General features: G+C 49.9%; 2 protein-coding genes across 3 annotated transcripts; both read right to left on the bottom strand.

The window, feature by feature from the left end:
- Positions 1-14,436: 14,436 nt before the first annotated feature.
- Positions 14,437-32,403, bottom strand: LEMD2 (LEM domain nuclear envelope protein 2). 2 transcript variants are annotated; one of them, XM_039856263.1, is made up of 9 exons: positions 31,662-32,403; positions 29,726-29,766; positions 26,470-26,545; positions 23,271-23,347; positions 22,273-22,352; positions 20,497-20,642; positions 19,375-19,476; positions 19,195-19,297; positions 14,437-16,020 (listed from the first exon to the last, which is right to left on the bottom strand). In XM_039856263.1, the coding sequence occupies exons 1-9, from the start codon at positions 32,362-32,364 to the stop codon at positions 15,870-15,872; spliced, it is 1,479 nt and encodes a 492-aa protein (XP_039712197.1). In that variant the 5' UTR covers positions 32,365-32,403; the 3' UTR covers positions 14,437-15,869. The 2 variants fall into 2 exon arrangements, with proteins under 2 accessions (XP_039712197.1, XP_039712198.1); XM_039856264.1 differs by lacking the exon at positions 29,726-29,766 and having other exon boundaries at positions 31,662-31,682.
- A 5,527-nt stretch (positions 32,404-37,930) lies between these two features.
- On the bottom strand, positions 37,931-43,952 carry MLN (motilin). The gene is made up of 4 exons (XM_039856319.1): positions 43,836-43,952; positions 41,878-41,979; positions 38,903-39,011; positions 37,931-38,096 (listed from the first exon to the last, which is right to left on the bottom strand). The coding sequence occupies exons 1-4, from the start codon at positions 43,950-43,952 to the stop codon at positions 38,089-38,091; spliced, it is 336 nt and encodes a 111-aa protein (XP_039712253.1). The 3' UTR covers positions 37,931-38,088.
- Between the last annotated feature and the right edge of the window lie 26,125 nt (positions 43,953-70,077).

The following is a 70,077-nucleotide window of genomic DNA, read 5'->3' as shown; positions in this document are numbered from 1 at the left end:
TCCAAGCAGGGCCTTGAAGGTGCATAGGAGTCCTCAGGCAGTGACGTGAATGAAGGGAACAGCAAGGGGAATAGCATCCACGATGGCACGGAGGCATAGGAGAACATGGCATTTCCACAAGACTTTGGGTGCCTGGAGAAGAGGTGGGGGTGGGGGCAAGTGGAAGGAGGAAACTCGTCTCTCTCCCCTTTCAGGAATGTTTACATTTTGACTGTAAAGCCAGGACCACAGCCTCTTGCAAGAGCAATGCTTGACAGCTCACACAGACTTTTTCTGTCATTTCACAGATGAGAAACCAGAGGCCTGGAGAAGGGGAGGCTCCCTAAAGGCCCCCAGCTAGACAGGTAGAACCAGCTGGGGACCCAGATCTGCTGACTCTCAGGCTGGGGACTGACTTTCAGACAAGGTGGCAGGAGCTGGGGAAGATTTACCTGGGGAACTGGGATATACAAGGCGATGGTCCCACACTGGCAGGAAGGTCTGGGCTGGGCCAGAGAGAGTGATGAGCGGGGCTGACAGCCCGGGGGTGGCTGACATGTGTTATTTATGCCTGTTTCCCTGTGAGTCCTTCAGGGCCAAGAAGGTAATTGAATAAGTGAGTGTGAGCAAATGCAGGCGATCATTTAATTGTGGCAGAAAATGAAGTTGGTTGCAGCTGGGGGCTGCCAGCCCATTACCGCAGGCTCTGGTTTCTGCTGAGCTGGGTAAGTGGGGCTGGAGTGGCCATCCATCCTTGGCCTAACCCTATCCTGTCCCCTGGCAGCTGTCCCCATGCTGGCAGGCCCTGGGGAGGATGGTGGTCAGGGCGTTTGTTCTCTGGCAGCACATTCCCCATGCCCCCTTCTCTGTCCCAGGCAGGCCCTGGAGGCTGCCACAAACAGTGAGGGCACTAGGAGGTACTAGCACAGGGGGACGCCTGGGGCTCAAGTCATGATGTTTGGACCTCTTGTAGACACACGTGAAGCCCTTGCATGTACCAGGCATTGTTCTAGACATTAATAGTATCAATTCAGTTAATCCTCCAATCTCCCTGTGAGGGCAATGCTATTATTATCTCCAGATTTCACAGGTAAAGAAGCTGAGGTATGGCTCTGGGCTCCTTGCTCTGGACTGAGAAGTCCTGGAAGGTGCTGAGATTCTGAGTGGGGGGCACGAGGGGCTGCAGCACTGAGGCATGGTGAGGACCTGGCCATGAAGATCCCACAGGGCCCTGCATGCTTTCTCTGTTTCACCTCTTGGCCCATTTTAGCCTAGCTGCCCTTCTGGGCAGGACCAGGGCAGAAGCCTGGGGCCTAAATTCAGAGGCAGGAGGAGGCCCTTCAGGCCTGAGCCACTTCAGTCCCCAGAACTCTGGCCCTCTGACCTTTGCTCCTCTGGTGCCATTTATAGCCCTTCTGAGGAGGCAGATAAAATTAGGCCTGGAATGTGAGAAGCCAGTTCAACTTCCCAGACTGGGCAGTCATAACGACCCCATAGCAGTTCGGGGAAGGGCAGGCCCAGCTGACTGGAGGGGCCAGAGCTGAGGTCGGGCTGGATGCAGGTGAGCTCAGATACTTCCTGGGCTTCCCACATTTTACCTGCCCCTTCCTGCAGCTCTTGGCTGCAGCCTGTCAGGCAGGATGTTAAATGTTCCCTGACATACTCACTGGGTACCCCTGTTGTGAAGAGCTGGAGAGTCATCAGGAGGGTCTCCTCTTTCCTGAGCACCTACTGTGTGCTAAGTGCTGTGTGTCTGTCATCCTACTGAAGGCTCACAAGGAACCCATGGGGTTATTATTTAATCAGTTGTTCACTGAGAAGTGTCTTTTGAGCAGAGACTTGAGGAGGCGAGATTGCTAATGTGTAGAAACCAGGGTAAGAGGATGTCAGGGCAAGTGCAAAGGCCCTGGGGCAGGAAGGAGGAAACAGAGCAGATGTTGAGGAGGGTAGTAGAAAGTTGTGTGTGTGTGTGTGTGTGTGTGTGTGTGTGTGTGTGTGAAAGAGAGAGAGAGACAGACAGACAGACAGACTTTGGCTTTTACTTTGAGTAGATGGGAGTCAACCCTAATCCCAGGAGGAATGTGGTCTTTGGTTTTAATAAGATCACTTTTGTTGCTGAGTGGGGAACCGACTAGTGGGGGCAGGACTGGCTACATAATTTGCAGAGCCCAGTGAAAAATGAAATATTGGGATTCTTGTTAAAAAATATTAAGAATTTCAAAATGGTGAGAGCAGAGCTTTAAACCAAGTGCAGGGCCCTTCTTAATGGGAAGTTAAATTCTAATCTTCTACAATAAAAAGTCAATAGGTAAAACCTAAAATAGAAAAACACAAATTCGTAGGATATGCATGTTAGGCAGAAATGAGACGGGAAGCAGAAGAAAATGGCCACAGAGGTGAAAGCAGGCCTGGGGGTGGGGCAGGGGACAGCTGCTTTTCCTTTATAAGCCATGAAATACTATTTGGTTTTCAAAACTATCTCCATGCATTACTTTTATAAAAAATGAAACTTACCTAAAAAGGAGAGGGGGTGGGTATTTTACCACAATTTTCAAAGAAAAAAGAAGGAAAAGAAAGTAAGGGGCCCCAAGATGCACCAGAGTGGAGCCGCCCTGCCCAGCTGACGCCCACAGAGAAATAACTGGTGCAGGTGGATCTGAGCAGGTGGAATGGGCTGAGGAGACGGAGAGGCTGAGGGACACGGTGGGAGGTCGGTCAGAGGCAGCCGTTAATGTGAGAAACTAATCCTAGCTAATGGGTTAATCGCTCTGCCTCTCAGATGTCACCAGAACACTTCCGCAGCTTCCTGTAGACTCCCCATAAATATTCACTGGAGGAAGCATTGACCCTAAATCAGAAAGCACTTCCCGGTGGGGTGCAGCTCAGGGCGACTGTCTGGAAAGGTGCCTGGAGGGGTCGGTGGAGACCGCTCCCCCTGCCTTCCTGTCAGGTCACCTGGGCTGAGTCTTCTGTTTCCTGGATTCCATGTCACGTGCAGCACCTGGAGGGTGAGAGTGGTGGTGGGTGCATGTTTGCGTGTGCGTTTTCTCATATAAGCATGTGTACACATGTTTACACATATGTTGGGGGTGTGTGCATGTGTGAATGGTGTCTTAGGGTGGAGGGGAGTGAGTCTGTTCTGTCCTGTCTTGCTCCCTGCAGACAGCAATGGCTCCCTTCCCCTGTAGGTGTCTTTAGAGCTGGCTCTTGGCCAAAGCTCTGTAGCCAGCAAAATAAATCCTGGGAACCCCCAGCCCCCAACTCAGCCCCCAACTCATGTTTTTCTTCATCAGGATGCTATGCATTCTCTCTCTCCTTTCCTTTGATAAATCTACTTCTGGGTGAGGCTTTGATAGGTTTGGATAAAGTATTAAGCTAAAGAAATGAATCTTTAATGGTGGAATTTCAGGCCTCTTCCTCTTAGGAGAGGTTTCATTTGCTTGGCTCTGGTTTGGTTTTGTCAGGGAAGCTTCCTTGTGTCCCTGGAGCCATTTCAAAGGCCCAGGCTCCCTCCTGGACACTGTTGGCCAGGTCACTCTCCCCATTAGTTGCCAGAGCATTTCCTGTGGTGGGGGGTGGTGTTATAGGTTTCCTCTGGCTCCAAAATGGACCCTCAGACAGAGAGGGTCCACTCTCTGCTCCTTTGCTCCTGCCTTCAGCTTGCCCCTTTCCCTCCTGCCCTGCCTGGTCTGGGCACCCCTTCCCAGAGGGAGGTGGGGGGCATTCTGGAGCCAGGTGTGACCTGCACCGTCTCCTGCAGGATCAGGGCTGGGCAGAGGACACTTTGAGCCATATCTGAGTATGGTTCAATGGCTGTGACACAGTGTCAACTCTAACCTGGACCTAGAGCTACTCTCTTTGAATGGAGAAGGAATAAACCCCTCATCTACCCTCAGACCCAGGTTGGTTCCCCCATCAGCCCCCATCAGGAGGCTTTGCGCCCCAGGGCAGGCTTCAGGGGAGGTATCAGGCTCTCCCCTCTGTGCCCTGCTCCCCACCCCACTGCACCCCTCTTCTCCCAGAGCAACTCTATTGCAGGCCCCATGCTCTTCAGACCCAGAGGGTGAAGAGGGAGAAACATCATTTTGGGGGTTCTCTGTCTGGCTATGTCAGCTGGGACATGGTTCTGGGGACATGGCTGAGTCCCTAGTCCTTCCTGGATCTAGTCACCTCCTCAGCCATCTCTGGCCACTTGGGAGCCTGTACTTAGAGCTTTGTCTCCTAGGGTGCCAGCACCCCAGACTGGCCTCCCCAGTCTGCCCAGAGCCCTCACAGGCCTATGTGTTAGACTTGGGGTTCCTCACTGGAAGCCTCAGAGCCCTCCTTTTCCCATCGCCCAGCCCAGCCTGTGGGGTGTCGGGACTCTGGCCTGACCCTGCAAGACATGCCTCAGCTTGGACCAGAGCCTGTGGGTGGGGATCCTGTCTACCCCCAAACAAGGGACCATGGCCCAGACTCACTACAGTCCGCAGAGACAGTGGGGAGGTTGGCTGGCCACCTCCCTTCCCTCCTGTTGTTCTGCTGACCCCTGCTGGCCATCCACAAACACCCTCAGGCTTCCCCTCCCTGCATGGGCATCCTTCCACAGGGTGCTGGTGCTTGAATGCCTCTGGGGACAGGGGGCTTACTGTTTCATGCAGCAGCCTGCTCCAGGCAGAGATGTTTCTTTCTCTTAGAAAAGTTCTTTGAAATTAGCCGAAGTGTGAATACTGGTTACTTCCACCTATTTATTCATAGTTATACCCTCTTGAGTCATACTACTACTACTACTACTACTACTACTACTACTTCTTCTTCTTCTTCCTCTTCCCCTCCCCCTCCCCCTCCTCCTTCTTCCTTTCTTCTTCTGTCTATGTACCAGGCACAGTGTATTATGTCATTTAATTCTTTCAACACCTGTAAGGTTGATACCTGTGTCATCCTCATTCTATAGGTGGGAAACCTGAGGTCACTTAAGTGAGTGTCACTTAAGTGAGTAACATAGGCAAGAAGCCGCAAAACCTGGGGTTCAAATCCAGAGCCCACACCCTTGCCACTTAGGGATGTGCCCATCCCACCCCTACTGACCGCTTGTCTCCCCTATCCAGCTTGTTCTTACTTCCCTGCCAGGCCCTGCTGCCCCAAACACACACCTTCTTTCCCAGATCCTGCAGTGGATTAACTCCTCCTCCAGGAAGCCCTCTCGGCACAGCCAAGGGGTAAGGAGAGAGCCTTCCTTCTCGCCCAGGTATCTCCTAACAGGGAGAGGAAAGGAGGGGAGGGGAAAACGGGGCCATGTCTGTGATGTGGGTGGGTCTGTGGTGACACAGTAGGGAGCGTCTACATCCATGTTGTCGCAGATGCCAGTATTTCATCTCTTCTTATGGCTGAGGTCTGTTCCTGCTGCTCCTGTCCCCTCCAGACCAAGCTTTAGTCAAGGAACTGATGCCCCTACTTGCCTAGCAGGGCCCCAGCATTTGAAAGGCCAGCCTGGGCCTGCTCTCATACTGACCCTTGGCAGGGTGGCAGGGCCTTTGGCAGTGGGAGTGGCATCCTCTTGCAGGCTGGTACCAGGGCCTGGCCCCCTATACACCAGGTTCTGTTGGGTCTCAGCCATGCTGAGAGGGCAAGGCTGATGGCGCTGACTTTATTGACCCTCGAAAGAAAAGGAACAGGGAAAGGCATGGAGAGGCTTCTTGAATTCCAGCCTTCCCTTAGAGCACCAGGTCACACACAGGGTGAGAAACCATGTGAGTGTGTCAGGAGTGGGACACAGGACCCTCTGGTTACCTGGGGTCTGGAATTGCCCCCATCCTTTGATGACCCCTGGCCGCACTCCATAGCCACAGTGCCCTCGGACATGCTCAGTCAGGCACCCTCACCCCTGGCTGCCACTTCAAGCTCCTTTCATTTTTTAGTCCAATTATTGAGACCCCAAGGAAGGGTACCACATTCAGGGTTCCCATGGGTAAAAATGCAAACTTTTTTTTTTTTAACAGTAAGGCATATATACATCTACACTGTGTGTTCACCTCCATAGTTAGATTTCTGTCACCACATATTTGACCCCTTTCACCCCATCTACTTTTCCCCTCCCCTCTGGTAACCACTAGTCTATTGTCCATGTCCATGAGTCTCTGTTTGTCCTGTTCATTTGTTGCTTTTAGGTTTATCTCCCACATATAAGTGACATCATGTGATTTTCAACTTTTTCTGTCTGGCTAATTTCGCTTAGCATGATTATCTCGAGGTTCATCCATGTTGTCGCAAATGGCAGTATTTCATCTCTTCTTATGGCTGAGTGATATTCCATTGTATATATGTACCACAGCTTCTTTAGCCAATCAACTATTGTAGGACACTTTCTTGCTTCCATGTCCTGGCCACTGTGAATAGTGCTGCCTTGAACATCGATGTGCAAATATCTTTTTAGATATGGGTTTTCAAGTCTTTGAGGTAAAAACTCAGTAGAGGGATTGCTGGATCATATGGTAGATCTATTCTTAGTGTTTTGAGGAACCTCCATACTGTTTTCCATAGTGGCTGTACCAATTTGCAGTCCCACCAGCAGTGTATGAGGGTTCTTTTTTCTTCGCATCCTCTCCAACATTTGTTATTACTTGTCCTGTTGATTATAGCTATCCTAACAGGTGTGAGATGGTATCCCATTGTGGTTTTGATTAGCATTTCCCTAATAGCTAGCGAGTGGAGCATCTTTTCATATATTTGTTGGCCATTTGTATGTCCTCTAGGGAGAAGTATCTGTTCAGGTCCTCTGCCCATTTTTTGATTGGATCATTTGGTTTTTTTGTTGTTACTGAGTCGTACGAGTTCTTTGTATATTTTGGATATCAGGCCCTTATTAGAGGCGTTGCTTGCAAACATATTTTCCCATTCAGACGGTTATCTCTTTACCTTGTTGACAATTTCTTTTGCTGAGCAGAAGCTTTTTAGTTTGATGTAGTCCCATTCATTTATTTTAGCTTTTACTTCCCTTGCTTTTGAGGTCAAATTCATAAAATCCTCTTTAAGTCTAAGGTCCTTGAGTTTAGTTCTTATGTTTTCTTCTATGAATCTTATTGTTTCAGGTCTTATATTCAGGTCCTTAATCCATTTTAAGTTAATTTTGGTGTGTGCTGATAGACAACAGTCTAGTTTCATTCTTTTAAATGCAGTCAAACTTTAACCAAAAGCTTTAACCTAGCATCATGCCATTTCGGTGTAGGGCAAGACTTCCAAACTCATCTGGTTCTGTTTACCCATTCCATGCTAGCATCTGTGCTGAGTGCCCATGTAGTCTTTACTTACAAACCTCCAGTGACGGGAGTTTCATTACCTATCAAGACAGCCCAAGGCTCAAAATAGCAAAGGCCTTTCTTCTCCCGCAGAGCTGAGGTTTGTCTCCCTGAGGTTTTGCTCATAAGGCCCAACCCTGCCCCCTCAAGGGTCCTCAGAACCAACCTAATCCTTTCCCTTATGATGTTTGAAGCAAGTGACCATCTTCCTGCTATATCTTCTTGCCAGCCAATGCCAAGAGAGGGGACTGGAGAGAGACCTCTCAGTGAAACTGGGAGGTGCTTGTTAGAGGGGAAGGAGGCATCTCACTTTCAACCTTCAGCTGAGCTGCTGAAATTCTGAGCCCAGCCCTATCAACTTTGGGGTTGAGAGTGGGGAGAGAGTTCGTGGCAGAACTGACCTATGTCCCCCGCCCTCCACCTTTGGGGGGATCTTGGAGGCGCAGGCCTGACTCTTGCTGGGACATGTTTTAAGGGAGAGGATGTCTGGGGATACGTGGCCATAGGAAGGGAGAAATAGGCATGGGGGCCTGATTCCTAGGTGAATAGCATAGGGGAAGGGTGGCCGGCTTGTGTGCCTGAAAGTTCGCTGCCCAACAGGACAGCCCGACTGTACTGGGTTTAGATTCCAGTGCTCTGACTCCCAAGTCCCCAATATCCTCCTCAAGCCAGTGCTGCACCAGTGATGCAGCCACAGACCCACCTCCTATTCCTGCTCATAGAACTGACCATCACCCCTAAACCCCCAAGCTCATGCTGGAGCTCAGCCCCCATCCCCCTTCCCACCCCCAGGTCTGCACACTTAGGTCTGTGGCCCCGACTGCAGGCGTTACACTTCTTCCTGCGAGCCTGTTCCCTCCATTCCTCCACGCATAGAGGCAGGGCACAAATAAATAAATAAAACAAAATAAATACGTTTGTCCCTGTTAAGTTTCATCTCATTAGATTCACCCCATTGCTCCAGCCTGTCAACTTCTCTTTAGATCTCAGCTCTATCATCTGGCATATTTGCCATTGTCCCCTATTTGTGTGGCATCTGCAAATTTGATAAAGTATATGGAGCATGTTTGTCTCAGAGGAAGCCCCCTCCTGGCTGGAGCAAGGGTGTACGCATGCACATACACACACATGCACACACACACACACACACACACACACACATACATATGCACACACTTCCTTCTCTGACTGAGGCTTGTCAGCTCTGTCCAGCCATATTCAAGATCCTGATGGTGTTCTGTGACCCTGTGACCCACAGAGGGCCTGGGGCTCAGGAGCCACTTGTGCACAGGCGTCCCTGTGGGGGATGGGATGCTGTGGGGATGTCCACGGCTCCTCACCTCTACCGACTGCCATTTAAACAGCCTCTGACCTGGCCGTGCCCCGCAGAGGCTTCTTCCACCAAGCCTGGGCCTGGGCTCTTCTGGACAGTGGTGTGGCCCTCCCTCCAATCTAAACATGACAGATACAGCACCTGAATGCACAGTGCATTCTCTTCTTGGTTATGGCTGTGGCTGCTGGTGGTGGAGCCAGCACAAGTGCATGGGGTGAACACTCCTTGCTCATGTGCCTGCTGCCTGCCATTTCTGTGATCCTTTTCTTCAGGGGACCCCAAATTTGTCTTTGCAGTAATTGCGTAGCAGGAAAAGATCCAGATCCTTACTACAGAGCCCACTGGGCACTGCCTTAGCAGAACAAAAAGATCCCAGAGCCTGGTTAGACCTTCCAGAGTTTCCTGGTCTGTTCCCAGCCTCTAGGACTGGAATTTGGAGTGTGGAAGACCCAGGCATACACCTCCCCTACTACAATGCAAGCTGTTTTGTGTTCCCCCAGGGAAGGTAGCAAAAGCTGTGTCAGTCAGCTGATGCCCGTAACAAACATCCCCAGATTCTTGGTGGCTTATATCAATATACGTGGATTGCTTGCTCACTCTACTGCATTGTGGGTCAGCTAGGGATTCTGGTCCCAGCCATTGTCGCTCTGGGACTTGGGCTGATGCAGCAGCCCCCACCTGCAGCATCTCGCCACGGCAGAGGAAAAGAGGCAGATGGCATACTAGCTCTTCACGTTTCTGCCTCCAAGTGCTATTTGTCACTTCCATTCACATTTCATTGGCTAAGGCCAGTTATAAGGCCATGCCCAGTTTCAAAGGGAGTGGGGAAATCTAACCAGGAGTTTGGGCAAGTAGCCTCAGTGACTGCTCTGCATATAAGCTGTCCCTGTCCCTCCGGTCCACTGAGTCCCCAGCACCCCACTCAGATGCTTGTCTCTGAGTCCAGTGCAGAATGTTCTTCCACTTCCTGCCCTGGAGCCTGTGTGCTCAGGGCTTTGCCCTCGTTTCTCACTTACCCACGGTACACATATTTTCTCTTCTTCCCATTTCAGCACTCTACCCCTTCCTTTGAGAGGTGCTCCTCCCGCCTCCTATCTTCAGTACAGATGTGCTCTGACTAAGGGAGGCCTGGATTCAGTTCTGACTGACCTACTCTGTCCCGTGACTGGATTGCAGGTGGGCCTGCTTCCTCTTCTTTCTCTTCCTTTGGATGTCCTCAGCACAGTGGCAGCCAGGTGCAGGAGCCCTATGAGAACTGGTGGCTGGCACCCAGGCCCTCGTGCTTCCCCTGCCCCTAGATGGGCTGCTCTGGGGCCTGCCCGCTCCTGTCTCTCAGTTCATTGATTTATGTGAACCAATGCAGTCCACCTTGTGCTGAAGTTTGTCTGAACTGCATTTCTGTCACTTTCAACTGCGGAATGCTGAGTAATACACACACCTGGGGATCTCATCCATACCTACATCAGTCATCTATTATGAGTAACAGACCACCCCGAAACTTGGTGGCTTTGTGTGATAAAATTTCATAGAACTACACATATGTGCGTTGCACACGCACACACACATCATGAAGTGCATGTAAAATTGGTAAAACCTAAATAAGGTCTGTGCCTGAGTTAATATCGTATCAAGGTCGATCTCCTGGCTTTGACAATATTCCATGGTTATGTGGGATATTGTCATTGGCAGGAGCTGGGTGAAGTGTACACGAGAAATCTCTGTACTATTTTTGAATCTTTTGTGAGTCATAAACTATTTCAAATTAAAAAGTTATAATAACAATATGGACTTAGTGGCTTAAGACAAGAACCGTGTATTTACTCATGATTCTGCCGTCTGAGCAGGGCTAGGTAGGAACAGCTTATCTCTGTTCACATGGTGCCGGTACAAGTGGCTTCACTCACACCTCTGGTGTGCCAGTGAGGATGCTGGAACAGCTGGGGGCTGGTGGGCCTCTGTCTCCCCACAAGGTCTCTCCAGCAGGGCAACTGTTTCCTCTTTACCTGGTGGCTCCAGGCCCAAAAGGGTGAAAGCAGAAGTGACAAGGCCTCCAGGACCCTGGACTGGAAATCGCCAGTATCCCTCTGGCCACATTTTATTGGTTACAATAGTCACAGGGTCAAAGGAGAGGAAATAGACTGCACCTTTTAATGAAAGGAGGGGCAGAAGCGTGGCATCTTTAACCCTAGCTTCAAAGGAGAGGAAATAGACTGCACCTTTTAATGAAAGGAGGGGCGGAAGCGTGGCATCTTTAACTCATGGCCATCACCAAATGTGCCAGAGCCTTCTGAAACTTCCTCCTAGGGAGCCAGACTCCACACTTGGGATGTGGGAGTCTGGAGAGGGCAAGAGAGTCAACCAAAGAGGAGTCCACACCTGGAATGAGAGGCAGAGCCGGATTCCCAACCTGGGACTCTTCCAATCTCACCCATCGAAGCACCGCTCCACAGCAGGCCCACCTCCCTAGCCTGGCATTGCTGCGTGGGATTTTGTGTTGCACGTGCTGGTGTTTACAATCAAAAAGTTCAGCGGCCCTTCCAGTGTGCTTAAATTAGTCCCTATGAAAACCAAATCACTTCATTTGCAGAGAAGGGCTTAATTGCAAGGGGAATGAGGCAAAGGGAATTCTGTTGCCTATTTCATTGAAGAAAATTACTGTACTTTCCCATCTCCTCACTAAACAGAAGCAGCTTAGAAATTGGGCTGTAATCTGCAGTCATACCTCTCTACCCTTTCTTCTCAGAGCCTCTTCAGTTCTTTTCCGCTCCCAAGACCCTGCTCCAGACTCTTCTTCCTCATCTGCCTGGCCGGGCACCTCAGTGCTGGCCCCGAGGACGGCAGCCCTTCCGGGATTTACTGGGCTCACCACATCCCCACGAGGTCGAGAGGATCACCCTTGACTTCACAGGGGTCTTGGCCATGGAGTGGCCCATACCCTGTCCCTTTCTTTAGATATCATGTGAACTCTGCTCTGAGCCTTCACTCACTTCACCAGGGCTGCAGAGAAGTCGCATTTCAGACGAAGGCCCCTGCCCCTGACCAGTGACTTACACAAAGCCTGGGGCTTATCTAGATTGGTGTCTGGCAGAGGGGAGGAGGCCTGGCTTCCAGACCATCTTCACCACGGCTCCTACTGTGGTCTGGCGGGTCTTCCAGTGTCTCAAGTGAGGAAACCCAGCAAACACATACCCTCTGGTCTGGGAAGGCTGGTCCCTCCCTGTTTCTTTGCCTGAGAGCTCCGCCCTATCTCAGACAGTCCAGCCCAATTCCCCTTATGGCCAGTGTTTCTCTGGGGAGGGCGTATGGACCCTTCAGGAGACGGGTAGCAAGCTGGTACCCTGCAGTGGGGAGGTACAAGTAAGTAAGTGAAATATGTAGCACATCTGGTGTTAGGAGAGAAATAAAGGAGGGCTGGGCCCTAGAGGCTGTGAGGGGTCAGGTGCAGCTCCAGCTCCAAGAGGGGATATGGTCCGAGAAGAGCAGGGAGATGGGGGAACAGCACTGTGGATGGAATAGCAAGTGCAGAGGCTCGGAGGCAGGCGCGGGCCTGGTGAGGGCAACGATAGCAAGATATGGCTTGAGCAGAGTTGGTGGAGACAGGTGAGAGGAGCCTCCCAGAACCTATGAAGTCCTGGCTCTTCCTCAAGACCAAGGTGGTTTTATTCCATTCCAGCAAAACCACAGCAGCACAACAAACCTGAGAGTGGCTTCCCTTTCTTTCTTTCTTTGGAGAAGGTAAGAGAGCAGGGCTGAGAACACAGGCTCTGGAGCTTAGCTGTCTGGGTTCAAACCCTGGCTCCACCACCTACCTGACCTCCCTGTTGCTCAGTTTCCCCCTCTATAAAGGGGACAACAACACATCTACCCCATGGGGTGGCTGTAAGAATTCAGTAGGCTATATCTCACTATGGGCATGCTGTAATGCTATCTTGTGTTGGCTAATTTTATCATTTCTGTCTTTATAATTTCCCTTGCTGTAAGGATAAAGTGATTAGCCTGAGGTCCCAGCCAATTAAGGGCAGAGCCAGTCCTGAGGATGCTGAGTCCCCAACTCCACATTATTCCAGCGCAATGCCACCATCCTCCTTCCCCCACCCCGACCCTGGGGAAACATGGCAGTACCAGGCAGCATGTGCCCCCCCGCCAATCCCCTCTGCCTCTCTTTTCCCTGGTGCATTGTGGGACCCTTTGGCCAGATTCTCTCTGACTCAAGAGCTCTCTCTGGGGACAGGGTGGAGAAGCTGGTCTGTTTTAGAAGAGTCGGGTAAACTTACAGCATAATCTGCTCCCTACTCCTTCCCTTTGGGGAAGGGGCTGACAGGATAATGAATGTGAGTCCACACACGCCTCAATGAAGAGATTTTTTTTTTTTAGGCTCAAAGTCAATGGCGTATTAATTAAGGGGTAACAGCTGCTACAGCAGTTCTTATGATAAGTCAGTGACGAATGGCTGTGTTTACCTTTTTCCTGAGCAGAGACTCTGGAAGGTGGCCTGGAGCTCCTGGGTAGACATCCATGGCTGAGAATTGTGGGTAGAGCCTCTTCCTCCCTCACCCCCAAGCTTCCTCATGGGTGCCCACCAAGACTAGAAGCTGTTTGTCACTGAGGAAAAACAGGTCTATGACCTGGGGAGCACTCAGAAGGGACTGGGCGGAGGAAAGGAATCTTCTCAAGGGCTCTAATCCAAAGATGCCCTAGGACTCTGCCTCAGGCAGATCCCACCACGAGCCCTGTCCCTTGTGAAATAAGAGCTACTTAAAAGGGAGACATGGCCCTTCAAAGCCCAGACAGGCTGCAGAGCTGGATCTGAGCCGTCTGCAGCACTGAGGACGCACCTCGGGGCCTTTGTGGCCAACACTCTGTGTACCATAAAGGAAGGGCCGGGCTGGCAGGAGCCTTTTGTTATTCCGTTTATTTTGATCTCGCTCCTGCTCTCCAAACAGCTTCACAGAAATAGAGCCCTGCATTAGCTCCCTTCCCAGCTTAAGACAAAATGCGGTGGAGGAAAAATCTTCCACTGAAAACCAGGAAAGGGAGACAGGCTCTTTTTTTCTGGGTTGTTGTTTCTGGGCCCTTTGATTATCAATTTACCCACCAAGTTTCCAGTTGATGGGAGGACAGAATACCCACATGCCAGTCACTACCCACAAGTGGGACCAGTGTGGATGTGGTTAGCAAGGCAGTGGGAGGTCTCACAGCTCCCAGGCTGAGAAAGGTCCCTCTGGATCTCAGCACCAACCCCAAACACCTGCAGCTTTCACCCCACATCTGCTGCACTCCCAGGGTAGAGGTGATGCTGATGGAGATATCAATAGGACCCCTGAAGCACACTACTTCTGCCCTGCAGTTGGGCCCACCCCTGCAGGTGCGGTCCCCCAGGCAGCACTGGTGTTCCAGTGGTGAGGGGCAGGGAATGCTGCCTGCATCAACCTCCTGCCACCTCAGGGGACACCATTAGCTGCAGAGCAGCCGCATCCAACCTCACATTACTTTTTTCCTGTCTCACGGGGTACCTGGGGCCTTGAGGGGAAATAGAACTGGGGCCTTGAGAAAAGTGGCTTTATTGACCCCCACTTCTTGCCACCCACTGGGACCAGGCGGGTCTCTTGTAAGTTCACCCTGAAGGGTTGTCACGCCGTGTTAGAAAACTGAGGCTCTGCAACGTTATGCAGGTTGCCCAAGGACCCCAACACTGAGGCTGAGCCCAAATGCAGGAAGGCGCAGGGACCCTGCTCAGCCTGTCCAGCCGCCTCTTCCGGGTGACCTCTCCCGGTGCCGGTGCTAATAACTCTGCACATTGCCATTCCTTATATATGGCTTTGGGGGAAAGAGCCACGGATGAGAAGCACATCCATTTTTAATAAATCGTTTATTTATCCAAGTTTCAACCCTGATAGTGAAGCCTGTTGCATTTCTTATTCTCCGGCTGGAGCCTGATTACGAGACCATTTCTTTGTCCTGGGGCAGGTGCTCAGATTCCAGCATCAGAGGAAATGAGAGAGTATTGCTCAAATAAGGGAGACGGGAAATTTATTAAGAAAACAAAAAAATACCAGTAAGACCAGAAAGGGGTGGCTAATGCCTTTTGGAGGCAGCTGTGGCATCTCCCGTTTGCCCCCTCTCCTGCCTGCTACAGACTATATGGGGATGAGACTCCGTTGGAGAGGCTCCTGCACTTAATAAGCATTCCCACAGGCCAGCTGAGGAGCTGGCAGAGCTGTGAAGGTCTGAGGCAGAGCAGGCACTCTCCAGAAGCCAGCAGGGGGCAGCAGTGCAGCCACCGCGCCTCATCTGCGCACAGAAACTCAGGTGCAGGAAGTTCTGGTTAAACAGCCAGGAGCAGAAAGCTGTGGTCGCTGTAAACGAGGTAATGTCCCACACTTGAAGTGCGAGACTCCCTAGGTCCTGGTATCGGCACTCTGGCACTCTCAGCAAGATGCAGTGCCCTGGCCGCAGGTCTGGTCTAAAACCACCTCTTCTGCAAAAAGCACCACTGAAGAGGTTCACCCCTGGGAGGCTGCCTCAATGAGGCTGTGGATGGAGATGGTGGCTGGTGGCAGCCTCAGCACTCCTCTCTGCTCTCAGGACCTGTGACTACTCCAGGTTCTTCCCAGGAGGCTACACCAGCAGCTTTGCATTTCCTGATATGAAGGCCTAAGTGCCAGAGCCAGGCATTTCTAGTTAATTCTCCTATAGTTCTAATTTCTAGCACCTTCTCCCTTCAGGATAAAAGGGGCCTCATCCAGATGAAGGACAGGCTTTCTCCCCTCACCTTTGAGCTCCCAGGTAACATCCCCTTGAAGGCACATGGACAAGCTGCTCCCCAACCCCTGCTGCCCCAGCCCTCCATACTGACCCACCTCCCACAGGCAGATGCTACCTCCCTGCTGAGCATTCCTTGCTGGCAGTGGAAGAGCTCCAGCCCAACCAACCTCACACTTGCTCTGCAGGATTTCACAGCTGCTGCTCTTTAATCTTTTCTATTCGTGAAAAACAAACTCTTCTTCCCCTTTCTGCCAGCAAAACAGGGCAGAGGGGGTTGGACCAATACAGAAGACAAGCTACCCACCTGGCTTCTCTGGCTTCTCTCCTCCGCCCTTCAAGAAAGCTCACTTTCCTACTGAGCTAATCTCTCAAGAGTCTTAGAGACCTTTGGAACCAGGGTTAGGAGGAGGTGAAAGTCAAGGCAAGTGTGAATTCAGCACCGGCAGGTCTGGTGGCCCTCTCGAACCCCTGAGGGGACTGGCTGGGACAGGGTGACTGGGAACAGGCCCCAACCGGGTTTATCGCTCAGAGTCAGAGAAGGAAGAGGGCTTAGTCCATCTCCACACCAGCATATCTTCTCCAGCCACGCGGTGGGACTCTGTCTGGATCCGGGATTCGTTAGAGGCCAGAAACTCCACGGCCCGGTCCCAGACCCGCTTCATGCGCCTCCTGCAAAGAGAGGAGCCAGGCTCAGTGGACACACTGTCAAGGGAGGCCAGCTGGTCTGTGGATGCCCTCTGTATGAAGCGGGACAAAGCTCCAAGATCCCACGTAGAATTATTTATGAGAGTAACAGCCACAACGTACTGACAGGACTCCTGCAGAGGGGAGACATTTCTTGGGCCCTGGAGGAATGATTCCTCAGTATTTTCTGCTATAAAAGCATTCAATTAAAGCAAGCTGAAAGGCGCCAGAAGTCGCCAGAGCAGCCCTGGTGTCCAAGTGGGAAGGGGCTGTGCTCACCGGGCCTGTTGCTGCAGCAGCCTGGTCAGGCGGCCCTCAACCAGTGCTGCCTGCATCTTAATGCCTCATGTGGGCTAATTAAAGAGTGTTTGCTGGGCTGTTGAGTCCAAATGCCACAGCACTTCAGGGGATGAGGATGAGCTAAGCTTCTAACTGGGCAGGCTAAGAAACTGGAGCCGCTCCTGGAACTAGAGCTACCAGGTAAGGCCCCTTACCAGCTCACTGGCCTTGGGCCTCAGGACAGTGGATGAGGCCTCCCTGCTCTGCTGGATCATCATGGCCCTACATCCCCTCAGAGAGCCTTTTATTTCCTCTTCCCCTCCAGAGTAGATGGGAAGACTCCAGGGCAGTCAGGGAGGGTTTCTTGGATGGCTACCCTTTGATGAGCCCCTGTGTTTTGTCAGCACTGCAGACCAGCACTCCATGAACCCACACCTCCATGAACCCACAGAGTGAACGTGTGTATGACTGGGAGCAGGAAGGCTCAACCTGGGGGAGGGCAAAGGGAGAAAAGCTCCTGAGGTGGCCTGAGTCAGGAGGCAGAGGGGGTATTGAGGCTTGCTTCTCTGGGGGCTGGGTCCTGCCACTAACCAAATCCCATAGCTGTTTCACAGCTCCTACTTGGCTAGACTGAAGCCGCACATGCCTGGAGACTGAGCCCCTCAGGCTAGGCCCTGAGGCAGAGGAAGTGGCGCTGTGTGGGGGCCATCCTTCTCAGGCTGCCTATAAATAGGTAATGAACAAGTGGCCAAGCAGCTGTTCTCCTCAGCTTCCTTTCCTTACTACACAAGCTCTTCACATCCCTCTGTCTCTCAGAAGCAGGCCTTTATCCACAGGGCGCATCTGAGTGTGCCGATGCAGGGCTGGCAGGAGCTCATGAGTCCTTATGAGTCCAGAGCTCGGCTGCACTGACGGGGCAGCTTGGAGATGAATCAAGAGTCTGAGAGTGGCAGGGCATGGGCCTCCTGAGGTCACTTAGACCCCGTGGGGTGGCTGCCTGCAGTCTCTGCTGATGCAAAGGAGCCAAGGAGCGGTGGTTCAGCCCTGTGACAAGCTGCAATGCCTTCTCATTTAAGTGAATGTGTTGCATATAGTTAAAGCCCAAGCAATAACAGCTGCCCTCTGATGAGTGATCAAGTGCTAGGCAACGACTTAGTGAGCTGTGAGGCCATCTCCCTGACACCCTTCTTCCCTTTTCCTTAAAACTTGTCACTACTTAATAGTATACATTTTCCTTATTTATCTTTTCCTGTATCTTCCTCTTTAGAAATAATGCTCCAGCAGGCGGGGAATTTGCTTCTTTCACTCCCCACTATCTCCGCATGACCCAGGATAGCGTGGCATATAGCAGGTAGGCAACAAACGCTTGTTGAGTGAATAAGTGAATGACAGTCTCTTTTCACCACGGCCCTCTGGCAAGGTGGTAATATTATCTGTTTTATGGATGAGGAAACTGGCTCAGAGAGGTCGTTAACGGTCCCATGATGACTCCTAGCAAGAATTAGGTGGGAGTCTGAATACAACAAGTGGCCTCTCAGTGGGGAAGCTGGAGGGCCAAGTGGCTGCCTTACACTGGGGATCAACAGCAGGCCCAATCACCACAACTCAGTCAGTCTGCTCTAAGCTTCCTGCCTGTACCTTCCCAGGGAGTGGGGTGGGCATGACAGTTATTAAGCATCTTCACATTTAAAAGGGTCCTTAAATATTCTTTCTACTCTTTTAATTTCTCTTGGGTTGCACAGAAAGGGGCGACCTGGACCATAGAGCCTGGCAGGGAGCACAGAAACGCCAACTGTGGGGCTCTGAGCAAGTCTCTTAACCTCCTGTGCCTCATTTCCTCATCTGTAAAATGGGGCCATGGTGAAGGTTAAGTGAGTCTGCATCTGTGGAGGGCTCAGACCAGTGCCCAGGTGATAGTGAACACTCGGCAAGTTTGACTGCTTGACCATCTGAGAGATGATGGCAAACGGCCACAGACTGCAGTGAAATCTGCTGTGAGGGGCCCGCAAGCACTGTGGTAGGCCCTGTGGACTGCCTCCTGGGACTTGGGTCCCCAACTCTACCCACCCCTGGTTCTTTCAGGGATCTATCCAGCATCTGCAGCCCATGTTGAAGGTGGCCCTGCAGTTGAACATGCTAGGCCTGCCATCCCTTCCCATGAAGCTGTGCACCCTGGACGCTGACTCTTGGCTGCTGTGAAACTTTGCTTTCAACTTACATGTATGCACATGTGTGCGTGTGTGTGTGTGAACTGGACCATGATATTTTAGGTAACGTGTGTTTCTGACTGTGGGTCATAATTAAAAATATTTGAAAATCAATTTCTTCTTTGCCAGTGACTGATTCAAGAAGGTGAGTAACCAATTCTAGCCAGCAGAGCCTCAAGAAGTGTGTCACTGGTGGCTTCTGAGGTTTTCTCTTGCCCACTTCCCCCTCCTGCTGGCTGTGACAAGGCAGATGCTGCTGGCCACCATCTTGTGACCAGCCAGCTAAGAACATCCAAGGAGGGTAGGACCATGAGAATCACAGAGAAATGGAGCCGGAGACCTGACTGTCCTTTGTCTGGAGCCTACATGACTCGACTTCCGCTCATAGAAACCCATCAGGCCCTTTCCTGCTTAAGCCACTGCGGGAGGGGAGTGGTTCTAATATTTGCTACCCAAAGCACCCCAATCAGTATCAATGCTGATGGTGCTGCCATGTCTACAGAGGAGTGGGACCTGCTTCTATACCTGTCCGCATTCTGCCACAAAGAGCCGAATGCTGGAGGAGGGGCAGGAGGTATGGACAGCGCCCCCACCTATGATCCTGGGGGGTTGCCTGATTCGAGGCTATGAGCCTCCTTCTGTGGCACTTGGTGGGGTCAGACTCAGGACTCACCGGCTCTGTGGAGGGATCAGGGTATCACGCACATGCAGGATGCCCACGTATGGGTAACGCTCCATGTCCTGCTCCCAGTCCACATAATGGTCCTGGACAACATCTGCAGGACAGAGGATACTGTTTAGGGCGAGGACCTTGTGACAGCGGTCAGCAGCCCTTTTCCCAGGGGCCACACACCTATGATCTTCTTCACCATCTCATACATGGCCTGCTCCTCCTCTTCCAACTTGCGCCACCGATACTTCAGGAGGATCAGTAGTCCCCACAAAAAGGCCAAGCCTGTGCAGGAACAAAGCATCATTAATTACTCACATCACTTCTGGCTGTTCAGCCACTCACTGGGTCTCACTATGGGCAAGTCGCTGTGCTGGAGGCTGTGGGTAAGCTGCCACTGTGTTCTAAATATCTACTATGCATCCGGCCCACGGCTAGCATGCAGGAAACAAAGAAATGCAAAGGGAGGACAGGCTATTAAGTGATCACCTTCCTCCTAGCCAGCTGTCACCACAGAGGCAACTCCAGCTGTCCAGAACTCGGCTTCTCCCAACCTCATTCTGGGGCTTTCATTTCCTCCCTTGTGAACGAGAACGCAGGGTCTCATATATATATACATGCTGGGCCCTTTGTATTCTGAGATGCTGCTGCCAATAACGATGTCTGTGCCTGATGGTGTGGGTGAGGGAACTGTGTGCACACCCAGATGCCTGTGATTTGTAAATCGACTATCTTGGCAGAGCCAGCAGGTTCTGTGACGTGGCCCTTTGCCTTAAGAGACACCCCGAGGTCTCTGCTCAAAGGCAGCTCTGCTGTTGGGAGACAAGGCCTATGCTCTGCTTTTCAGTTCAGCACTCTGGGTCCTTCCTGCTTTTATCAGGTATCCGTAGCTCTCCAGGAGATATTTACATCGTTCAGGGAGTAAAATTAAGCCACGCTCCTGCTGTATCTCCCCATCGAAGCGGTCTGCACTCTGGAGTCCTGGAAGTGGCAATGCCCACCTCCAGCCTGGGCTAGGCTTCCTCTTAGAAATGAGGACAGTCCCCGACGCTGAGTCAAGGACATTTTCTAGTCATCCTCATGCTCCTGCCACCAATCTCCATAGGTAAAGACGATTCAGAGCAGAGGCTGACTTGTTCATGTCCTCTGTTTTATGACAGAACTCAGGTTCACTAGATAGAAATGAACTCTCAAGAGCTGGGTTTCTGTAACGCATCACTCATGCCTAGGAGTGTTATGAGCTGGGCTTCCAGGAGGTGCTATGTGCAAGCAGTCCCGATGGTGAATAGAGGTAAGAGGACTTACACCAGAAGAAGATGAGCACATGGGTGACGGCTGTGAGCAGGGCACGGCTCAGCCGGCAGCTCACACCCATTCGGGGGCGGGCAGATTCCAAGCAGACCACCTTGTCCACGGTCGTCACTAATTCAGATGGGTCTTCCCCTTTCAACCTGAAACAGGACACAGGGTTGTAAACATGTCCAAAAGCACTGAGGAGCTGCGGTCTAAACTCCACTTTAAGCAGAAGGAGGAAAATGGGCTTCAAGGCTTCTACGTGCTTACAAAATAGACTTAGTATCCTGGTTATACTCTTTCCAGAATTTTCCCATGTTGGCTACTTAGAAAGAATAAAGCTTTAAAGAGGCAGCAGGCTTGAACCCCTACTGCTAAAGTGACATCCCCCTTGTTGGGTCTTTGACAGCCCCTCTCAGCGTGCAGAAGATTAAACTGTAAATTGGATTCCCACCTCCCAGCATAGAGAAATGAAAATGTTTACTGAATCGCTGGTTTTGCACTGCATGGTTAAGAAATGAAAGACAGAATCTGGAAGAGTGTGCTTTTCTTTTGTGACAAGGAGGCACATAGCTATTTGAGTATAGAGAACGTGGGGCGCTGCGAGGCTCAGCATAAAAACTGCTGGGCTCTCTGAGGCCAGGAACCAGCCACAGCACCTCCACCTTGGCCCCCAGCAATGAGGCGTCAGGACCCATGGGGATGCCGACATCAACTTCTTCCAGTTAGGGGACAAGCTCATGCTCTGGACTGCACACTGGAATGGCTGGTACCTGCAAGTGTCGCGATTTCTCACAATCCACTTTTAACACTGGTCGTCTGAGCTGGGCTCAGCCACCCTCCAGGCTGCTCTCCCCAGTGTGAAAAGGCAAGTGTCATCATTCTCGTGTGCTAGCAGCTGTGTAGTCTCCTCCGCCTTTTCTAACACAGGAAAATTGCTCAGCCACTCAGGGAAGCTTTATTATTTTTTTAAGCCAATGAATTTTAATTGTGCCATGCATCCAGTTATCAAGCTTTAGGCTGAGCTGCCCTAGGGGCTTTTGCTGGATGCACTGCTGATGGAATTAGTAATCTGGGTGGATTAGAGAGGAAGAGAACAAAACCCTAGAGCATGTTTTAATATCAGGAGCTGTAACCTGAACAGAGACCCTGACAAACCCTGAGAAATGGGAGCTGGGTGACAAGGTGAATGCTTTTCCAGTAGGGAAATTTTTGGTGTCTGGCCATCAGCTGGTTCTCCCCACTCCCACACCAAGGGCTGAGCAGCCAGATGGGGCTTTTCAGGAAGGCGAAAGGGCTTGCTATCTCTGCTAACAGTGCTCACCAGAGACAGAAATGAGGCGGAACTGCTCAGTCAGAATAAAATCCAGTATTTCCTTTCGCAATTTCCATACTGAGTGAAACCAACATACAGAATCATTTCATCTACAAATGAAAACTAGCACCCGAGGAAAGGGTGTGTAGAAAAATGCCTTCTCCAGAAAACCACGCAGAGCTGGTGCATTTTAAAAAGGCACAGACTGAGTTACTTGACGCAGGTTTAGCTGGAACAAGGCTAATATCCTAACATCTGGATTTTGTGTCTCATCTTGAAACTGCTCCTAACACTTCTCCCTTCCAAAGCCAGCTTTAAGCCCAGCCCACAACTACTCAGCTGGGAGATCCGCCCTCTAACTTCAGACCAGAGACACCTCTGTTGGAGTGAGGGAGTCAACTGATGGGTGAGCACAGTGGCCGCAGACACCCACGGCTGTGCTGCCAACCTCATGATGCCCCGCCCACACTGACCAGATGCCCACGTCCTTGTTACTGCTCAGTATCCAGGTCAGTGCGGCTTCAAACTTGGCAAAGGAGCTGCCGGTCACATTCTGTGGGAGGGGATGAGAAAAGATTAGTTCTGCGTCTGGACAAAGCAGCTAGAGCAATGTTATTCTGCTGCTGGATTAAGGAAGCCCTCTCCTGTGTCCTCCACACGCCCCAAAGCCCTGTACTGCTCAATGTACAACAAACTGGCAGGAAAGAAATCTGGGGCTGATGAGAGCCAAGAAAGAGGCTCTGACTGGAGGAGGTGATGCGGAAGCACACACAGGAAAACAGTGCGGGTCTGAGGCAGGCAAAAGAATAGTTTTCTTAAGGACTGAAGAATTAGGTAATTGAGGCAGCTCATCTTGAATAAAATTTTTAAAAAGTGTGGGAGTTGGGGGGGCCGGGCATCCAGTCGGTCTTAGCTGTGTGGCGTTGAGCAAGTCTTTGCCCCTCTCTAGGCCTCAGTTTCCTCATCTGTGAAATGAAAATTGGACTAAGGTTTCTGCCAGCTCTCAACACTCAAAATTCTATCATCCTAAGGCCATGCAGAAAATCCAGTGGACCCTAAACAATCCACACAGTACTCATAAGGAGAGAGAACAGACAAGTGAAATGTGTATCCTTTAATCTGCTGAGAAGGAAATAAAAGCAAACCAAAGGAGGAGCAAGTGACGGGACCATTTTAGAAGGGGCAGCCTGCAGCGGCCCAGCTGCTGGTCAGTAGTGAGCTGTCTGCACCCATGCAGCAGGCCTGCTCTGGCTCACAGCTCTCACCTTGGGCCCAGTCACCCCCACTGCTTCTTCTTAAGGTAGCCTAGCACTCAACTATTTTTGTTTAAAAACAAAAATAGGAGAAAGCAAAAAAGCCAAAAACCAAACACAAAATGAAATGAAAAGGGGGAAAAAAATGCAGGGTTTGAAAGATCAATACAAAAGCCCCAGGACCTCCCAGGGATGTGTGAACACTACAGCCTACTTACTGCTATATATTCCTGGGCTTCCATTACAGGAATGCATTTACTTTTTAGCTTCTCTGGATTTCCACATTCAAAATTACCTAGGAGGGAAAAAACACACATTCAAACACAAAGAAGGAAAAAAATTACTCTGAAACAGACTAAAAAAATGCAGCAAGAATCAAGCCATCAGCTCTGATAGGGAGCAAGTGGCCTGGCGCTCTGGCTTCTGTGGGGCATCTTTACTCTGCAGCAAGATCAAAAGCCACTTAGCTTGGATCGATTCCAGATCATTAAAACCTGACCTGCAAAGCTGTGCAGCGATTTGCATTAAATGACTAAAAAGCTGCCCAATACGAAGGTCTGTTTGCAATTGATCCCTAAAAGGATCAGACAGATAGCTTTAGAAAGTACCGGAATGACACTATAAATAAGCACAGTCTGGGAAAAAGAAAGGCAGGGAGGCCACAGGCACTGCAGGGATTCTGACGCATGGTACAGGCAGGTGACCTGGAACACCAGGCCCACTGTTTTGAGGAATTCTGGGAGGGATGTCCAAAATGCCCTATGGAGGAAGCGGGTGTCTGTGTGGAAAGCAGGGCCTCAGCAGTGCTCCAAATCTCCCTTCTGAGCACGCTGGTTGGCCAGTTCCCACCTAGGATGGAGCTGGGAGCCTCCTCCTAGTCCTGGCAGCCTTCTGGGTCCAGCCCAAAAGCCACCTCCTCTGAAAATTCCCCAACCTGTTGGGGCCTCTTGTTTAGCTAGATTGCTCTGAACTTGGGGGCCTGCCACAGCCCTTGGCTTTTGGTCGCCTGCTGTGGTTCACCCACGATGAGCTGCTTCACTGCTAGACCCCTTGAGACCAGAGACAGAGCACGTAAAGATCCTTAACCCTCACACATGGTCTGACTGCCCTTGACTTGGCACAGTCTGGGGTCATCAGATGGCCAGTCTCTGTGTGTCTGTGTGCTGGGCAGGGAGTGGCTGAAGGTAATATTAAAAATCTTAGGAATGAACTGAAGCCTGTTCCTCCTACCTCAAAGTTGATTTTGACCCTCTAGATCCTCTGAGACCAAGTTGGCTTCTCCCATCCTCCTGCCTCCACCCAGACCACCCTGACCTGGTTAGGCCTGGTGGACCACCACCATGGCCTTCTGACTGGTTTCCTTCTTTCCCCTTTCTCATCCACATGTTATAGGTCATCAAAGCTTTAAAATGGTTCTGCTTAAATGACACTAGTCCACTTAAGCTGCTGCCACATTTGCCTTCCTAGCACCTGGCTCTTGGCACACCACTCCCCTGTTGTGGTGCCCTGTTGCTCTGGCATCCATGGCCAACCACAGTGGAGCCCACTTGACCTTTCCAAACTCCATTCTGTTTATCCTTCCCCTATGAAGCCATCTGCTTCCATCCTTGACCCTGTAATTTCTGGCCTCTTCGGTCCCACCTTCTCCCCACACATATGTAACCAATCCTACCTAGGCTTCAGGGACTGGCACAGAAGCCACCTCCCCCATGACTACTCTAGCTAAAAGGCATCACGCCTCTCAGTTCTCATCCAATGGCATATCAAGGAGGTAGATGGCCTGTTTCTCCTACTAGCCCACAGGCAGCCTTTGGGCAGGACCCTGGGCTGAGCCATCTTGTATCCTACAAAGGCTAGCACACTGCCCTGCCCATAGCTGATCTCAAATAGGAGGTAGGAGGGAGTATGGCCTAGTTGAGAGCCCATACTCCCTGGCAGTCTGTCTCAGTTAGACACATACCCTCGGGGCTTGTCAGAGGACAGCAGGAACCAGGCTCCTTGATGGCATAAGCCAGGACCACGTATGGGGCAGGATAGAGAAGAAATCTCTATTAGGATCCACAGTTTAGGAGCAGAGCTTCTCAACTTTATCCCCTGGGGGGATCTTATTAAAATACTGACTTTGATTTAGTAAGTTTGGGAGGGGACCTGAGATTCTGCATTTCCAATAAGCTCCTAGGTGATACTGATGCTGCTGGTCCTTGGAGTCACAAAGGTTTAGAACACCCTTTTAGGCCATAATTTACATCCCAAGCACCCGGGCCCAAGAGAAATGTCCATGATGACCATGATCTGGGAGCCCCAACTCCTAGCATTCCGCCAAGAAGCTTGTGGATGCCTCCTTGACAGTTTCCAGTCTCCCACCAGTCAGGAGGGAGGAGGTAACAGAGCTGAGGCCCACAAGATCAGCCCTGAGGACTTAAGGTCCAGTACAAGTCCATCCAACTCTGACTTCCCAGCAACAATCTTAGACAAGAGTTGGCCGTAGGTAAGAGATGCCTCCTGAACATCCCATAAGACTGAACAGCTATATGTGGTTCTTGCGCCAAGTATATTTAACACGAGGCACAAGCTCTGGGCATTCACCTACGTCACCAGCAAGTGATTTTGAGAACCTCCTAGAGGCCAGGTGTGGGGGAGGACACAATAATGCAAGTGACAACTCTGGCCTCAAAGAATGTGTTTACCAAATAAAATAGTAGGGAAGCATTCTGGGTAAGTTTTCAGAGGGTCATTCCCAGGAGTGCTGAGAATGCCTCCCTCTAGAGTACAGCAATAGACTTTCATTTTGTTAAAAAAAAAAAAGAAAAGAAAGAAAGACCTAATATCACTCAGTAATAGGAAACTCGAGGCCATGAGAATATCAAGGACTTGGCCAAGGGTCCCAGCAGCGCCAGATGGGGGGGGGAAGGGAATCAGAATTGCAGATGTGATACCAGGGCCTTGGTGAGCTGAATGGGCCTGGATATGCTCAGCCTACCATACAGACCCCTGCCACCTGCACAGGACTCTCCACCTGGCTTGGCCAACTGTCTGGTGCAGGGAGGCCTTCCAGGTTTAAGGACCCTGACTCTGAGGCTCGGGGCCTGGCACTTTCCAGTGCAATGTGGACCCTCAAAATATTAAGTAGGGGGCATGTGGAGGAGGGAGCACATCTGTTGAAAGGCCTGTGCATGTGCCAGGACCGCTGGGAACCTTAAACGTGATATGAGAACCAAATTTGTTTTGCCCAAATGCAAGGCTTAAAAAAATGTGTGTGAGTGAAGAAGTGGGGAAGGGGAGACTTAGATTCTGAGTATGTCTTCTAGATGACAACAGAGCGTCTCAGCTGCCTGCTGGCCACCCTTGGCCTGGCTGGTCGCGGCAGCAGCCCACAACCCATTCACAAGGATCTTGGGCCTCTCAAGACCTACTCACCAGCTTGGATGGCCAGGAAGTTGTACAGTTCATGCAGCAGCTCCAGCAAGGCTGCCTTCTGCTTGGCCTGACAGAACTGAAAGGGCACAGGACAGGTGGTTAGCAAGGATGGTGGGTGAGAGGGGAGTATATCTGCCTGGCTTTACCTCGTTAGCCACACTATCAAGTACCTTAAGTTGTTATCACTTAGAAGAAAAAAAAAAGAAAGAAATTCTGCAAAATGGTGGGCCCAAAGATAGGATCGATAAATATGGGGTTCACTGACTGAAAAGGAACTCCATAAAAGCAGAGGCAGAGCTGTAAGCAGACACAGGAACAAAGCGCCTGCCTTCCTAGAGGCTCCCCAGCCTCTGCCCCATGGTTCCTGCTGGAATAAAGGCCACTAAATGGGGCTGAGGAGCAGAGGTGATGTGGTTGTGGAGAAATGCAGTAGTCCCGCTTCCTCAGAGGGAAAAGAAAACACTGCACTACTGCACCTGGTCTCCACCTCAGGCCATTTCCACCCATTTTTGGAAAGTCAAGTGTCCACAATCTGCCTGTGGATTTGTCTGCTTTGTGGATTGTCTGCTGCAAATGCTTAATTTTAGACTAGATTTTAGATATCCCTAAAAATGTAAAATTTCTAGAAATCTTGAAATTGTAGGGGAGAAGAGTCATCTGGATGAGAAAATAGGAATAGAAATATATGCATATCTAGTCCCTTAGAACCTGTAACAGAATTGACACCATATTGCTAGACTTACTGGATTTGGAACATTAAAAAAAGGTTCTTCTTCCTTTAGAGTGGACAAAGTGCCAGGTGCTGGTCTGAGTGGTTTACACGTGAGTACATAGTCCTTACTGTACTCCAATTTCTTAGGTGGGGAGCCCAAAGTTTAGAGACCTTAGGTAAGTCATAAGGATCCCACAGCTTCTAAGTGGTGGAGTTAGGTCAGTCAACTTTAAGTCCACACCCCACACATCCGGCCTCCTCTGAGGTGTCACTGGGCGAAGCCCTGGACCAGAAACCAAGAGCCTGGCCTCTGGGCCTGGCTCTGCAACTACATAGGGAACCAAAGTCACCTTTTTCCTCAGGGCTCATCTGCTGCCTGCACTTGAAATGTGAAGGACTTGGTTTCTAATACTCTCAGAGGTCAAAATTTGTCCCTCATCTTGCCTAAAGATCTGAAAACCTTTACAAGGTACCAAATGGTGTAACCAAGATTAATACACATGACCATAAATGTTCAGAAACAACTCACGTGTCTACTAGTAGAGTTAGGTACCCAAACTACTTTTAAAAAATGTTTAATGGTATGGGAAATGTTGATAATAAGTAACTGAATGTAACTGAATACATATGGAGATACCAATTCTATAAATACAGAGACAAGGCAATGCTCCCAAAACGTTAATGATGATTATCTCTAGGGGGCAGAATCATGGGTGATTTTTGTCACATTTTTCATATTTTCTACACTAATTACTGTCACGATCAGAAAAAAAGCAGTAACAATTAACATTGTTCAAAACTCAACATTTAGGCAAAGCAGGGCCAATTCCACCTAACGACAATAGGACAGAAGGTACCAGACAAGATAGCCTGATTACAACAACACTCCTACTCCCAGCTTGCCCCTACATTTTCAGCAGCACAAAGGCAGAAAGAAAAACACAATCTCAGAGTCAGCTGAGAAGGGAAAGAAACTCAAATGCCCAGCTGGGTTCTGGGTGAGCTGGAGCCACACAAAGAATGAAACTTTCAGCAAGGGCCTTGGCAAAGCCCAGAAGTGCCTCCCAACCTGCCTGTTCCTTGGTCCGTCCCCCATGAGGCTAAGGGTACCCCATGAAATCTCAGCTCAATGGAGCCTACAATGATGGCCCAGACCCTGCTTTTCCATGCTCTGATGCTACAAGTAGCCAGTCTGCTCATTAAGCACGTCTTTAGCAAGGCCCTGGATTGTGTCAGTCTGGGCTCACTTGAGTGGGGCATAAGCACATCCAGCTCAGAGGAGGACCAGGTAACAAGTCTGTTATTCAGTCATGGGTATGACACATTTAGAGATGTGAAGGACCAAGAAACAGAAACCAGGGAGCCCTTTTCAAATTAAAAGACAAAACTATCATCACTGGAAAAAGTCTTACAGAAAGTTATTCTTTTTATGTTTTTGTTTTCAGTTTTTGAAATTCTAGTTCCTCCACTGGCTGCCGCCTATGTCTCTGGGCCACTTCCTCTAATCATCAGTTGCAGTTTTAATGATGGAAGGCAGATGAAACTTTCTACAAATCTGCTTTTACAAAAGTATTGGAAAGCAAAGATATTTGGGGGATGAATGCAATAAATGAATGTAATAAAACATCCCCAAATATGAAACAGCAGAAGCCAAAGATAAATAAAACTGGGTACCTGCACCATGACACCTCTTCATTAATGGGAGTCAGAGAGTCAACGCAGGGGCATGGAGATGACCAGGTGTCATTTCTTTCCCAGCCCCTCCGGCTGCCAGAGATATGAACTGAGGGCCCAGCAGGCCTGGCATTGCACATCTGATAATAATTAGACTACTAAGTCATGCCCTCTGGCAGCACAGGCTCCTCCTGATAGGATTTATGACCTGATAATTTATTGCCTTGTATCTTCCCCAGACTACCACCTATACCAGCATCCTAGCTCCTCACTAATGCTCCTTTTATGACTCCTAAGTGGATAGGGCTGCTCACCTTCCCCAAATATTATTTGTAGGAAACATTAAAGCTTCATAAAACTGGTTGATAGTCTAAGAGGGCAATTCTACTTCAGATACCTTTAACGACCTCCCCCACCCCATGATGTTTCAAATCAGAACAGAATTTTCAGAGCCACAGATGTACTATTGGAGAGGAGAATGTGGATTGAGAACATGGCCTCCTCTCACTTAAAAACTGCCTGCCCTTCCTCTCAAAGCCAGGGAGCTTGAGAGGTCCTTCAACCACAACTTACTGCATCCCCCTAGGTCAACTTAGGCAGAAGATCAAAGTCCCCAACTCTGCGATTGATGAGAGAGCTTCCTTAACAAGCCTAGGGTTGGATCTGGGGAGTTCAATTCTCTGTTTCAAGTACTCCTTCACTGCCACAATTGAGTCTGACACAAACATCACAGAACACAATGTGATTCTGGTACATTACATGAAGCACTCCTGAAAATGATCCTATTATGATCTTTTTCTGGGGAAGTTTACCTCCTGATGGAGGCTAACATCCTCGGGAGGAATAAAAGCTAGAGAAACTCAAACTCACCTCATCTGTTTTTCTCTCACAGTCCACTGGCAATAATTTCACTGAGACCAAGAAAAGAAACACAGGAAATTAAAAGTGTGGGTTGAGGAAAGAGTACAAAAAGGGACCACTCTCAAAATTCAGGGGAAGTGAAACATTACTAACACAAGGGTGGGGATTAGAAAGGTGTCATCTAAATGAGGCCCTGTTAAAATACAGACAGTAAAATGTAAGGGCTTCTCAGCCCTGGATTAGGAGTTAGGACAGCTGGGTCCTAATCCCAGCTGAAAATGATTAGCCATGGGATCTGGGCAATTCAACCACTCTGAACCTATTTCTCATCTGTAAAACAAGATCAATGAAGCCTTTTCTCCTTAACTCAGGCAGTTAGCTTCAAACAAGGCCACATGCATGACAATTTTATAAATTATAAACAATTTAACAGGGATTATATTAAACAGGGATTAATATCATCATGGGAGGTAAATCCCATTATATCTCCAAGAGCTACTGTCTTTGAGAATCTCAGCAGTTTGACAGTATACTGTTTGACATTACCAGCGTAGTTACAGTACCAGTACAGTACCATGACACCCCCAGGTCTGTTTAATTTCTCTAGCGGGTGGTTAAACTGCTCGGAAGTCAAGAAATTGAGTGTGTGCACGAGTTTGGGATCCCTGTGCCCACGGACTTGTTCACACACCCAAACATCCATCTGCTGCAACAGCTAAGACATAATTTAGCTTTCCCCTGCATTTTGGCTGTTCTTGCTAGGTGTTGAAAGATATGGCCTTGGCTCAAGTCTAGGAACAGTATTAATCACATCCATGCTTTACAAAGAATATTAAAGTTGGGGAATTACCATGTCACTTTATACTTAAATTTATAAAGACATGATCTCTACGTTGTTTCCTGTTAGATGAGAGCTCAGGATTATCTGAGAGGCGAATTCGCCTTTTACGAAACACAAATCCTCAACTATTCAGGAAACATGAGTATCCTGCAGACCTCTTATTGGCATGGCTGGGAGTGTCCTTGAATCACAGGACCCTCTTAACACACTCCATGAGGGTGCTGCAAGCAATGATAAATGTCTTCTTTTATATCATATCACTTTAAATCCTTTAACGGCTTCCTCCATACATATCTCATAAGCAGGGCTAGTAAAATCTCCCATTGACAAATGAGGGCACTGTGGTCCAAAGAAGTGGAGCACATGGCCTTTTTGGTACTGCAAAGCTAGGACCTCAGCCAGATCTCATCTGTGTGCAGTGAAACCTGGAGTGCCTTCAAATGGGCACTGTGTTATTGAGCAAGAAATCAAAAGGGAAGAAAGAAATAAAAGGGAATGGGAGTGGATTTGTCTGTTAGAGCAGGGGGTTCCCAAACCCTGGACCACAGGCTAGCACTGGTCCCATGGCCTATCAGGAACCAGGCCACACAGCAGGAAGTGAGTGGCAGGAGAGCCAGAGAAGCTTCATTTATATTTCCAGCGGCTCCCCAGTGCTAGCATCACCTAGCATCACCGCCTCAGTTCCACCTCAGATCATCAGGCATGATTCTCATAGGAGCACCTGTCCCTGGTGCCAAAAAGGTTGGGGACACTGTGTTAGAGGAGGGTGTGACTTTTTCTAGAGAGGGAAAACCAGAGTTTAGGGTAAAAGTAACAACAAATGAAGACTGCTTCCAGCACATTGTTGAGGGGGAGATTAGTAGGGAAGGCTAGGGCAGAAAATAAGAATAGGAGAAAGTGAAGACAGAAATTATTGAAGATGCAGTAATCCTGGCCCACTTTCCCACAGCTGGAGGAAGGAAAGTCAAGGTCTGCAGATAAGAAGACCGCAAGAGGCACCTGACCAAAGTACAGGAATGTGCAGCCGGGCACTAAGAGGAACAGGTGGTCGTTCTGGTGGACACGCGCGCCCAGGGCCCTCCCCTGCGCCGGCCCGGGACGTACTGTTGTCCTCCGCCTCCTGTGGCGCTGAGGGCTTGCCCATCTTCACCCAGAGGATGCCCAGGAAGACGAACAGCAGCCCCAGGCTGGCCCAGAGCAGAAGCCGAGACAGGCAGCGCTCCAGCCGCCGCCCCACCTCGGGCCGGGCCCGCGCTGAGCCCGCTGCGCCAGCTCGCGTCACCCGCAGGCCCGGGCGCGGGTCGGGGCCGAGAGCGGTGGACGGCCGCGCCGAGGACGCGGCCCACCAGCGACGGGCCCCGAGACCCGGCGCGGCTCTGTTAAGTGGCCGAGCGTCCTCGTCTTCCTCGGAGCTGCCCCGGACCGAGGCACGGCGCCTGAGCGGCGCAGGGCGGACGGGGTAGGCGAGGCCGCGGCTCCCAGACCAGGAAGCCGCGGATGCCCCAAGATCGCCGTAAGCCCCTGGGGTCGCGTAGGCCGAGCTCGAGGCCGGCGGGGAGAGCCAGGGCTCTGCCCGCACAGAAGCTGCGGCGGGCCGGGAGCGCAGCGGGGCCTCCTCGCGCAGCCGGGCCTCCTCTCGCAACCGCTCCTCGCCCCGCGGCCGGGCCTCCTCTCGCAGTCGGACTTCGCCCCGCAGGCGGCGCAGCTTGTTACGGTAGACGTCCCGGGTGGTATCAGTGATAGGTCCTGGTTGGAAGCCCAGGGCCTGCAGCTCCCGCCGCAGCTCCAGGTCCGACAGGCCGGCCATGGCCAGGACACCGCCCCCTGCTCACCCCCGGCATGCACCGTACCCGGAACTGCTCTCGCCAGCAGCCGGGCGAAGCGGGCGGGGCCCTACCCCATGATTGGGAGGTCATCCGTGGTCGCCATGTTGAGAAGGTCTGAGTCCAGCCGATGGGCCGCCATGATGAGGAGGTCAGGCTCGGCTATTACGGCCGCCATGTTGGGGAGGTCGGAGGGTGGGGGGTTGTTGTTTTCTTCCTTTTCCTTTTCTTCTCCTTGCCCAGTTCTTTCTCCTTTCCCGTAAGACTAAGCAGTGTTTATTTCTAATTCCTCCGCCTCTTGCGCAGTCTGTGACACGTGATAGGCACCAAATAAGGTCATATTGACTTAATGGATGAATTGCTTAAGGGTGAAAGGCGACCTATTGCCAGAGTGGGGTTACGGATTCTTTGCCTCTCTACTTGAGGACCGATGTTGATCCTTTCCGCGCTCGAGAAAGGGCTTCGTTTGGGGCGTGGAGTAGACCCCAGGCATGCTCAGAGAGCTCACCTGATTTCAGGTCTTGGATGGCAGGCTTGTTTTCCAGCGTTCACTCGTGGACATTAAGCACCAAGGGAGTGCAGGCCCTATCCCCGCCAAACGCAGGCCTGCAGGGAGCTCTTGCTAGACAGAACACCTCATTGCATCCTCAGAGAGGGCAGAAAAGCCAAATGCCTTTGAGCTCCGAGTGGGCAGTTCAGACTTCTGGGAGGAGGCTGTGTGTGGCTGGATGGTGGGATTTTCATGAGAGCTGGGTAGATGATGGTTGAGGATTCTCGAATCCCAACTCCACCACTCTTAGATGTGTGATCATATCCAATTAACATTGCTAGCCTGTTGGTTAGTAAACCTCATAGACTTTTGGGAGGATTAGAATAGGTTATTTGTATAAAGTGCTTAGGACAGTGCTTGATACGTACTCCTAAGTGTTTATACTTAACCCATATCTCTGCAGCAGCATTGCTGTGTAGAACCTCCCACAGGGCACGGTGTTTGATTACTTGACAGCTCTCAGTGAGAAAGCCCTAAAGGAAGCTGGGGAGTAGTGGCAAATGGAAATAGAGCTATGGTTCATATGGTCTTCCTTCCATCTCTCTCTTCCTCTTTGTATTTCTTACACATCCCTCATCAACTGCCTATCCCATTTATCACGGGTCTCCAGGGTTCCGTTTCTACCCCTCCAATTCAGTTCTCCCCTCCCCACCTCCTGTACAGTCCTATCACCCACCTCCCACCTTGTCCCCTGTCCCAGTCAGTGAGCAAGGCCCCTCTGCCAGTGGTTTGCATTCCTGCCACTTATTCTTCCACAGGGGTATTCAACACTAACCACAATTGCTGGGAAAATTACAGCCTCTGCTTGGTCAGGTTTCCATTGTTAGTCTCCCCATCTCCCCGACTTAGCTGCTCCCATGTGGTGCGATTTCTCTCACCAAGTGTTGTTTTCCTTTTCTCTGACTGTGTTTGCACGGAATGCCATGAATTTGATATAGTGATTGCCTAACACATATACCACATAATAGTATTTTATTTCTTTCTGAAGCACTGTTTGCATGACAAATGAGTTGGTAACATTTGTGCAACTCCTTGCAGCTGTGCAGTTCAATATATAAAGAATGAGCCTTTCTGCATCAATACTGGCCCTGTGTATTCTAAGAGGGCTTGAAACTGATGCTTAAACAAAGTTAAAGTCACAGCGTTTTGCAGAGTTACGGTTTGTTTCATCACAATGGATCTCAGGGCGGTTTAAAAATATGTACTGAACTGGAGCCACCTGAGTGGTGGTCCCCAGTGTGGGCTTTGTCAGTTTGTCAGCCTTCTTTGTATTTGGGGATGCTGCTGCTGCTCCACATACCTAGGGCCAAATGACAACCCACTCTCACCCCTTCCTTTGTCTTCCTTCTGGCCTATAACCCATCATGTTTGCAGTGACCTTTTGCCCCGCATCCCATCCCCATGGTCCACCCTTCTGCCTCCATGATGGTTTCTGGCTGTCCCTGACATTGTCTGCTGGGTTCAGCAGGTCTTTGGTTTTGTGTGTCGCCACTTAGAGAATGTTTGCTGATCAGTGCTTCCCTTCCCCACCCCCTCCAAGAAGAAATCTCACAATCTGATTGAGAAAGTCAATTAAATAAAACCTCACAAGTCAATCATTCTCCCAGGTCTCTGCTTTTCCATTTTCCTTCTGAACTCCCTGCTCCAGTCCTGCCCCCTCCCTGGATTTCTAACCTCTCTGGTCCTCCATCAATAGTCTCGGTCCCCAATGCCGTCACACCCGCTTTAGTGAAGTCAGCTTGTTGCTGTTCACTTTCCTCCACACAACTGTCCCCATACTTCCTTCACCAACCCTTGTGTTTTCTCCATCAGGGATCAGCCTCAGTGCTTCATTGCCACCCTCCGCCATGGGGCCCATGAGGCCCTTGTGGGCCTTCTCAGAATCTGCCTTTCTGTGTCTTCATCAGTGTTCTTCAGCTGGACCTGTCCAGTATGGGAACCCATATTTTAAAGAAAAGGGCAATATCGCAAAGTCAACAGCTGCCCTGTGTGCCCTCCTTTCTCATCACTGTGTTGTGCTTTTTTTTGTAAAGGTGAGTAGCTCAGGCTGTGGTCGGTCTTTCTGATTTATTAAAAGCAAAAGAGGAAAAACAAACTCCAGTGTCAAAATCTACTTAGTAACCACATCCACACATTCAGTAGAGGTTAGGGGCTGCTCAGAGTTCACTCTGGATTCTCAGAGGGCTGTCACGTTGCCTGCCGTCCTGTTGACCTCTGTCTGTCTCAGCAGAGCCTTATAATAATAACAGCCATAAATCTTTTAGTGGATTCCATTCTCCTCCTCTTCCTGCAGAGCCCTGTACGCATTTATCAGGTCTTAAAAATACTCAGAGAACATGGACTTGTCCTTGATCCGCTTCATCGCCAGCCTCATTTGTCCCTCTCAGCTAATCTGAGGTTCCTTCAAACCACGTCATGGATAGTGCCACACTGTTGGGAGCCACCAGGAGAATGTAGTCGAAAAGCGGGGACAATACGGGTGTCATTCGGGGCATAGATTTTGGCTGGAATGGCTCCAGCACTGCCTAACATCTTGTTGCCTCATTTCAGTGCCATGGAAGAGGAGGGTCACACTTTCCATCTCTCTAGGTTAATGAAGAGGTAAAGAGGGTCATAGAGAAGTGCTAGAACAGACTTAATGGGCAGTTTTGTCACCTGCTTTTCATTATCAACTGAGAATGAACCAAAACTCTCACTCTTTTGGCCCTCTCACACTTTGATATCTGTGGGTAAGAGTTCCTTAAGAGGCATAGAACACATCCCCTGATGTCAATAACGAATTGTGTGTGAAGAAAAATGTAATGCTTTCAGAATAGTTTCTTTTGGACTTTGTCCATGATTAGATTATACTAAATTACAGAGTACAGATATCAGGCAATTACTCTTTGCTTTTAACTATTCAATTTCACAGTAAATCCACGTAGTTCAGTAATTATAAAATCACACTGATGTGGTTACCGAGAAAATATCATCTCCATCTTCTGCAGCTAGGTTCAGGTTGCCCTATAATTACCCGTGGTCCTGCTAAGTGTAAAGTACATTCCAAATGAAGACAGGTAATCTGTAACTCCGTAATTGCAGAGTATCTGGAGAGATTCTTGCAGATTTTGCTGGATAAACCTTGGCGAGATGTGGGAAAGAGCTGCGTCCTCACCTGACTGGTTCCCCTGGGCCCTCTCCCCATCTCTGATCCTGGCTGGGTCCTGGTCCAGGCATTCTATAGCTTTAACGAAGAATGTATCTCTCCTTCTGTTTTGTGAAAACATGGTTATTTTCTCTTGGCTTAGCTCACAGAGTCCTCCCCGACTCTCCCTCAATTTTAATTTCTTTCAAGGCTGTGCAGATCCTATAAGCAATTGAGTCTGCTGTCCTAGAAACTGGAGAAGCTCGTTGGAGGAAAATAATTATTTGAGCCGATTGTGAGAAATCGAACCACAGCAAAAGGAAGGAAAGGAGAGAAGAAAGGAGCTGATACATCTAAACAGGGCCCAGGGCATGGTGCATATAGAAGATGCAAGAGGTGGCTGGGTCGCTGTTGAGGCTCATTACCGAGAAGCACATCAGAGGCTACTGGGTGAGGGTGGGGGACAAGCCACCTGCAGCACTGAGCTTTGAACAGGGCTGTTCTGCAGAATAGGCAGTACCCTCACACTTCCCAGGGTGCCCCTGTGGTTGGTGAACCAATTCCCATAAAAAAAATGCAGACCACCTGGGGAAAAATCTCGACGTCTTATTTCCCTCCATGGTACCTATTTCAATGCTGCTCTACAAACCCAGGATCCTAAAGGGTGCTGGGGTCCTTGCCCCAGAAGTGGGCACCTCCTGCTGGTGATGAGGGAAGGTGGTCTCACTGTAGGGGCAGACCTGAGTGGAGGGTGAGGAAAAGAAACAAAATCTGTGTTTTCCACATGGCAAGAGACAGCATTTTGGTTTTCTGCTTCCTGGAGCGCATTACAGATAATGGAATGACTGACATGGTGGAACTCAGAAGGGCCAGGAGTCTTGGATGCCGTTCTTCCCGGTCGCATGCTTTATAGATTTCTGTATCTTTTCCTCCTTTCTCGCCCACATGCCCTGCCGCAGCCCTCTCTCCTTTAACTACCAGATGTCTTGTCAGCATTTCCCAGGAACCTGCAGCTGTGCTTGGGTTGATTATGTGCATTGGAAACTGCATGAACGTGCAGCGTGTGAGTGGGGTCTGGGTCTGGAGCACCGAGTGTGTTCCTCAGGAGCATTCAGAACATCCTAAGGGCGGGTCCATTTTAAGGGTTGGGGTCTTCTTTTCCCATAACTACTATCCGGCTAAGCTCCCACAGTGGTTGGAATGGGTGGGAGTATGGAATGGGCACTGTGTCTAATTGCTAGTAACCTATGGTTCCTATATGGCCTTAGCTTATAAATAAATGAACATTCATTAATGTTAAATTAGCATGAAATTTCCCATCCAGTGTTGTTTAGAAGCAGAAATGAGTGGGTTGGCTGTGTAATTTTGCTGCAGATGCTGGAGCATGTAGTCACAAGGTGATAATAATAATAGTAATTTGCTCTTTGCTGGTGCTTTCGTCCCCACATCTCAAGGTGAGTATTACGACCTTGCTTTTGCAAAGGTTCATTGAGGTTAAATGGCAAGCTGGAAGTTACTCTGCAAGGGGTTGAGTGCAGAGGACTTCAAACTCTGGCTCGTTAGACCTCCAGCTCATTGGTAAACAGAAAATGGACCAGGAGACCTGAATTCTAGTCCTTACTCTGCCACTGACTCAGTATGTGGGCAAAAAAATGCCATCCCTCTGGGCGTCAGTTTCCTCATCTATAACAGAAGGGCTGGTGTAAATCTTCCAATTCTGTCAGTCTAAATATTTGAACACAGAAGTTACAAAAGGCACATGGTTTGCTAATGTATGCACCATTTATGTCCCAACTCCCTCTGAGCTTTATTTTTTCCCCCCTTTATGGTATGACCTAAGTTTGACCTTTGGAAATTAAGATATTAAATAAAAGAGTTGTTTCTATATATTTCCCATTTTATTTGTTGGAGGGGGATTTGCTTCCATGGGTGTTTTCCTTCCAAGCCCGGTTGATGGGTCTTGCGGACTTACACGGCCTCTCTCGGGTAAGAGAAGGCTCCCAGTTCCGGCCACCTTCTCCCCAGAGTGGGCTGTCACTTGGCTGATGGAGAAAAGCAAAGAGGTTTGCTGCTCAGTAGTGTGGGCAAGTCTGCTTATGAGCTTATGAAATCACCTTCTAAACCTGCCTGTAGGTCCGAGGGAGGAGGGGCACCCGGGAGGGGCAGGTTTTGCCAGGTTTCTGGAAGCTCTACCTCTAGCTTTCTCTGTAGCCTGGGGCAAGTCATTTAACCTCCCTGTTTCTCTACCTGGAACACTTCTTCTCTGCCCTTTGCCTCTCCTCCAGGGGACTGCGAGAAGTAATTAATGGCTGTTTGTCAGACCAGATCTAGCTTTGCACAAGTAACTGCAGACCTTGAACTGGGCAAGGCCAAATGGGACTCAGGACTTCGATTTACAGAATAATGGAAAAAAAAAAAATGCAGGCTTTGTGGCCAGAATGCACCAGGGTTTCCTTCAGAGTACCCACCAGCCTCAGTGGTGTTTTGGGAGAGAAAACGTATCTGCAGCGGGGAAGGATTGGTGGGTTGTTATTGTTTATTGTAGCCCTCTGCCAGAAAGATGGTGGGGAAATGGGCCTGAGCCATTGAGGCGGGGCTTTGAGATGCCCGTGACTGGGGAATTGGGCCCCTTGGGCACCAGCAGCTATCTGAGCAGGCCCTGCTCTCTGATTGGGCGCAGGGACAGAGGGGCGCCCTTGTGGGAGCAGACAGCTTCATGTTCTCAAGTACAAAGCAAAAAAACAAATCACAGTCCCCTAACCCTGCTCAGACAGGCTCACTTCTAGAATATGAACACTGGAATGGGCAGAGGCCAGGCCCCAACTGCAATGATGCCGCCCTCCCTTACCGCTCTGGGTGGACAGCAGCACCTCGCTCAGCAGCCTTTCCAGGGCGGCCCGGTACTTTTCCAGCTGCCTGGAGTTCATCCTCATTGCAATTTCCACAGGAGCAGTCAACTGTGAAATAAGGCAGAGTTAACAAGAAGGGAGAGGCACCTAGAGTGCCATTAACCCCTGGGTGCCCTACAGGTGGCAGGAAGGGCCGCTGGGAGCCACACCACTTTCCTGGCTCTGCTCTACCAGATCCTCTGGCTTCCTCTGGGCCTCTAGGGCCAGATGGGAATTCTGGCACTGTGCCTCCCCCCGACACTCCTCCCCTCGAATTCTAACTAAGAGGCTGGATTCCAGAAGTCACTGAGACCTGCTGGGAGGAGGATCTACAAACCTCCTTTGGTGGTGAAGCTGGGACAGGATGGGTGGAGTTGGCAGGAATGCCCTTGGCTTTTCACATGGGGAGGACACTCACTTCTCTCTTCTACTGAATAATGATAGCTAACACTGTGGAGCCTCACCACGATCCAGGTGCCATCCTAAATGCTTTAGTATATTAGGCGTCTCAATAACTCTGTGATGTGGAGACTAGTAGTGTCCCTATTTTATATATGAGGAAACTGAGGGCAAAGAAGTCAAATAACTTGCTCAAGGCCATACTGGCACTAACTAGCAGAGAAGAAAGACAGTACACTTAGGGGACCTGGCTCCAGGGTCTGTGCCAGTGACCACCAGACTATACTTGCTCTAGCCTTGTGGGGACACAAGTGAGACCCTAGTGGACCGGTCTGGTGGCTCGTCACCGAGAAAGGTTGTTGCGGCAGAGCTAGGGGCGTTGATTGATTTCACTGCCACCGCCAGAGCTTTCTGGTTCAATGGTCTAGCTGCACAAACCTGCTGGCAGACTAGCCATACTGAAGGAGTCCCAGGCCTGCTCCCTACCTCCAGCCAGGCTCCCTGATGGTGGGAAATGGGCTCTGGATGCCTGAAGGGCAACTTTAGGTGCACTTCTGCGGGACTCTGGGTCCCAGCCCAGCCCATGCCATTCCCTTGCTGTGGTTACACCTAGGCCTCAGTTTCCTCACTTTAAAATAAGGAGGCTGGACTGGATGATCCATAAAGGCCCTCCTGGCCTACGTGTCATGGTTCTGGGGAGATGGAAAGGGGATGAGAGGTGCCTCATCCCAAGCCCCACGAGCTGTTACATTGGATGTGACATGAACCATGGAAACCTCAATTAGAGCCTTAAACTCTGACTCAGGTGTATTTAGAGGGCAGTTCTGAGCCAGATCCCCTTTTTCCAGCTGAAGGACTCACTCCTAGCTTCCTCCTCGAGAGCCTAAGAAGTGCATGGGCGTGGGAATGAAAGGAGCCTCTGCTCAGTGCTGTGACAGCACCAAGGTCACTCTCTGGGTCCTACATCTGCCCAGATGTTTATGGACAGCATGCTGTGGCAGCCCAAGGGGGTGGGAGGACCATGGGCCAGTGTCCAGTGGGAAGTGGGAGGTATGGAGTCCAGCTCAGTGCTACTCAGACTACTGTGTGGCCTTGGCAAGGCCCTCGCTCTCTAGATATCTCCTCTCCTCCAAGGCCCCCTTACAGGGAAGCGCTTCATGCTCAGGCCTAGGGCCTCTTGTTCTCCATCTATACCCACCTGCTCAATGATCTCACCCTGTCCTGGCTCGAAATTCCATCTGATTGCTGATGACGCCCACATTTAAGTCTCTAACCCTAACCTCTCCTGAAGTCCAGACTTATATATCCATCCACCTGCCTGTGCAACATCTCCACCTGGATGCCCAATAGGCATCTTACAGTTTACAGGTCCAGTCTGACCTCTTAATCTTTTTCTCATTAACCCTCAGCCAGCCACAGGCTTCACTGTCTCAGTGAGTGGCAAATTCATCCTTCTAGGTGTTCCGGCCAAAAACCTTGAAGTCAGTTTTTACTTTTCTCTTTCTTCGCATCCTATTTCCATTCTTTCAGCAAATCCCGTGGGCTTCTACCTCCAAAATATTTCCAGAATCTGAGCACTTTGCCCTACCTCCACCGTGACCATCTGGGATGAGCCACTCTCTTTCTTGGATACTGCAGCAATCTTCTCGGTGGTTTCCCTAATTCTGCTTTCACCCCTTCAGCCTGCCCTCAACACAGAAGCTGGGGAGACTCTTAAAATGTAAGCCAGATCATGTTTCTTCTCTGCTCAAAGCCCCCAAGGGCTCCCAGTCAGCAGAGTGAAAACCAAGTCCAAACAATGGCCAGTGAATTCCACGTTTTCGACCTCACCTCCCACTCTCTCTCCTGATGAATACCTCTGCTCCAGCCACTCTGGCCTCCTCACTGTTTCCTGAGTGCACCAGACTGTCTTCTACCTCAGGGCCTTTGCACTGGATGTTCCTTCTGCAAGGACTGCTCTTTTCCCAAACATTCTTAGGGTTCAATTCCTCATTCTCTTCAGGTCTTTGCGCTAATTCCATCTACTCATGAGACTAGCCTCCTGACTAGTCTGCTTTCACTCATGCTGCCCAAATCTTTCTTAGTCAGATCCAGTGAATTCTCTGCTTGGAATCCCCAGTGGCCTCTGGCCCACCAGGCCCTGCTGATCTCTTGCCCTCTTAGCCTCGAGGGCCTCAACCCCACCAGGTGCTTTCTGAGCAGGGCCATTGTTCCTTCTTCTGGGATGTTCTTGCTCCAGCTCTTTGCATGGTGGGAGGGCTGCTTTTCATCATTCGGTTTCAAATAGAATGTTATGCTTCCAAGAGGCCTTCCCTGACCCCTCCCCTATCCAAAGCAGTGCCCCCAAATCCCACCCCAGCACTCTCTATCATACCTCCTTATTTGGTATCTAAAATGGTTTATTGTGTTATTGTTGGTCCTCCTAGGATGGAGTTCATTGCTTGAATGTCTGACTCACTGCTGTGCCCTCGCACATTCTGTGGCTGGCCAAGGAAGCCTACACTAGGTCTCTCTGCATTGTCCCCCATCTGCTTACCTTGATAACTTGGTCATCTTCTGCGGGGTCCAGAGGACCCATCTCTTCAGACCTTTGTTGTTCACTCAGGGATTTCTTTTGCCCTTTGTTCCGCTCCTTTTCCTAGGGGCAGAGCATAAAATTACACAAAACCTTCTCTTGCTCAACTCGCCCAGATGGCCCTTGCCTGTTTCTGCCCAGAGTGCCAACTGGCCTGAGCTCCCCAGAGGCCACAAAACCCCTTCTCCTCAGGTGCCTTCTGCACGGGGAGTTGCAGGCACCAGTGGCTTAAAAATGGTCCTTGGAGTTGCCCAGCAGGTCAACTTGAAGAGGAATCTGTTCCTTTGAAGTTCAAACATTGCACTCAGATTGTTACTGTTATTTAAGTTAAAATTCTGAAATTTTAACTTAAATAACACCCTTCATGTATATTAAGTGTAAAGATGTGTTTTTCTTAACAGAGAGCCGATAAAAAAGGTGGTAAGACAGCCTAGCCTAGGAGGGTGCCATGGGGTGGCCCGGAAATTGGAGTCCCTGGGAGGCGAGTTATAAGAGGCAAGACAGGGAGATGAATTATGGAGGAAGGAGTTTGCACCTTCTTCATAAAAATTCTGGAGCCTGGCAATTACAGAAGTAAAACCATAGAGCAAATTAATGGCAAGCAACCTGTCCTTTGGTTACCATTTTGCTAGTTTATGTTCTGCTGAGTTTTACTGTTTCTGTCCAGCCCCAAATCTTGCCTGCCATCTTGTTTGCCAGGTCCCCAAGCATTGAGATCAGATATACTCCCTTCCTTTGGTTCTCTAATGTCACTCTTGGGATTCAGCTCTGGGCCTGCCCTGAAACATAGTGATTCCAGAATAATTGGTTGTCTTATCTGGAGAGGGAGCCAGCGATGGAGGAAAGTGTGTGTAGGGGGCCTATTGCTTCTTTTCCATCTGTTTCCATGTCTGTTCCTGAAGAAGGGGAGCTAGGCCCAGCCTTGCCTCTGCAAGGGACACACTGTTCAGTGGGTATGTAGATGCCTACCCTGGACAGAGAGTGTAGATAGAGAAGCCAGACCACAGGGCCACGCGACCTCTCTCCCAGAGAACTGACTCAGGTATTTGTCCCTATTGGAGCCTCCGTCTCAGACTGATGGGACATGAAAGTTCTATTTCTTCATCTCCCCAGATGAAAGAGAGAAACCAGTGTTGGCACAGACGCTCAGAACCCCTGACGTCTAAAGTAAAAGTCACAGGGAGGCAGGCCCAGCAGTCCAGTTTTCCGTAGGCCCCACTGCCTTGTTCTGTTAAGCCTGAATTTTTTTCTCCTGGGCTCTAAAGAGAAGGAGGCTTGGCCACTGCTACACAGAAAACCACCTTGTCTCCCATCCCGGAAGTTCGCTCCCATCCGTTCCTCCCTCCTGCTCTCTCAAGGCCTCAGCTCAGGTTTCACGTTTTCCCAGTAGGCCAGCCCACAGTGATTTCTCCCTGCTCTGAACTCAGCACTTAACCATCAGCATCACTTATTGGGCAATTAATCATCCCCTGCCTTGTGACATCTCCCTTTTGTCTTCTATTGTTAGTCAATTTTTCATATGTTTGTATCTTGGCTCCTAAGCCTGCTCCTTAAAGACCAGAGGTTCTTAGATTTCCTTGTATGTATAGCTTCTCACCTAGATGCTCAGCAAATATTTATTGACTTATTAATTGAAAATTTCCTCTGAAGGATGGGCAGGGGTGGGAAAAGATGTCACTCCACTGACACCTTTGAGTGGCACCAGTGAAGGAGTGGAGGTAGCTAGGAAGACAGCTGGAGTCTGGGGTTATCTTGGGTCTGGGTTCTTCATGCTGTCCTTGGTGTCACTGGCATAATTGGTTAAAGGTAGATTTATTGAAGAGACACTTGTGCCTTAGAAAAACTAGCATCACTTAAGTGCTGAGCAAGGCTGTGCATCACTTGGGCCGCACTGGGAAAGTGGGCAGCAGATTTCTTACCTGCATCCTCTGGAGTTCACTGTAGGTGAAGATGGGAACGAAGGCTTCTGTCTGGGAGGCCAGCATAGCAATGATTTGAACCACCACCAGGGCTGCCACAGCCTTGCGGGACACCATCCTCGAGCTGAACAATGACAAGGAGCTCCTGTCCCAAAGTTTAGGGCGCTGTGATGGGCTGCTGCATTGGGGGCAGGGGCCCTCATCTCTGGTCCATGACCTACTATAGCTGTGTGCTCTTGAGTAAGCTACTTGCCTCTCTGGACATGGACCTGGAATGGATCTTAACCAGATGAGCTCAGAGTCTCCTCTTTACCCCAGAGCCATGAGAGCTGACCAAGCACCCAGGAGAGGGAGCCTGGCCCCCTGCCACACACCAGGGAAAAATTATTCCATTTGTCAGTCCTTCTCTTTGTTATGGGTGAGGTCTGCTGGGGTCAGCTGGGCTCCTGAAGTAGGAGGGACCTCATGTCTCAGAGAAAAAATTTCTAGATTATCAAAAGAACTGGGCCCCAAGACCCAGGGAGCCTGCCCTGCTCCCTGAGTCAGTTAGGATGTTGAAAGGGATAGACCCAGGCCCAGATGGCCCTGACTCCACTTGGCCTGGAGCACCAGGCGAAGACCCTGGGTCTAGAGAGAAAAGGGCTGACCCTCTATCCATGTGAAAAACTTCAGCATAGAGCAGCATCCAAGACCTGGGGGTGGGGTCCCCACCCTTCTGCGGCCAGCAATGGCCCTGGAACAAGCCCCTCCCCAGCACCAGAGAATCTAGCTAGCTGTTAGCTGGCATGCAGAAACAATAGGGGAGCACCTCCTCCTTGCAAGCCCCCACCCCACACCTCAACATGCATGAGTGCTGGTGAGGTATGTGGGACCCTCTGCATCCTAGGAAGTGGATATGTCTGGAAGATGGGCTACAGAGAACTGACAGGGAGCAGCGGGAGTGCAGACTTGAGAAAAGGGGTCAGTGGGGTAGACTTTGGGCAAGGTCAGGATGGTCCAATGGGGAGGAGGGCGTGGCTTGCCAGGTGCCAGCCTTGTTGATTCCTTACACTGGAGCCCAGCATCCCATTCTAAGCCCCCTCCACAAGATCCTCATGCTTAACTGGGAGCAGGTGTGATTTGGGGGGGGGGCAGGGGGATCTCATTCAAAGGTAGTGGCGGCTGGCAGTCTGGCCTTCTGAGGGCTGGTGCTTTTCCTAATACCCTACTGCATGTTGCTTCTGGCCACAGAAAGTGGTAAAGGGCATCACAGTGGGAAGGCCTGCCAAATGTATCCTGGGCACCAACATTCCTGTGACAGGTGGACTGCTGAGCCCAGGAGTCAGGCCTCCAGAGCAGGGAGCAAAGACCAGGAGGAGCCACCACTGCAACAGGCATAGGGTGATTACTGGGTTCTAGATAAAGGACTTCCAGGGGTCAACTCGGGCCTCCCACAGGAATCTGTTTTATAGGAGAGGGTCCTTCCTGAGCTGGCCTCTAAGCTTCTCTGCAGGTCTAACCCTGACTCTTCCTATGGAGAGAATCTTCCAAGGCTTGTGTCCTGCCTCTGCCAGTCATTTGAAGCCACTTCTACTCAGCAGAACATTCCCTCTGCCTTCTTGCTCTCCTGTTGCCCTGTCCTACTTTGTCTCTGCATCTTGATGAAAACTCCTCGAGCAAGAACATGAGAGCTCAGACAGCCAAAGCCCTACATGCCAGCTGCATACCAATTCCATCCAGGACAGGCAGGACCACCCACCCACTGAAGCTGAGGCCCTGTACAGAGCCTCAGGAGGATCCTGAGGGGACAGAGAACAGGTTGGGATGGGGAACTGAATCACTGCTCCTCCCCTCTATTCCTACCCTTCCCCTACAGAGGAGTCTCTAGGGCCCGCTTTCCCTCTCAGTGGAGATGCATGTGTCACATTTATGGCATCCCATTTCCTTCACGGAGATGCTATAGATCCCTTTTCATTCTGGTGTTGGCATTTAATTCACTCCATAAGAATCAATAAAAACTTGAAATAAAATAAGGCAAAATCCAATTGCTGTTCATTTTCTTGATCCAACTGGCAGTCAGCATATCCTCTACATTCATTTGTGTTCTGGAGAGCTCAGAGTGGGAGAAAGAGCTTTTGCCTGTATGATGAGGTGCTGACTTCTCATTCCATTACCAAGGATGGTCTCCAGGATTCAGGCTCTCAGCTCTGAATGAGGTGGCATCTGTCTCCTTTCTCCCCCTCCTGTAGGAGTGCCAAACCTGGATAGTCTTGCTGAGCCATGTAATCTCCCTAGGGACCAACTTTTTCCCTTGACTTTTCCATGCAAAGCTTCCATTCCACGTGGGGTCCTGCATCCCTGCTGAGCTCTGGCTTGGGCTTCTGGCTTGCAATCGATGGCACCACCCTCCCCAAACAGCCTCTCTGTTGCCAGGAATTGTGTCCACCTGCTCCCCACTCCAGGCTCCATGCCCCAGGACAGCCCTGCTTCTGCATATTATGTGCAGCTTTAACTTGCTACTCTGGAGGTCAGCTTGGGGTACTCTGAAACCCAGCTAAGTATTTGAAGGTGGCAGAGGGACACAGGAGCCGATCAGTTCACGACACCATTGTGCCCTGGTGCTCATGCTCACCCTCCCCCACCCACTTTCTTCCATGGCTACTCACAGCGTGAGAGTGGTCTGTATGGGCCTGGCAGAATGTCTCTCTGCTTGTCTTCTGATGTTTGGCTTATCTGACAGTCCCTTATATATGTCTGGTCTTCCCTCCAGAGCCCATTAACCTTTGGCCACATCTCTGGGGGCTCTGGATTCTTGGACTTCGTGGAAACAGTGGGCAGGGCCTATGGCATCGTGGGTTTCAGGGGCTTTCCCAGAAGTCCTCTTCCTCAAGTGACAGTCAGGGCTTAGTAGAGGCCAGCCCCCACCCAGATGGCACTCTCCTGCCCACTTAGAATTCAGCGGCTGCTCAAGGGATCATTTTAATGAAAGTGCTTTCTTTTTTGTTACTTAAATATATGATGTTGTTGGGCGTCTCCAGGCCAACTGTAGTGATCAGATTCTCTGTCGGCCTGTCAGAGTGCTGTGTTAGGAAGATAACTTGTCTCCAGCCTTCCCCCTGAAGCCCCTCATGAAAGAAAGGGCTCAGGAGAGCATGACAGCATTTCAATCAATTAATGGAAAGAAAATGACAGTCCAGACTCAGGGCTATGGAGCACTAGAGTCTCTGTGAGCACCAAGGAAATGTGTAAAGTGTGTGGTACAGAAGGTTTATAGGTCTGTAGCCTAAATGGGAGACAGGACACCTAACTAGGAAATGTTTCATGGTAATCGTGTACTTCAAATGGCACATTTAAAGATTCAAAGAGGGAAGCGGCGAATGCATTCTGGAGTCAGACAGGGCTTGCTGCTGTCATTGCTGGCCAATGCTGTTTCCAGCAAGGCCTCTTGCACCACCGAGGGAATGCTTGACATGCGTCAGCAACCCCGTATATATGCTCTTATTTCTCCCCATTTTACTAATAAGAAAACTGAGGGGATGGCTTAGGGAGAGAATGGCAGGTTTATAGACGCTGTACCAGGCCATGTTAAGGGCCTTCTCCAGCTGTAGACATCCATGTGCTCACTCATCGAATGCTGAGAGGTAAAAAAGCACAGTGGATCTTGAAGCCAGATTCCTGAGTTTAAATAATGGCCTTGCTGCTTTAAGAGCTCTGTGACCATGGGCCAATTGTTTCACTTCGGTTTTCCCACCTGTAAAATGGGGTAATAGCCACACCAAACTTGTAGTGCTGTGCGACTTTTAAAAGCAGACTTGTGTCATTTCTGGCTGTTATTTATTACATCTTGAGCACCTTCCCCACTCGAGGTCAGGATCAGCAAACTTTTTCTATAAGGTCCAGACAATAAATATTTTTGGCTTTGTGGAACTTCCTGTCTCTTCGACTCTTCAACTCTTCAACTCTGCTGTTGTAGCCCGAAAGCAGCCATAGACAATGCACCAGTGAATGAGAATGTTCCAATAAAACCTTATTTATAGACAGAGAAATTGGAATTTCATCGAAATTCACCTGTCACTAAATATTATTCTTCTTTTGATATTTAGATTTATTTTAAAATGTATAAACTACTCTTCGCTTACAAGCTATATAAAGATGAGTGTCAGGTTGGATTTGGCCCATGTGTCCCGATGTAGGAGCCCGCGAGACAGACCAAGCTTCCCACGTCCAGCCTTGACCCTTGACCCTTGACCCTTAATTGTATGAATTCCACAAACCTGCCACTCTCTCCCTAAGCCATCCCCTGGCAAGGTGTCTGAGCATGATGAGTCTGAGCTGACCAACTGAGACAAACACTGGTTCTTCTTGTGTGTTCTTAGATTTGGAGAGTGCAGGCCTGGGTCCGGGAGGACCGCAGATGGTGGGCCAGACCATCCGCCAAGCACAAGGGGAAAGTCAAGGCCGCTCCTCACCGCCCCTCAACACTAGTGCTCTGAGATCAGTGCCCGATCTCTGCTGGGCCAGTCTGGGCTCTAGGCCAGAGACACCTTCAAGACACTGTCTGAGAAATGATTAGGAGACAGGTCTGCCATGAGAGATGGGAGAAGGGATGTGTCGAGAACAGTAAATAACTTGGGATCAGTTTTCTGGGTGTGGACAGCATTCTCTTGGATCTCTCCTGTGATTCGGCACTTCTGATCCAGGCATTTTACAGTGTTGTGGTATGACATCTATGGTTTGGTGTGGAAGGCAGGCACATCAGCATTCTCATTCAAATTCAGCATTCCTTGTAATGCAGAGTGGTCTGTAGCCTAACAGGTTTCACGGTTTACTGCGGGGTCACCAGCAGGGATGAAGGGGCCTCTCTTTTCTGCCCCTCTTGGCTGCAGATCTTGTGGGTCAGCCCATTAGGAACCATCTTACCAGGGACATAACTTCTTTCCCCTCTCTGTCAGGTGCCCTGGTCCTTGTTGTGTATTTTCCATGGTCACGGTTAGTGCTTCAGAAATGAAGAGATGAGCAGATAACAAGCCTAATCATGACTACTTCATCTTTACAGGTACACCGTCTCTTCCTCCAAGTGCTCAATTAGTGGCTATTTCTCCCACTAGAAATTGGACAAAAAAATCAAAGGGAGGCATCATCTGTTGTTTTTCATTCTCCAAATGGGAACTGCCGTGGATGTGCAGTGGTGGAGGCAGCGTGGAGGCACAAACCTAACCCAAGTCTGGGAAAGAAGGTTCACAAAGCTCAGAGCAAATGACCCAACCCACATGTGGGCACTTGATTGCCTCTTTCCCCCATGACGGGAAGAGGCATTAGCACTTTAGCTCTCTTCTCCTCGTGACCTTGAAAATATTGTTTGCAGGGTACTGCCATAACATCTTCATTAATGGCCTGGAACAGGAAGGCAACAGCGTGCTAATTAAATTTGCAGATGATACTAAATTGGGAGATGTAGCAGACATTAGGCAGGACAGAGACCTAATACAAGAAGATGTTGGGAGCTTTGAACTATGAGCTAGAAATGGTCAGGTGAATTGGTGGACAGATGTCATCAAGACCCCAAGGACACAGGCTGGAGGATGTGGGTAGCAGGGAGGGGCTAGCAAAGAAAGAAAGCCACAAACAGAAGCACCTGGGAGAAGGCACGATGGCTCACACACTGCCCCGTTTTCCAGATGGCTCTCTCAGAGAGACAGAGGATGGCGGCTAGAGGAAGACAGTTCAGATGAGATAAGAGAGCCTAGGGATTGCTGGGAGTGCCAAAGCTTAAGGCGTAAAAATGAAAAATGGAAAATTTCAAAAGGTCGGCTTCCCCAGGACACTGGTAAAAATTAAATACACATTGCTGACGTTAAGCAAAGGCGAAGGAGAGGCGAAGAAGCCAGCTTCTCAAGTATAGGAGCAGTGGGGGAGCGGGGATTGCCGTTGCTCTGCCTTCGGTTTAAAGTCTTTAATGCCCCTCACAGAGCTAGAGGCATGCAACTGGGCTCAGGAGCAAAAATACTAGGTGATGGTAATGGCATTTAAAACTAGGGCAAGCAAAGTGCTGAGAGATGTATTTTAGGCAACAACTGTGTCCTGGCCTAAGGGACACAGGCTTTGGTGACTTGTAGGATATTTTTATTCTTTTCTTTCTGTGGCTCAGGGTCTTTTTTCAGAACTTGCAAAGGAAATGATACACAGCAGAAACCGCCATACCCCAAGAACTCCTGGTATGGGAATAGTGCAAGTGGAAAGGAAAACCACAAACATGAAAAGGGTCCACCCAGAACTAATTTCTAATTAGTTGAGCTTCTTGTTTGTGTATTACATCTGCTACTCAAATTGACATTCCAGCATCTCCGATTTCCTGTTGAGTCCATTCAATGCTCACCAGCAACCTGGACCCAAAACAATCCGATAAAATGCTTTCCTTTTCTTTTCAGCCTCATGTACTATTGACAGTGTGCACAGAACTTGGGCACTCGGCTGAGTTTTACAATAGCATTCCTGCCGACTTCCTGGTCAATACTTCCCCGGGCGGTTAATATACTCCCAGAAATGTCACAGTCACCAACTTGCTTCTGGGTTCCCTTTCTATTTATGGGGGTTTATCATGAAAGCTGCTGCTGTAAAACTTCCAGAAGAGGTTGCATAACCTTTTTTCCAGGGACAGGATGTAGGTGCTAAGAGCTGGGTCTGTGGCTGGACTTCAATGGAATTTGTTTTTTTCTGCTCCTTCTGTGAATTGAACTGGTGACACAGGGTCTCCTTTTAACTGAACTTTAAATACATGTATTTATATTTTTATGGAGATGATGGATGTGTGAGAAGAGAAAGCAGATGGCTGTGGAAGTGACAAATTAATTATAAAGAAAGTTTGTCCTCTTATAAGCCAAAGCCTCTCCTTGCTCTTCGCCTCCTTCAGGCCAGGCAGCACCCAGCTCCCTGCTCAGAGGACTTAATGTGCTAGAACGAGGAGGCAGGGGCAGCTGACACAATTTCATAAATGATTAAGGAAGTCTGTGGTTGAAGAAAGTTTGTGCTTTCATGTTTAAGAAGCAGAGAAGGCTTGGTAGAGGTTTTAGACTGTGTGGATGGGAGCCAAAGTGGTTTCAAATGTCAGCCCAATCCAGAATAGATTCAGGTGAAGGGAGCCAGCTGTCCAAACTCTTTCTCTTCCATTGTGTCAGTGAACCTTGAGTTGTCACTTTCTCCATATCTGCTGGGCTGATGGTTGTTTTGGACTTGGGGGGCTGCCAGGGGCTGCTCATGGGAGCAGCGGGCCACGTTCAGCCTCTGCTATTGACAGCGGTGGCAGTCACAAAGCCCTCCTTCCCACCAGCCCACTCTGGAGGAGAGTGGCAAGGAAAGAAGAAAGATTCTGTTTCCTCTGAGGTCCAGGGGTAGGACTGGGCGGCTGGGTAGGGTCTGGGCAAACGTGGGGGCAATGGAGGTGGGTGAGTTCACTCAGGAATGGCTTTGTGTGATGCTCAGGTTTTGTGCTCAAGGGCTATTTACAGCTCCAGCACCTTCATAGGTGTGCGGCTAAGCAGAGACCCAGTCTGTTACCACAATGAGCATGTTCCTTAGGTCCTGAACCCTTGTAGTCTCTTGTGTGGGCCAACTGAACAGGTCCTGCAATTTCAGTTGGCATAATAGAGTGAGCCAGAGTCACTAGCTTGTGTTCACACTGCAGGATCCAGGACATGGGCAAGAAGCATTTGAAGAGAGCAGAGTAGATAGTGGCAAGCCTTGGCGACTCTCACTCAGATCTAAAACAAGAAAAAGAGCTTTGGGCAGCTCTGATGACAGGGACATTAGAGTTCACCCTCCCCTCCCCTCGTAATGCCACTCCTCTTTTTCCTTTTCCACTCCTTAGAATAATATTTTTATTAAAAGAGCAACCAAGTTATTGGGAAACTGCAGCCAAGCCACTGCAGGACTTTGAGAGAACACCCCCAGCTCTCAAGCAAGAGCCAATAATGATAATTTATGTAATCACTATTCACCCAGGGCCCATCTCATGAACGTTTGACTGTCAGAGCTAAATTCCACCTCAAAGAAAAGCTATCCTTGTAGAAGATTTGCAGTTGTTCTTCGTAAAAAAGAGTGAAAAAAGAGGGAATTTATTTAAAATAGGCACGTGTAAGCTCCCAGGGACAGGAGGCATAAACTGCAAGTACAGCTCCAATCAAACTTAAATCCTCCTGGTTTAGGATTTTACTAAGGAGGTTGGAAAATGAAAGAGAACCGAGTATCCCCACTCACTTCCAAGTCATATCAAGGCAGTCTGCTTGTGACAGGAAGATTACCTGCAGGAGGGCTTTATTTGATGTGGAAAGGGTTAACGTCATTTCAATAGATTGGAAATTCTCTGGATCCCTTAGAAGTGAGAAGCAAATTCAGAGCTTTTACACGAAGGAACGCGCATGAGCTCTATTCAGACACTGGAAACAAGAGAGGGGAAATGGCCAGACGTGCTTTGTGTCTAACATACAGGCTCATGGGGATACTGAGTCTTATAACTCTCATTTTAGGGTCGTGGGGCGGTAAAGGGGGGCAAGGATGGAACTGTGTTAAAAACTTCAGCTAAAGGACCAGTCAATGAGTAGTCAATGATCACCTACCCAGTGTTACTGTGTGTGAGGTACTGTGTGTGGAGGGAGGACACCGATGACATAGCACAGCTCATCCCTGCAGGAGCACATGCTTTAGTGGAGGAGAGCTGAACAGCCAGGAAGCAATGCTGCATATCTTGAGATGGTAGTAAGCTTTGGAGGACTCCAGAGGAGAGAACTTCCTTAGGCCAGAGTTATCAGGAGGGCTTCCAAGAAGGGGTGGGGTGGGTGAGAAGACTGGCTATGTGGTGGGAAGATATGCAAACCCTAGAAACCTTCTTTATTCCCATGCTGCCATTTCTCCCTTTCTTTTTCTTTCTCTTCTCTCATTACTGCATCCCTCTGCCCTCAACATCTCCCCACCTCCCACCTCCACCCTCCCCAGAGACTGAGGACACGTTTTAGGCCAGCTATGTTATTGGATTTTAAGTGATGCTACGGTTTTTTAATTCTTGCTTTAATTACCTTCCTGTGCAGAGCACTAAGAATGGTTGATTTCCAGGCAACTAGGCCCAGTGGTGACATTCCTTATGCATTGTCCCATCAAGCTACAGTGAAAGGAACGTGGTTTCAGGGCCTCAAGAGTGGGGTTTTCTTAGGCCTAGTGCCACCCCCTCTCCATCCTTCAGCCTGCAGGTGCCTGGTGGCTGCTTGGGCCCGGGTGCTGTCCATGGTGCTGATGCTCCCACGCCACTCCAGTTAACCAGGCTCCCTGGCCATCCCATAACACTTGGAGCAGTTTTGGAACTTGGAGGGCTGCACAGTTTAAAAAAATTGATTTGGACATGTTTCCCTTTCCCCTAAGGGCAGCAAAATCTTCTCTGCTGCATCTGTGGAATGACTACCTCTCATTCAAGGGTACTCAGTAGCCAAGGGGGTTGAGTGGCCCTGCCAGGACCGCAGAGAATGAGATTTGGGAGCCTGGAGAGAGAAGTGTGGGCAGGTTTCATTGAAGCTTTCCTGGTGTGGATGGGGCCCACTATTAACTCCTAAGGGAGAGGAGCCTTGAAATGAAGAGCTAGCCTTGGCAGCCATGCCCAGCCCTCCTTCCCTTAGCCTCTGGCCTTGACAGGTCCATAACGGGGGATCTGATATGTTCCCTCATCATTTTCTCTCAAAGCTTATGATGACAGGCTCAGTGCTGTGCCAAAGAGAAGGCCCTACTTTGTTCTAAAGTACACACAGCCTCTTAGTGAGGCCAGGTCCACAGACAGATACTGTGTGGAGAAGAGATGGCTCATTAGAGGATTAAACAGTCTGGGTGTGGTAGTAACTGCTTGGGATGGGCAGTAGGCCTTTTCTTTCAAATTACAAGCTGTGGCTCAAGGTCCTATGGCCTGGGTTCAGCTCAGGTTCCAGGGAAAGGAACCTGTCCCCACCCCCATTTCCCTACTGGCCCTCACTCCATCTTGCTTGCTGCCTCTCTGGGTTTCTGGTCTCCATACAGCCTTTGTTCCCTCCCTCACACCCTTTCTCACAGATGAGCATCGAGAAACTGTATTTGATGGATACCTCTCCATAGACGTTAGTCACCTCTTTCTTTTCCTTTCCCCCAAGAACTTAATCCACTTGGAACTTTCCTGTGTCCAGTAGGTTCATGGTCATAGTTAGTGCCCAGGGGACTGAGTGTTGGTGCCTTAGAAACAGGAATGTGATCCATCTCCTTGGGGGCTAAACTCTCTCTGGGACAGAGGGCAGGATGGTGGCTTCCCATCCAGGAGGACCAGGCCTCGAGAGGGGTGATTTTTAGAGAGCCCAGGAGGCCACAATCCTTGCTGAGGCCACCTCAGCATCTGTGTGTTTTTTTCCAACACCACCAAGCAATTCTGTGACATCAGCTGTTGTCCTACAATTTAACTCAACTCTGACTCTGTCTACCTGGAGATAGTGTCAGATCCCACAGGTTAAGAGCTCAGTCCCACAAGACTCCTCCACTCCCCAGCTTCAGATGCCAATTGCAAGTTCAGGTTGTCACCTGTGCTGCTGACTGGCTGTTAGTGTCGAGTTGATTGAGAAGGGAAGGTTTCGATGGTGAGATGCCCAGTTGGAAGAATGCACAAGAGGCTGACATGAGAATGAAATGGCAGGCACCAACTTTATTATGGGGAGCTCAGTTCTTTTGGGGGAAGTGCAGTCTAGTACGGGGAGTGGGCTTTTGCTTCTGCTCTTCTTCTGCTCCTCTTTCTTGTGCTCCCCTCCTGCTCTCCAGGGAACTGCATGGCTTCACACATAGCAGAATACAATAGTGGCATTCAGCCATGCATGATACAATAAGCTGAATTATGTTTACATATTTTAGGCACAGGCGCCCTACTACACTAATGTAACATTCTAAATCCAGGGTCCTATTCCTAGCTGCGAGCCTGGATCACAGCCAGACCTGGGACTAGCCAGGCCTGGGACCCACACTGGCTGGTTATAAACTGGAGGGTCCCATAACACCCTTCTCAGGTTTGGTTAATTAGCTAGAGCAGCTCACAGAACTCAGAGAAGCATTCAACTATGTTAACTCGTTTATTGTAAGGAATATTATAAAGGATACAGATGAACAGTCAGATAAAGAGGTACATAAGGTGAGTTCTAAAAGGGTTGAAAGCTAAGTAGCTTCAGTCCCCATGGGATTTGGGTGCACTACCCTCTCTGTATGTGGATGCATTCACCAACCCAGAAGCTCTCTGAACCCTGTCTTTTTTTTTTTTTTTTAATGGAGGCTTCATTACATAGGCATGGTTGATTAAATCATTGGCCATTGGTAACTGAACTCAATTTCTGGCCCTCGACTCCCCCCCACTCCATTCCTCCCACCCCAACTCCTGCCGGAGGTCAGGGGGTAGGACTGCAAGTTCCAGCCCTCCAATTACATTGTTGATTCTCCTGGCAACCAGCCCCTACCCTTAGACGGTTCCAAAAGTCAACTTACTAACAAACTCAGGGGTGGTAGAAAGGAGCTTGTTATGAAAATAAGACATTCCTTTCACTTTTGTGGCTTTGGAGCTGTTTCAGGAAACAAAAACAAAAGACCAAATATTTTAACAAAAGATGCTCCCATTGCTCTTATCACTTAGAAAATTCCGAGGGTTTTAGGAGCTCTGTGCCAGAAAGCGGAAGACTATAAATAGGTATCTTATTATAAATTCAATATCACACCACCACTAGGGGGCGCACTCCTAAATGATATGTGAGGGTGAAGGACTTAAGTTCAATTTGGTGGTGGGGAGGAGCAGAGTTAAGAGAGCTCCCTGCAACCCACACTGTCTAAACTGGAGGAGGAGACAAGGAGGGCCCAGGGGCCGGGGGGAGCCACAGTGGGAAGGAACTCAGGAGCCAGCAGAATGGGGGTGCCGACATCAAGCCTCAGCCTGGCACTGCCTGAGTCTCCCTTGCCATCATTACACTGTCATTATCAGAGTGCAGGTGTGACAGGCTCCACCCAGCCATTCCACTTTCATCTCTGGCATTTCAATTCACTGATTTAACATTTCCCCAGAATGCAGTAGGGTTGATTTTTTTCCCCCATTTGACTGCCTAGGGTTTGTCTCTTCATTGTTTTTCATCTTAAAAGAACAAAGCCAAAGACAAGCACCTGCCTTTTATGCTCTCAGCTTAAATTTTGCAGCTGGTGGTGATGAAGGCGATGGGGGTAGGTGGAAGGAGGTGCATTTGGGAGAAGGGACATAGAGAGACAGGATTCCTGTGCTAGAGGAGGATGGTGAGTCCTGCCTCTAGGAGAACCACCCCTCGAAGATGCCAAAACTGGAAAGGTGCAGCTGGCACCTGAGGGTGTTCCCATGTGGGCAGCAGCTTAGAACCCTGGGCCACCCAGACCCAGGTTCTGCAAATCTGCTGGCCCCAAAGGCTGGATTAGAGTCACCACACCTGACTGGAGCATGGCCTGGGCACCTACTAGACATGGGATTAGGTCCCTCACCCCTCCAACCCTTCCAGCAGGGAAAGTAGAGCAAGCAAGAGAACTGTGGGCTGTCAGGTCATAGAGCACTGTTCTTTGAGGCACATCCTTGATGGAGATTTTAGGGGCAGGAAAGAGCTTGGACATGTTCTAGAAGCTGACAAGTTGTCACGGTGTGGAATGAACCCCCGTGGGTGTGCAGATGAGCTGGGGTTGAGGAAGAGGCGGGAGCTGGATCACACAGCACCTGAAGACCAACTGTGGAAATTTATCATGTTTTAGCTGTCCAGCATCCATTCTTCTCTCTTTTGGGGCAGAGAGAGGGGCCAGGTTCTCTCTCATTTAGCTAGAATATGGTACCTGACCTGGCTTGGCCAACTGCTCCCTCCTACCCTGGATTTCAAGTCTTAAGCAGACAAAGATGAGAAGACAGACAGGCTCCCTCTGGGCTGCGATGAGGGATGTGGGGCCTAGCAGCCTTGGGCATGTTCTGTCTTGGCTATTCCTGCCAAAAGATGCTTCTCGCCTATTTTTGAACCTAAAAAGTCTCCTGTTATCAATTCTGGGGGCCCCGGTATCCTCTAGCAGAACCTTTTTCTCTTAAGCTAGCCAGAAATGGGTGGTGTGATGTACAAATGAGAGCATCCTAATTGACCCTGGGAAGGAGTCAGGATTCAAATGGGATGCCATTGAAGGGTTTTAGGCAGGAGAGGACATGATCTGAGTTTTGTTTTTAAAGATCATTCTGGGTGCTGTCTAGAGAGTGGATTGTGTGGAGGCGAGAAAAGGAGCGGGGACACCAATTGGGAGGCTACAGGCTAGATGAGACATGATGGTGGAAATAGAAACCAAGGATTCAAGATATATACTTGGAAATGGATTTGGTGATAGATTGGATGTGTGGAAAAAAGAATCAGGGATAGTGTTTAGGTTTCTGACTTGAGTACGGTGTGGACAGGGCTGATACTTACTGAGCTGGAGAAGACTGAAGAAGGAAGAGGTATGTGTTGGGGGAGATGGAATCGATACTTCCTTGTTGAACATTTTAAGCGTGAGCTGCTAGGTTAGTGATGGTCCAAGCGGGAAAAGAGAACTTTTGCCAGGTATTTTGCATATTATATTCCCTCTATTGAGAGAATATGCAGAACCAGTTACAGAGGTGCTGGGAGAGATAAAACAGAAGATGAGGAAACAACCCAGAGGTTGCCGATGGCAAGAATCTGCCCCACCCTAGGATGAAGGTACAAAGGAAAGAGGTGATGGTATCAGCCCAGGATCTGGAGTGTCCTGTGGGAGTTGGGATGTGGAGAAGGAGCTGCCCAAGGGGCCTCCCAGGCTTGAACTGGAACCGTGGAGGAGACCAACTGGGGAAGCTGGTACATAAACAGCCACTGGCAGAGACCACACAAATCTGAGAGAAGACATATAATGGCTTCTCCTCTTCTCCCTCCCACCAGTCTCCAGCCAGTGGTGTCCATTAGCTGAGCCTGACAGGAAACTAGCAGGCAAGGAGCCTGGGAAATGTAGTTTTCTGGGGGCTACTGCTGTGATAACAGAGCAGATCAGAGGAGGACAGGCAAAGCAGGCAGGGGGTCAGCACAGATGTCTACCAGAAATCACTGTGACAGTTTAACTAGTCTTTCTCCATGAATATTTGTGTTTTTAACTTGCCCTTTTCAAAGGAATAAATCTCTAATGAGGAGATTCAGACACCAGGGACAGGTGAGTTGAGGGGACCACGAGGGTTTCTCCTAGTCTCCCTGCAGAGAGAATGGACGTGACCTTTTATTTCATCTAGGATGGGTCTACCTTGGAAGTCAGAACTGGCGTTGTTCATATTGTAAGAAAGCCATCCCACTCCCCTGTCACCTTCAGCCTCCATCTCCAACATCCCTCTGCCTTTTTCAGGGAAATAGAAACAGCGGACATGTCAGAAACCTGCTTCTAGGATAAACAGAAGGAGGGAAAAGAGGAGTGATTAGGAGAGCTGTGAAGTGGTGATGAGAGCAGATGCTGAACGTGGAAAAAGGGATCCTAATTATTGTTTGGACAGGTGGGGAAATAAAAAGTCAATCAGAGCTAAGATAGAGGGCAGACACATGTATCAGGGTGGGCTACCCACTCCCCACCCTGGCCCTTGCTAAAAATCCTACTCCTTTTGCAAGGTGGAGGAGCCTCTGACTGAGAGGAAGGAGACGGTGATTAATGGAAACTTGGCCCAGAGGGGGAAGTCTAGTTCCAGTGAGGAATGGGAAGGGCTGAGGCTGGAGAGATGCATTCTTGTTCCTGCCCTGAGAGCAGAGGCTTTGGGAAGAGCTTGGGCAACCCTACCTCTTAAGGCCTCAGTTTTCTCCTCTAGTAACCAGATATCTCCTGCTTCTCCAGTCTAGGAGGACTGGGCTTCTTTAAATGCCCACACAGTACTCTGAGCCCCTCCTGCTGTCTGCAGGAAGTCCCTTCCTTCCCGGCTTCCCTTCTGAAGTAGTTCTGGGGACCCTCAAAGAATTCTTGCATAGTCCCCAAATCTGTGGTGGTGACTCCACAAGCATCTCACTCCAAATGAGGGCTGTTCCTGGGCTCTACTCACCACCTCCTTACAGTAGGCATTTTCAGGCCAATTCCTTCCTCCTCAAACCTTTTCCATCAAGCTGGGAGACAAGCCTATCTACCATAATTCCCAAAGCCTGGCTAAGACTAGGCTCTGGAGTTTAAGCAAGTTTTACTTGGGGGCTCAGTCATTGGTAAAGTAAAGTGGGTTAGCAGGTGCCTTGATCTTGGGGTCTGAAGGCCCCGCTCCTCCATGGGCACCTCCCCAACCCATTCTCCCTCAGGGCAGCTCTCTCATCAGGTTGGATTTGATGCCATGAGCCCAGTCATACTCTTAATGAGAGTGCCTTAGGGTATGGCCTTGTGGATCAGGAGAGTGTGACTCCAACCTCTTCTGGGCTGTGTGTGTGTGTGTGTGTGTGTGTGTGTGTGTGTGTGAGAGAGAGAGAGAGAGAGAGAGAGAGAGAGAGAGAGAGAGAGAGAGAGAGAGAGAGAGAGAGAGAGAGAGAGGGAGGGAGGGAGGGAGGGGGAGGAGGGAGGGGAGGGCAGGGAGCAGGCCACACTGCTTTCAAAATCATGTGTTTCTCATCTAGTCAAGAAGAGCTCTTTTTCCACAGCATGGGTCAGAGAATTGCTGGCAGCTTTGATATAGAAGTTTGTTCCCACTTCTGGCCATTAAGGTTGCAGAAATATTTGGGCTTGGCTTGGTTAGAGCCACTTTTCATGTGAATAATGGAGATCAAATGGTCTGCCTTGCTGGGCATAGTGAGCATTAAAGAGATAATGGATTAAAGAGTCAGGTGTGTATGGTAGGTACTCAGTGCTGAGGCATTTTCCCCATCTTGGCTAAGTTACTTCAATTGTAATATAAGAAGTTGGGGGAAAGAAGGCCATGCTGGGGGGTTTGGGGCACCTCTCCCAACTCTTTATACAGAGACAGGAGGAGGGAAGCTTTTCTGGGTGAAGACACAGGGAAGGACCGGACCAAGCATGGTGGGTGTGGGGCCAGTTCACGGCTCCATGTGATCCCTGGAGGTCGTCTCTAAGGACCACCGAAAGGTGTAGAGAGCTGGGTTCATGTCCGGGCTGTCTCCCTCCCTGCTTTGCTGTGTGCACCTTGAGCAAGACACAACCTCTCTGTTTCACTTTCATTAACCGATAACGGGGTTTATTAATCCCGCCAAACCCTGCTCCACTCCCGGTTAGCCTGAGATTTAATGAGATGTGGATGTGAAAATATTTTTCCAACTTAAGTGTCATCTCTGCCAAGGGCAGGACCGAGTATCCGATTTAGGTTTGCATTGCCAACACCTGGCTGTGGGGCAGAGCCAGACCTTGTGGGTTTGTGTGAACCGAGGGGATGTAGGGCCTAATCCATGTGTGGAGGGTTTGGAGAAGCTGCCCACAATCATCCCTACAGATGCTTAACATTGTACTTGTCACTGCATTCCCGCTGACCTTGCCATTGGTGGAGTGTCCTTGCCTTTTCTCTCTACTCCCTGAGGGCACGCAGTGGTGCTTGATTAGAGTTTGTGAAATAAATGGATTTCTGGGTAAGAAGCCCTGGTTTAAAAAGCAAGAAAATGGCCAAGAGGGTGGAGAGAATCAGTACAGGTGGCGGGGGGAAGGAATTTCTGAGGGTCTGCCGTTTATTCAGCCGTAAGCAGTTACTGAGAGACTACGGTGGAGTTGCACAGGCACGGACAAAGGTCAGCGGGTTTTCTGTAGTAGGGGGGCTCCAGGAGGGCTACCTGGGGAAGGTGCATTTGAATGGAGTAGGGTGCTTAGGGACAGCTTCTCATAGGTCCTGATAAAGTTGGGGAGAGGTTAGGTGAGCAAGGCTCTTCAGGAGATTGGCTGGGAATTGGAATCCCCATTCCATACTCCCCAAACAGCATCTGGACCTTGATCTTCTCCTGGTGGGTCTGTTCCTGCTGAAGTGTGGGGTGAGGTGCCCACTGCTTTTCACTGCCCTCTGAGCTTTGGAGCCTTAGATCTACGGCTGTGTTCCAGCATAAGGATGCATTCAATGCAACCGAACGATTGTTTACGGAGCACCTACCATGGAGCCCACAAGTGGTATTCCTAACCCTGTTCTCCCCTGGGGGCTGGGGGAAAGGAGAGGATTTTGTTGGGGTTTTTGGTCTGAGATTGCTTCTATGTGCCATGTCGGAGGGGGTTCAGGGGTGGGCACTAGAGGCCCACACAGTTACAATCACATGAGATGCAGACAAGAGGTCCAATGGCTCCCTGCCTTTTCAATAATAAGGATTCATGTTTGACACAAACACTTTTAACAGTTTTGAACACTGACTAGATATGAAAGAATTGCAATTAAGTGTATAATGGCATTTTGACTCTTTAAAAATGAAGCGTCCTTACTTTTAGAGATGTATAGTGAAATATTGATGGATGAAATGACATGATGGCTGGAACTTCTTTCAAAATAACAGAAGAGGGGATGGGCTTGGGGTGTGGTCACAAAGGCTGGCCATGAGTTGATTATTGTTGATGTTGAGTGATGGACACATGGGGACTTCATTAGACTATTCTCTGTATTTTTGTGTATTTTTGAAATTTTCCATAACAAAAAAGCTTTTTTTAAATTTTAAGGCATAAAAACCAGCAGTACTTTGAAAGCAACAACTTTCAACAGCATTTTTAGTAATCTGTCACTGTGTAGGAAATTCACAATGACAAAAATCCACTACCGATTCAGGGACACTTTGGATGAATTCGTGTTCTATTAATTACAATAGCAACTTTAGACATGTGAAAGATGGAGGTGCAGGTATGTGGGACAGTGTGTTCACTTACAGATTGTGTTTGGCTGGCATGCAATGTAGAATGTGATATAATTTGAAAGCTTCCTGGGGGCTGGGATGTGCAGGTTGAGGATAGCCCTTGAGGCTCCCCAGGAGGGGGATGGGGACCCAGAGGGCTTGAAGATCTCCCAAAAGATGCAGCAGGACGGGCGTTGGGCCGATCCCTGTGGAGGACCTGCCACATTTGGTTACTGTGTGTGGTGGGAAATGGCCTTGTTTGCACTTTGTGACCTCATTCCACCTGCTGTATCACATTAGGCAGGAGACGCTTCCAGGTCCCCGTCCCTGACAGGGTAGGTGTCTGGACACTTGTGGGGTTGAAATTTTGGGTCAGCCCAGTTTTCTCCCTGCCTGCCTGACCCACCCTCCCTGGAAGTAGGTGCTGATACTCTCAGCTTTCACAGCCTCGCCTTTTTTAGTCTGCTTCTCCTCCTTTTGCTGCCATTCACAAAAAAATGTTCAAGGAGGTCCGGTGGGAGTTCTGCTGAGGATGGGAGAGAGGCTCTTCATCTCTCCCCATCCTCGCCACCTACCCTCCAGGGAAAGTTCTCACTTTCCTCCATTCAGGGACTGCCATGCCAAGGCACTGATATTTCCTGAGAACTTCTCCAGGAGTATTTAAAAAGAGGACCTAGGAGGAGAGCAATGCTTAACCCTGGAGGAGGAGGGAAGGGAGAGACAGGAGGAAGGGAGAAGGAATGCAAAGACATTGGGGGTAGTGGTGATGGCCGAGGTAGGGTTGGTGAGAGAAAGAAGGATGGAGGGTGGGGTTGGGGAGAGAACAGAATGTAGTACAGAGGGAAGCCGAAAACAACGGAGTCGGCAGTGTCTCCTGCTGCCACCCAGGCCGAGAATGGTCACCAGAGAGGGGTTAATCCTGATCTGGGGGGGACTCCAGTGGTAGATGCATCCACATCCTACTTTTGCTGCAGCAAACTTACACCTGATGTCCTGACGGGTTGACCTGCAGGCGTGGGCAGCTGGTGCCTGTTGCTGCTGTCATTCATTCGGATTCCTGCCACCAAGGAGAGGTTTATGGGTGCTCCGCCTGGCACCAGCAAGGCTTCTTTGCGCTCCCTCTCTCCCTTATCCACGTGTCTAGCAACTTGTAACTGAAGCTCTGGAGGGCGGGTTTAGAGAACCCCCAGACTAGATGGGTGATCACTAGAATGGGCAGGGAGGCATGGGCTGAGGTTCCTGAGGTCACAGCACTATTAGCCTCCTGAGCACCCTCTGCCCCCCAGGCCCAGTCTCCTCTTCCCTCCTCAAGGGGCCTGTGGCTGGAGCAAGACTTTCTGAGAGGGCCTGCACCAGGCCTGCAGGGCTTCCTCAGGTTAGAACTCTGAGTCAGCATTTCAGGACCATCCTCAGTGTCCCATACAGACTGGGAGATTTCACCCCATGGAAACCTGGCCAGCCCTGACCACCGCCCAAGAGAAAAGAGGCCTGGCTTGGGTCCTGCAGGGCCATTAACTGGTTGTTTGACCTCAGGTCAGTCACTGCTCTCCCTGGACTCACTTCCTTTGCTGCTGGGAGGCCACAGTCCCACCCAGAGCTGCTCTCAGAGAATCCAGGCCAGAGGGGCAAAGGGGTGAGGAAGTCAGAGCTCCTTCTGAGGTTCAGAGCTGTACTGGGGCTCCTGTCCTGAGAAGGCTGGAGAGGGAGAGTGGCCTTCGAGGACCTCCCTGGTCCTGTGCTCCTGCTTTGGTTTTTGTCCTTCCCATTTAAATCCAAATCTCTCCTCCAGGAAGTCTTCACTGATTGCTCCAGCCCTTTCTGCCCACCTTTTCAATAAATACTATGCTGAGTGTCCAGTCCTGGCTGCAACCAGAAGTGTGTGTGTTGGGGGTGGGGAGTGTATCAGGGCTGAGCCCTTAAATATTCATATTTTACAAAGGAATCCTCTAGAACAGATTGCAGGCAGAATCTCACCTCCTCAAGCTTCCCCACCCAATTGGATCACATGCCCCAACCTGAACCAATCGGTTTTGACCAGGGAAATAAGGCAGAGTCACATGATACAGCGGCACCACCACAGCCCTGTGGCCAAGCCAGGAACCTCTGAGCATATCCATCCCTCCCTCTCCCTTCCCTTCCCAAGTCCTGGCATCAACAAGAGGCGTTCTCCATGCCCACTCCTCAGCTGTTTCCTAGCCCAGGACGCCATCACCCTTCTCTGGGAGATCTGTCCCTCCTCCTCCTGGTCTCCAGTCTCTCCTCTTTGGCAGGTTCCATCCAGTCCACCTGCATTGCTCTCAAGATGTCCTTTTGAAACACATAACTGAGGGTCTCATCTTTCTGTTTCAGAACTTGGAGGGCTCTCTGTGAAGTCACAGCCACTTAGCTCCATAGACAGGGACTTTCACCACCTGTCTTCCACCTGCTTTTTCTGGCCTAACTACAGTGCCTTCCATTCTCCCCCGCCATCCCGGTGTCCTCCCCACACTCCAGGCTTTTGGTTCAGTTCCTTAAAAATTCAGGAACTGATTTTCTTCAGGCTTTGCTCATGCTGTTCCCTTGGCTGGGGTCCTTCAAGGCTGAGTGGAAATGCCACCTTCTCTCTGGCAGTTTTCCTCGACTCCTCATGTGGAATTAATTGCCACCTGTGTTCCCACTGTACCTGTAAACACCTTAAATGTGATCCCTCCTTCTTTTGATTAGTGCTGTTTTATCTGTCTCACGCCCCATCACAACTCCTCAGTGTCCAGACCATGGGGAATGGGTCTTATTCATTTAAGATTTTGCCCTGCACACGGTAGGCACATAATTCATGCTTGTTAGGTTGAATAGACAATTGCCTTGTTAGGTCGAATAGATAATTCACACCAAGCATGAACTGCTCATTCTCCTTTAAAACTTCAAAAACTGTTACAAAAATAATCCCTGTGGGCTTTTAAACATTCATAACCATACCGAAGTGGATAAACAAAAAGCAAAAGCTCCTACACTTCTCTCCCACCCAACCTAATTCCCCAGCATAAGCCTGTGAACATCAAGAGTGTTCTCTCTAGGCCCTCGGTTCTCTGAGCTGGTGCCCTGCCCAGCAGCATCAGCCTTTGTCAGGAATGCAGATTCTGATTCCATGCCAGACCTGCTGGATCTCAGCTCAGGGCCCAGACCCAGCACTGCTTCCAGGTGAAAACCACCCGAATTCCAGCCTGAGAACCGGTTTGATTGGTGCTGAAGTCCCTGGGCCCAAGGCCACTCCAATGCCCCTGGTCCAGCCAGGAGTGGAGGTGCAGCAAGCACAGCCTCTGTCACAGACTCTTGCTTTTTATTTTGGAGCAAAACCCCAGAGTCAGCTAATTTCCTAGTCTTTTGCCTCCTTCAGCCACAATGGATGGCAGAAGAGAGGCAAGGTGGTTTGGTGGCCACTACCCTCCCCTAGGGTCAGGGTGTTGTTGGGGAGTTCTGGCTGGGCCACTTACTTACTGTGGAACATAAGGCAAGTCACTGTCCTCATCTCAAAAGGGCAATTGTTTTCCAGATATTCTCCAATGTATCCAAGCAAAATACATGAACAATAGGCTTGTGGTCCAGATAAAGGGAATTTTATGGGGGAGATGTCACCAGTTTCCAGGCATTCAAGGGGAAGAGACGAGACCCCACAATAGTATAAAAGGACTCACTTCACCCCTGTGCTTACCCAGTATGGAACACACCACTGCCAATCAGCTGCCCATGTGACCTAGTTTTGTAGATCAAGACAAAGAAAAACTCCATTGCTTAAGTTCGCTCTGTAAGAACAGGATGTAACCAACATTTATTCAGCAGCTATTATGTGCCAGGCACTAGTTTAGACCCTGGGGTACAGCAATGAAGAAAACAGGCAAAATGGCCAACACAATGAAGTTTACATTCTAATCGGGAGAAACAGACAAAAGACAAATGAGAACTGAGATATATACAGAATGTCATAAGGGGAGGAGTGAGGGCAGTGATGCCAACCCCTACCCTGGGCAGTGCAATGATATCTTTCATTTCCTCCGAGGTCTCCCCTGCCCTCTCCACTGCCAGCCTCACCCAACATAAAACTGTTTCCAGCAAAAGTCCAGAGAAAATTTCTATGGGGGATGGTGGGCTACAGGAAGGCATGGCTATCCATTTCTCTTTTCTTCAAGGAGATCCCTAAACTGTCATTCCATGAGCCCAAGGACAACACTAGTCCCCTGCAGGCCCCTGAGTGGGTGGAGAAAGCCAGTATTATAAGTAGATCTGGTGGTCCAGAAAGGGATTGGGAATAGTCCTGTGCCTCATTTTCTCTGTTTGGAGTTGTGCTATGGAACTGGAATGGGACAGTCTAGCCCTTGCGCATTCTGGATCTTGCATCAGAAGAGGCTGTCTTGCCAGTGAGGTGACCAGTGGTGGGTAATTTACATCTGTCCTGCAGCTCTTTATGGGACTTGAGGCCTCATCATGAGCCTTGCAGCTTCCACCTTGATTTCCTGGACCATTTGTCTCCTGGAAACCCATAGGCAAGTCTGGCTGCAGGGCCCCTGGCTGAAATATCGCCCAAGGAAGGGGAGGCTGTGGGCAGCCTCGCTCGATATGGGCGGCTAGGCCATTACTTAACCATCCTAGTGGACTTTACACTCCCAGTGGTGACATTTTTGCTGCGATTGCTTAAAAATCTCTCCTGGTCATTTTTCTACTTTTTCCTCATAAATGAAAAGGCAGATGCTTCCCAGAAGGGTTCCAGCTTGATCTCATTTCTCCTTAGTGTGTCAGTGCCTGGGATGGGCTGAGAGATACTGCTGCGCCTCGGGCCCACCCTCCTCTGCCCACTGCCCTGGTCTCCTCCCCTCAGCCCCTCTCAGCCCCTCATTCCCCTCACTCTGGCTTTCTCAGTGCCACCTCCCAGCTCTGACTCCTGCTAAATTCATTTGTCTTCAAGGTTCCACGATTCTGCCCTCTTTCGCTGTGCCCTCTCCACCCCTCCCCTCTCCTTTTCAACCTCTGCCCTCTCTCTTGCCACATTCTTCACCATTCTCTCCTCTCTCCTCCTCCCTCAACCCTTCCTTCTCCTTCCCACTTTCCAGTCTCTCTCTTGTTTATAGATGAGCAAACAGATACAGAGAGAAGGAACTTGGCCCAGGTCACATAGCTCATCCTCCAGGTGACTTTGTAGGTGCTCAGTGTGCTATGGCTACTGTTCAGGTCATCTGTAGCAGAGGGTTTAGGTGATAGTCCCTCTAGCCAGGCTGTCTGTGTTACATTTTCCATCTGGGAAGCCACAGGTCTGGCTAAACCAGATCCTTGCTCTGCAGACCAGAAGCATCGGCATCACCTGGGACCTGGTTAGAAATGCAGAGTCTCAGGCCCCACACAAACCTTTCAAATCAGACCCAATATTTCAACAACATCCCCTAGAAGGTTTATGGGCACATGAGAGTTTGTGCTGGAGTATTTTCAGGGAAAGGTTCCATCCCACCAGTCTTGCCTCCAGGAAGGGGAACTGTATAGCTCTCAGCCATCCGGGAGGTGTGTTCACAGCCACTGCAGGAAACTCTCCTCCTGCCCCTCTTCTGCATCAGGGAAAGCATGTTGGCATCCCCACTGGGCTGCCTGGACCAGAGTGAGCAGCAGTGGGCATGGATCAGCTGATTACTTCTGGATCCTGTGATATGGATTATGCCACAGTAAATAAGGGCTTGGAAATGTCTGGAAACCATAGGCTGCCATTAGTGGCTGGGCCCTTCCACCCCCTTCCTGACTGCAGGCTGCCACAGGCAGCTGTGACCTGGGCAAGGCCCACTGTGGTGGGGAGGGCTGCAACCGAGCACAGCCTAGAAGCAGAGACAGGATGCTAGGGAAATGGCTAAGAGCTGAGATCCTACTCTGTGGTGCCTCCCAAGTCCAGTTGCCCAAGTCCCAGGCCCTAGATGAGGTCTGGGAGCAGTCCTAGGAGGAGAGCCCACAAGGAAGGCTGCTCCCAGCCCCTGTGGCTAGTATACCAAGGCTGGAAGGGGCAGCTGTCTTCCCATCCAAATTCTTCATTTGACAGGAAGCAACAGGTCCAGAGAAGGGCAGGGACTTGGCTAAAGTCACACAGCTTTATCTGGAGGGTAAGATAATTGCAGTGTAAATAGCATCCCCAGTCAGGATGTAAGTGCTCAGCCTTCAAATCTTGGAGTCATCCTCCATTCATCTCTTTGTCTTACACTCTGTGGCAGATTATTATGGCTGAGAGTTCTCTGTCCTCCTCCTACGAAAGGTAAGTGTGGTGTCTGACCCCTTCCCTTTGATCAGGGCTTGCCATGGCAAGCTGCTCAACAATAGAAGGCTGTAGAAATGATGTTCTGGGACTTGAGGCTTCATTATGAGCCTCGCAGCTTCCACCTTGGTTTCCTGGACCTTTCACTCTTGTCATGTTCTGAGAGGTCCGGAAGAGGCCCGTGTGAAGAGGACCTAGCCACTAGCCCAGGCTAAGCTCCCAGCACCATCACACACACCTGCTGTGACTGAGCCATCTTGGAAGTGGCTTCAGCAGCTCCAGTCAAGCCGCCCCAGACAATGTCACATGGAACAGATGAGCCTTCCTCGCGAGTCCTGCCAAATTGCAGACTCAGGAGCAAAAACAAAAAAAACTGTGCTTGTTGTAAGCCACAAAGTATTGGGGGTGGTTTGTTATGTAGCAGTAGATAACTGGAACACACCATGAATCCAATCTGTCAGCAGATCTTGTCAGCTCTGTCTTCTAAATATATCCTAAACCCAACCTCCTTGGTCTCTTGCTTGGAAGATTACAATGGCCTCCTATTGGGTCTCGCTGCCTCTGGCTCCCTGCTCCCTTCAGTCTGTTCTCCTGCTAAAACCCAAGCCAGATCACAACCTGCTGCTCAGACCTCTGCAAGCTCCCTAGGTCACTCAGTGAAAGCCAAAGTCCTTTCCACTGCTATCCTGAGTGAAAGCCAAAGTCCTTTCCACTGCTATCCTGAGTATCTGATGCCACTTACCTCCCTGTCCTCGCCTCCTCCTCCTTTCTCCTTGGCTCCCTCAACTCCAGGTACTGGCCTTCTAGTTAGTTCTCCACCATCACAAGTTCACGCCTGCCCTGGGGCCTTGGGATTTATGACTGTGGAGCCTGAAGCACACTGTCTGCAGATACCCTGCTGGTGCACTCCCTCATTTCATTTGGGTCTCCAGTCAAATCTTTGCAGAGGAACTTCCCTGACTAAACTATGGAAAGCAGCATTCCTCTTCCTTCCCAACCCCCACATACTATTGTACCTTTCCCCGTGGCATGTAGCACTGACATTCTATGCGTTCATTTGATTTTCTTTCTCTCCAGACTAGAACACAGACTCCTTGAGAAGAGGGATTTTTGCGCCTTTGAAACTTGAATCCCCAGCACCCAGCTCAAAGTAGAGCCTGCAATGGGTGCGCGGTACATATTTGTGGAATGAGGAATGCTTGAGAGCTGCCTGGGCCAGCAGGGAGCCCTGCAGGCCTGAGGAGCCACCAGAGCTCTTTTGGAGCCCTTGTGCCTTTCTCCTGCAGACTACACGCCCCAGGGCCCCTTGCTGTGGACTTCTGGCTCCTGTTAGAAGAGGGAGCATAGAGGGGCTCCCAGGCCACACTGCCCAGCAGTCCTCCAGCCTCTTCAGCACCCAGCGTCTCCCTCAGGGCCATATCCACACCTACACCTGCCCCTGCGCCTGAATGGTTTCCTCCGGTTTCTGCTACTTATTGAAGTCTCACCTGGTGGTCGAGGTTTGGATCTCAATGTCATCCTTCTGCCACCTCCTCCACCAGGAGTCAGCTCAGATGGCCATTTGGAAGTTTTCCAAGCCTCTGGGGGCCAACGAGAGAGAGTGCCTGGGTGCAGAGTAAGGCCAGGTCAGGGAGACCATCCCTAGGGAGCCCTACTCAGAGATCTCCCAGCCGCCTGTGGTTAGACTAGGTCCATATGTGCTTCTCCTCCACTCTGAGCTCAGCAGCCTTGGTCCCCAGCCTCACCTCTCCTCCAGTGCAGCACTTTCTTAATTCCCGGGCATTTTGCATCTGGCCCCAGCAGGGTTGATCCTTTAACCCAGCTGGAAACAGTGGCAGGCTCATGTTAACGCGTTCAAAGGCCTCACTTAGCACTGCAGCCCCAGGCCCTCCTCCGCAGAGTGTCCACACGTTTATATCTCCTACATTCCTCCCAGCTGCGCCCAGTGTACCTGCTTCCAGCTACTTCTCCCAATCCCCCAGTTTTATTACAAAAGATCTGACATACGACACTGTGTAAGTTTAAGGTATATACAGCATGGTGGTTTGACTTATGTATATTGTGAAATGATTTTCAAAATAGGTTCAGCTAATATCCATCACCTCATATAGCTATAATGAAGAGAAAAGAAAGTAAAAAAAGAAAAAAATTTCTTTTTGTGATGAGA

This window comes from Pteropus medius, unplaced genomic scaffold (assembly GCF_902729225.1).
Source record: "Pteropus medius unplaced genomic scaffold, Ma_sr-lr_union100, whole genome shotgun sequence".
Taxonomy (NCBI): domain Eukaryota; kingdom Metazoa; phylum Chordata; class Mammalia; order Chiroptera; family Pteropodidae; genus Pteropus; species Pteropus medius.
Note: the sequence above shows the minus strand (reverse complement) of the source record. Positions and strands in the feature narration are given on the sequence as shown.

What these genes read in the sequence shown, in the direction of transcription:
- MLN (XM_039856319.1), bottom strand. Translation starts at nt 43,952, where the DNA reads ATGGTGTCCCGCAAGGCTGTGGCAGCCCTGGTGGTGGTTCAAATCATT. An exon ending in GTGAACTCCAGAGGATGCAG is followed by an intron (nt 41,980 to 43,835) that starts GTAAGAAATCTG and finishes CTCTGCCCCTAG; the next exon opens with GAAAAGGAGCGGAACAAAGG. An exon ending in AAGATGACCAAGTTATCAAG is followed by an intron (nt 39,012 to 41,877) that starts GTAAGCAGATGG and finishes CTTATTTCACAG; the next exon opens with TTGACTGCTCCTGTGGAAAT.
- LEMD2 (XM_039856263.1), bottom strand. Translation starts at nt 32,364, where the DNA reads ATGGCCGGCCTGTCGGACCTGGAGCTGCGGCGGGAGCTGCAGGCCCTG. An exon ending in ACAGGAGGCGGAGGACAACA is followed by an intron (nt 29,767 to 31,661) that starts GTACGTCCCGGG and finishes TCTTGGTCTCAG; the next exon opens with TGAAATTATTGCCAGTGGAC. An exon ending in GTGAGAGAAAAACAGATGAG is followed by an intron (nt 26,546 to 29,725) that starts GTGAGTTTGAGT and finishes GTGCCCTTTCAG; the next exon opens with TTCTGTCAGGCCAAGCAGAA.